This window comes from Zingiber officinale, chromosome 5B, assembly GCF_018446385.1.
Source record: "Zingiber officinale cultivar Zhangliang chromosome 5B, Zo_v1.1, whole genome shotgun sequence".
NCBI lineage: Eukaryota > Viridiplantae > Streptophyta > Magnoliopsida > Zingiberales > Zingiberaceae > Zingiber > Zingiber officinale.
The window spans coordinates 4,188,109-4,249,279 of record NC_055995.1 but is presented as its reverse complement, the minus strand read 5'-3'; the positions used below and the strand labels follow the sequence as shown (position 1 = coordinate 4,249,279).

At 45.0% G+C, this 61,171-nt stretch overlaps 3 protein-coding genes across 8 annotated transcripts; 1 reads left to right on the top strand and 2 right to left on the bottom strand.

Annotated features, from left to right (window-relative positions):
* Positions 1-6,126: 6,126 nt before the first annotated feature.
* LOC121983947 (pentatricopeptide repeat-containing protein At1g11290, chloroplastic-like) lies at positions 6,127-10,486 on the bottom strand. Of its 6 annotated transcripts, none has more exons than XM_042536658.1 (5): positions 8,214-10,486; positions 7,398-8,094; positions 6,887-7,172; positions 6,423-6,772; positions 6,127-6,268 (listed from the first exon to the last, which is right to left on the bottom strand). In XM_042536658.1, the coding sequence occupies exon 1, from the start codon at positions 10,426-10,428 to the stop codon at positions 8,344-8,346; it is 2,085 nt and encodes a 694-aa protein (XP_042392592.1). In that variant the 5' UTR covers positions 10,429-10,486; the 3' UTR covers positions 6,127-6,268; positions 6,423-6,772; positions 6,887-7,172; positions 7,398-8,094; positions 8,214-8,343. The 6 variants fall into 6 exon arrangements, with proteins under 6 accessions (XP_042392592.1, XP_042392591.1, XP_042392589.1 ...); XM_042536657.1 differs by having other exon boundaries at positions 6,887-7,101; XM_042536655.1 differs by having other exon boundaries at positions 6,887-8,094.
* A 5,098-nt stretch (positions 10,487-15,584) lies between these two features.
* On the top strand, positions 15,585-15,949 carry LOC121987983 (auxin-responsive protein SAUR32-like). The gene has a single exon (XM_042541684.1). The coding sequence runs from the start codon at positions 15,585-15,587 to the stop codon at positions 15,861-15,863; it is 279 nt and encodes a 92-aa protein (XP_042397618.1). The 3' UTR covers positions 15,864-15,949.
* Positions 15,950-20,369: 4,420 nt separating this feature from the next.
* LOC121983946 (probable inorganic phosphate transporter 1-8) lies at positions 20,370-22,814 on the bottom strand. Its single transcript, XM_042536654.1, has 3 exons — positions 22,692-22,814; positions 21,622-22,248; positions 20,370-21,554 (listed from the first exon to the last, which is right to left on the bottom strand). Exons 2-3 carry the CDS (start codon positions 22,200-22,202, stop codon positions 20,522-20,524), a joined length of 1,614 nt encoding a protein of 537 aa, XP_042392588.1. The 5' UTR covers positions 22,203-22,248; positions 22,692-22,814; the 3' UTR covers positions 20,370-20,521.
* Between the last annotated feature and the right edge of the window lie 38,357 nt (positions 22,815-61,171).

The following is a 61,171-nucleotide window of genomic DNA, read 5'->3' as shown; positions in this document are numbered from 1 at the left end:
GACAATCATGATAAACAAGGAGCGGTATCCCTCATCTCTATCAGTAGAACCTCATAATACTAGGAGTTCCACAGCTGACAAGAGGAGGCAATCGCCGATGCCACCCCCCCCTCACTGGATCCACCCCTGTCTTTATCTTCATCATATTTTTAACTTTCATCTCATATATCTCATATACTAATAATTTTCTTGGTTCCACTTAACTACCATTATTTTAAAAAACTATATTAAAATTAATATCATATATAAAAGAAAATATAATTGAAAAAAATTAAACATCTATATATAGTATACTCATAATTTAATTATTTTTAATAAAAACATATTAAACACTAATAAAAATGGTGAGTGAGTTTTAATGACAATTTCATTTTAAATGATAAAAGCTAAATAAAAAATAAAACTGTGGTATTTTATTTAAAAAATAAATTTGTATTTTTAAAAATATAGTAACGTTAAAATAACGTAAAATAAAAAAAATAAAAAAAAAAAAAAAATAAAAAAAGTAAACTTACCAAATAAAAAACGTAAACAGCATGAAGTTAAAAAATGTAAACTAAAAACAAATGTAAAGTCTAATAATAATAATAATAATAATAATAATAATAATAATAAATGTAAAGTCTAATAACATGACAGAGTTTTTATAGTCGTCTCTTCGACTCTGGGATTTAACGTCGCCGCTCAATGATCTTTAAGGTGGAGTTTTTATAGTCGCCACTTCGACTCTAGGATTTAACGTCGCCACTCGACGATCTTCAAGACGGAGATTTTATAGTCGCCGCTTCGATTCTGGGGTTTAACGTCGTCGTTCGACGGTCTTCAAGGCAGGGTTTTTATAGTCGCCACTTCGACTCTAGGATTTAACGTCGCCGCTCGACGGTCTTCAAGACGGGAGTCTTCGTAAATACAATCTCGGCCGATCGGCGCGTGAGTCTTCGTAAATACAATTTCGGTTGATCGGCCTGGGAGTCTCCGTAAATACAATCCCGATCGATCGAAGCGGAAGTTTTCATAAATACAATCCCGACCGATCGGCACGGGAGTCTTCGACAGTGAGCTCGTGGCTCAGATAATATACACCCGGTCGATCGGCGCGGGAGTCTTCGTAAATACAATCCCGACTGATCGGCACGGAAGTCTTCGACAGTGAGCTCGTAGCTCAGATAATATATACCCGTCCGATCGGCGCGGGGGTCCTCGATCAAGGAACTATGGCAGATCATATAACTAAAAAAGAGTATTGAATGAAGAAACTGACCTGCCGACCGACAGAAGATCTGACTCAATTCCTGGACTTCCGAATACCCGTGGAGTGAGGAGAGCAGAACATGCTCATCAAAACCCACCAAGGTCATGAGTATAACAGAATTTTTCGGTGTCGTCCATCTTCACGTTCCAGATCAGGTGCGTTCCCACAGACGGCGTCAAATTTGTTCCTGTCAAGAAGCTGAGAAGGTGAACCTACCGGAATGATATGTCAGGAATGTTGACTACATCTACATGATCCGGATGGTGAGTTGTCTTCTGTGTTGACCAAGTCGTCAGAAGTCCTCTGGTCAGCAGCACCTGTAGGGATGGCAATGGGTATGATTTGGGTAGGATTTCATATCCTCCGTACTCATCCCCATTTATTATATCTATACTCATACTCATCCCCATATCCATTGAGTATTTTGTTGGATCGAGATGCGCTAGAGGGGGGGTGAATAGCGCTCGCGGCTATTTCGTTTTTCGAATCGCAAAACTATCGGAGTAATTAAAACACGCAGCGGAATAAGGAACGAACACACACAGAGAGACACGAGAGATTTTACTTCGTTCGGAGCCTAAGGCGACTCCTACTCGAAGGCCCGCGATCCTTGATCGCTTTCCGTGGGCAACAACTATAAGCTCGTAAAATGTACAATAAGATATTACAATTGAAAGAACTAACACAAATTATACCGACAACAATAAAGTAGCAGAATCTGAAGCTCCGGGTTGTCGGGGACTTGTAACAGCACTTCTGGGCGTTTCTAGAGCAGCTTGTAGCGTAAGGATTGCTTGGAGTTCGTTAAAGAGAGCTGCTGGTCGAAACCCCTTATAAAGGGTGTTCAAGGCGCCTTCTACTGTTCACCAAGGCGCCTTGAATTGCCGAGTCAGCCGCGGAGATAAGGGGCGAACTGGTTGAACCTTATCACAGATTCAAGGCGCCTTCCACTGTTCACAGGGCGCCTTCATCTGTTCAAGGCACCTTCTACTGTTCACCAAGGCGCCTTGAACAGCTTCTCGTAGCCAGCTCCTTGCCTTGCACCCGAGGCGCCTCCAAGCTCCATGGAGGCGCCTCGGACACTGTTCATCCGAGGCTTTAGGTTGCTCGTTTGCACCTACAAGATATGTTAGTCCCAAACACTATCCTGCAACACAAAGTTAGCACAATAAACATTATAAAAGAAGTATAGACAGTCTCCGGACTATCCGAGTCTGACTTCGGGTTTCCCACCGGAAACCCTAGGTCGACCCGACGCCTATTGTTCCCTCTACGGGGAACGCGTCCTCACCTACTCCACTCAGGAGATTTACCTGTTGCCAGTCCGGTCCTCCAGACCGACTGGACTTTCCGCCTAGGGTTACCACCCCCTAGGACCTAGGGTTACCGCCCCCTAGGGTTTTTCTCCACCTAGGGTTACCACCCCCTAGGACCTAAGGTTGCCGCCCCTTAGGGTTTTTCTCCACCTAGGGTTACCACCCCCTAGGACCTAAGGTTGCCGCCCCTTAGGGTTTTCCTCCACCTAGGGTTACCGCCCCCTAGGACCTAAGGTTGCCCCCCCTTAGGATTTTCCTTCACCTAGGGTTACCGCCCCCTAGGACCTAAGGTTACCCCCCCTTAGGATTTTCCCCTGCCTAACCGCAGTTAGGACTTTCCTGAAACACTCATTCAACATATTAGATAACAAGGAATCTTAACTTTGAATCCCTTTGCCATTATCAAAACTGAGGTTCGATCGTCGGATGCTTACTGCACCAACATATTTAACTTTCATACTCATTCTCATACCCGTCGAAGTTTCGGATATCCATATCCTACCCATCATCCTATTATTCCCTACCATTCTCATTTAAAAAAAAATTCAATGTACTTGTCAGCTCTTCCTCGTCTCGCGCTCCTTCGATCGGGTGAACATTTTCCATGGAAAAGAAGATGAGATGCGTGTTGATAACAGGATAAAGAGACAAACTAAGTTTTTTTTTCTAAGACGGAAAACGGGCTAACGTTTTTTCTTTCCCAATAAAAAATAAAGCTTATAAATAAATATATCGGGTATCGGGTAGGGTATGGGTAGGATTTTACCACATCCACCTCCATACCTATACCCGAATACTCATTTACTATAATCGGGTATAAAAATTCCCTCCATATCCTCCTCCATTTGGGTCGGATGTCGGATTATCCATCGGATTCGGGTGAAATTGTCATCCCTAAGCACCTGTAGCCAGTGACCGAGTTGCCCCGACCCTGGTACCCCGATGCTCGAGGTGGGTCCCACAAATGTATAAGCAATCAAATAATAGTACAACAATGAAGTAAATGTAGAACGAGTACGATGACGTACCCTGGCCCCGGGGGCCGCCCTCGGATGGGTCTGTGAGCTGATCGCGGTGCTGATCGAGTCGTAGTGGCCCGGACGAGTAAAGGGATGTGAGCCAGCTGAGGAGCCGAATATGGAGGCAACGACATGGAATCTGGTGCAGCATGGATCCAGCAGGCGGCATGTAAGCCAAGACATGACAATGGCACCTAAGCAAGAATATCACAACTGCTCGCAGGCCGGCATATGGCACGCAGGCCGGCTAATACCAATAACTCAATGGCTCGATGTCCGAAACACAACACACAAAGCATAGTACAAATCACGGAGGTTGTGGGTTGATCAATGGTTGTCGCTGGGAGTGGCCGAAGGGCGGCAGTGGCCACTAGAAGCGTCGACAGTGGCCGCCGGACTGGGCAGCGGCGGCTGGAAATGACGCCAAGGATGGCGGCGGCTGGCAAGGGCGACAAAGCTCGCAGAGACATCAACGCCTGCTGGACATGGTTGAGAGCCCTCGTGCACGAGGGCGAGGGGTTGCCGGCAGTGGGCATGGCCGGCGTCGGGGGCAGCACAGGTACCATCTGCGTATGCCTCTACTAGGATGGTCGGGCACGAGGAAGCCCACGCCGTAGGAGGCTTCCGGCAAGAGGAGAAGCAACGCCTCTGTTCCGGCTTGTGGCGGTCGCCAAAGGGGGAGGACGTGGGTGTCTTCCTCGCGGCGGCGACGGATCTCCGCCGACGGCGGCCTGGATCGACGAGGAGAAGGGAGAGAAGCAGGGGCAACCTCGCAGGAGATGGCCGACGCTGGGGACGCTGAAGAGGGGCGACGTCCTAGGCCATGGTCGTGGCTGTCGGCGAGAGGAGAGGGAGAGAAAAGGAGGCTGACGGTGGCGGCAGTAGCGGCGAACCCCGCGAGCCCCCCTGTTTCCTTTGCATGGCGGCGACGCTGGAGTGAAAAGGCCGGAGGAAAGGGGGTGGAGGAGAGGAGGAGGGGAGCACCGGCGGCTTTGTCGGCGCCGGCGAAGAGCGTGAGAAGGAGAGAGTCTTTCCTGGGCGGCGGAAAGAAGCACCCACCGGCCTCCTTTCACACGAACCAGCCTTCTCCCTGTTAATGCCCTAACGATAAAAAGACCAAACTGCCCCTCTCCCTTCTCCTAATTACCCCTATGCCCTCAGCCACATCCGCATCACTCTCTATGCACGACTCCGTCTCCCAAGCGTCCGGATCAGGTATAAATATGATTCTACTATATCCACCTTCATATTTAATTATATAAATACTCATATTTGATTATCTAATTATTTAATCGTGTCTAAAAAAAAATTCCTATATACTCTTCTTCATTTAGATTGGATATTAAATTCTACATTGGATTCATAAATTATCATTCCCAAGTCTACTTAAAATGGGATAGACAAAAGATAAAATTATGCTAATATGTTAGTAAAAAGTAAAATCCGCATTCCAATGGTCTCATACGATCAGCCTCACGACTATATGTGAGGAGATAAATCAAAAATATTTAGTTAACCAATACGAAAGAGAACTTTTTTTTTTATCTTGACGTTACAAGATTTAAATTCTTATCTTACCTTATGATAGTAACCCTGCTTCGTACTAGTGAATTTAATCATATCCTGAGATAAATTTTTGCTAATCCGATCATAACTGAGATAAGTTGATAAAAATTTATCACTTAAGGTCGAAGGTCAAATTTTAGGACGTAAATCCTTGTAGCGTGTAACTCCCACGTCTATTTATCTCCTCAGCCACCGTAGAGCCTGAGACGAACTGTTAAAGTATTGAGGACGACCGCTCCGCCTTTTACATGCGGAATGGACAGACGATGGTCCACGGAAATCGAATACGTAATTAATGCAATTATAGAAACTCTACATCTAAATAGAGAATATGTAATCCAGAATTTAAGATGAGGGCCATTAAAAATGGGATTTTTATTTTTTCAGATTTACTAACAATTTGATGTCTCCTCGTTTGTTCTCATCTCGACAATCATCTCCCTATTAATAATTCCTCCTCTCTGAGACCTCTCCGCACCGCGAGCCATGGAGGCCTCGAAGCACTACTGCTCCGGCGAGGAGACCTTCTCCTACCGTTGGTTCATCACCCTCGACAGCTCCTCCCTCGCCGTCGCAGACGGGGATGACGCCGCCTGCTCCTTCATCGAAATGGACCCCGCCGCCGCCGCTTCCACGCGTTGGACCATCGACGTCAACGGCTTCCACTTCGCCGCCGCCACCGCCGCACCCGGAACAGAGCCTTCCTTCCCCTACCCGTCGCTCCCGCCGCCGCCGCCGAATTCCAAACCGACAAGCCTCGAGCCCGGCGGTACTAAGTCGAAGCTCAAGTCGACGGTGCTCATCGACGGCGCCGCTTCGCTGAAGAGGATCCTGTGGACTTACTACCTCTGCCTCCTCGTGCCCCTCCGCAACAAGGTCAAAGGCTTGAGCTCGGCGATTCCGAAGAAGGCAGCGCGTAAGAGATGCGAGAGAAGCACGAGCAGTGGCGGCTCGAGAACGGGAATCGAGTGGTGCCGGAGCAATGCGGACGTTTCCGTCTACGACGCGATTCTTCACTGCAAGAAATCATACGGCAGCCTCTGAATCACGTCGCTTTGAATCTTAATTTCCAACTGTTGCAAAATCCATTCTGTACCCCTTTTATTTCGATGCATCTGAGCAAGTTTGTTAATGCAATATCAAAGTTAACTTCTCAAAAAAATCAAATCAGTTCGAGATCGAAGTTAATCGAGCGCAGTTGCCATCAAAACCTCCGTTGCTGATTGACGTCGAACGATCATTTACATTCTCTAAGAAATCAAATCATACCTCATAAGCAAAGCAGGTCTCCTTAATCCTTCGCTTAATCATTGAAATCCAATCAGTGGTGGTTATTCGCTCACTGCTCTATCACCGTTCAGCAGGGAAGGCCATCGCCAAGGAACAGAGACAAGCCATTCCAGGCCACGCTCTGTGTCCCCAGAAGAAGATGAGAGGAGAGACTTCAACATGGGGCCGAGCTGGCCGCGTGAGAAGGCCCACAAGGGGAGCAGGGAGAGAGATGGGGTGCGTCCTCCACCTGCCACTTGCTTCGTCATCTTCCCGAGCGAGGCGAGAAGGGCCGGGACCAGGCGTGGGATGGCGTGTCCGTGTCAGTCAGGGAGGAAACAGGATGGCCACTGGGGAAAACGTGAAGACAGATCAGATCAGTTTCACAATTTGGCAGCTTGCTCAGAGAATCTAATCGCAAAAAAGGTCTGTCAGGTTCCTGAAACACGTTCCAGTATATTTACCTTCTAAGTTCCAGCTGATCTCTGCAAGATTATCTTATAGAATAATCATTTTTGAAGGGAAGTAGGTAGTCAGTTGTGGACAAAGATCTTTGAACTGCTAGATGAAAACTTCTTTGCTATCATGAAAGGAGAAAGTACAAGCATGCATTTGACAGGAGAATAAAGAGCAAAGGGAATAGTTGATAGCCATGCAGCTGTTTGGCCCAAACGATATCCTACAGACATGAAAACTTCAGTTGTCCTACCGTGGACCAGGAGCATTGATTCAAAATATGCCCATCTTTATCTAGATTTAAATTCAGGGAACTAGTCAAATAACTGAACACAAAAGAACAAATTGGTATGCTATTGTTTCACTGCAATAAAGACTTGACTGATTTGACGAGTGACAACAAAAAACTTCACGAGCCGACATACAGGAAGTAGAAGAAATTAAGACTTAATAAAGAACTGTAATTGATATGGCGTGTGAATCAGAAGAAATTAGGACATAATTTGTAGGAAAAAGTACCTCTCATCAGTGAAAATAGGATTCTCCCGTAACATTAGAACTGTGAACCTGATGCTTTGGGATTCTCTTTATGTACCCTAAAGAATTGTTTTTTAGGTCACCCAAAAGAGATTCTTGATTCCACAGCACATGTTTCCACACCAATGTGTACATCGATGAACATTTTGTCTGCAAAGAGAAGGCAAATAACAATTCTTCCCTAGTTTTAGAAAGGAGTAGAAAAAGGACGGTAAGCAGAATAAATTCAATTTGTTGTTATACTGCCTTTCCTTATTCAAGCTACAAGATAAAAAGCCTAAAAACTTGCCAGTAATGCTTTATTCTTTTGCAAAATTCCTTCCTAAAGCTCATGGCTTCCTTCCTTTCTTAAAAGGACCAATCCGTCTCTTCAACCAAAAATTAAGCTAACTATAAAATTGCTCCTTGAATCACCAACCCATGTCCTTACGCTTCTTTTACTTGAGTTCACCAAACAAATATGATCATTTTTTTTTTCTATTCCGCATGTAGTAGCAATACGTTCAGTTTGGGGATTTCATCTAGATGGAACTTCTATGAAGCCATTTTCAGTTCCAGTGCAGCTCCAGATGCTGATGTTGCCACAAGCACAACTGTAGCGATCTTATTATTAACATGCTTCTTCCTAATAAAATAGATGTGAATTCCTTTGCTTCCACTTAGCAGATGGAACATGGAACTGCAGTGAACAGGAGCATAAAGAATCAAAGAAGAATAAGTAGGGATAGCTCACTAACAACCTTACAATGAACAATAAGTTTGCATAGAGGTAGAAAAAGGGAAGGGGGCAATGCTCACTAGTATCATCTTTCACAGCTGCTCCGTTTTTATAACTTGTTGAAAGAGCTTTAGTTCACTGATCAATCTATTCTCATTTTCACTTTCTGATTTAACTATATACACACATCAATTGTGACAATGAGCACCATCAGAGTGTCTCAACAAATCCATCTGTGATATGCTCCATGATAGTCCTCCAAACCTGATATATTCTATCAGTCTCTGGATGCCGTGTGTCTCCCACTATGAATTTAAACTTTTCCATGCCCCGCAACACAACATAACTCCAACCAGGCTCCTTTCTTGATCCCTCCCTTTTCATCTCAGCTCTCACCTTTGCAGCTTCATCCCATAGTCCAGCAGAAGCATATACATTTGATAATGCTACCCTCCAGACATTACTATCCGGTTCCATAACAGACAGCTCCGCAGCTGCTCTTTTTGCCATTTCAACATTCCGATGAATAACACAAGCACCTAACAGTGACCCCCAAATGGACGGACCTGGTTTGATAGGCATCTCTTCAATGAATTTCTCTGCCTCAATAATCTTTCCGCATCTCCCGAAGAGATCTACCACTGCAGCATAGTGCTCTATAGTTGGCTCAATTTCATAGTCCCTTTGCATGACTTTAAAGCACTCAAAGCCTTCCAATGGCAAGCCCGAATGACCACAAGCTGAAATAACATTGACAAATGTTACAGCATTTGGTTTATGTGTTTGTGCAAGCCTGAGATTTTTGAATACTTTTAAAGCTGAAGCTCCCTTTCCATGGATCCCATAAATCGAAATAATCGAATTCCAAGAACCAAGGTCTCTTACATCCATCTCCTGGAAAATCTGATTAGCAGAATTAACCCATCCTGACTTCCCATACATATCTATGAGAGCATTACAGACAAAAACATCTGAGTTGAACCCTGATTTGATGACTAAACCATGCAATATCTGCCCGTTCTCCAATGAGGACATCATGGAACAAGCTTGTATCGAACTGATTATGGTTACAAAGTCTGGCATTAACTCGCTTCCACTTGCAGCATGGAGCTGACTGAGGTAATCTAAGGATTCATCAGCATGATCGTTCTTCAGTAAACAGGAGATCATTGTGTTCCAAGATACAATATCTCTCTCCTCCATCCTTTGAAAAATAAAATGTGCTGACTCAATTTGCCCATGCTTTGCATACAAATCAATGACGGAGTTCTCTACAATGGTACAATGAAGGAAGCCCATCTTGAACACACGCCCATGAATGGCCTTGCCATGGTCCAAAGATCCTGTTTGGGTGCAACCATGGATAAGTGCCGCAATAAGATCAGGATCAAAACACTCATTCTCATTTGGCGAAAAGAATTGGTGGAAAACCTTCACACCCTCATAAAAAAATCCATTCTTGGCATACATTATGGCGAGAGACTTTGCAACAGGAATACAATGGTGGAGTTCCCACTTAATGAGGCAAGTATGGACAGCAGTAAACAAGCTTGGTCTTCCCAACAATGAGCAAGCCTGGATGACGCTCAACATCGTTACAATATTCGGCACGATGCCCTCTTCTAACATTTCAACAAACAGAACCAGTGCATTCTCAAACATGCCATGGAGAACGCAGCCCGATATGATGGTACTCCAAGAAACCACATCCCTGGAACTCAAACCACCAACAAGCCTCTCAGCATCCACGATAGACCCAGCCTTTGCGTACATATCGATCAAGGAGTTAGACACGAACACGTCGTATGCAAACCCAGAGGCGACCAGGTGACCGTGAAACATTCTCCCCATCCTCTCGTCCGTCAGCATCCCGCAAGCCCGCAAGACCGCTGCAGCCGTGAACTCATTGGGAGGAGGCGCTGTTTCCTCCGACAACATGTCCACGAAGACACCGATCGCGTCCGCCGCCGATCCGTTGAGGCAGTGCGCCGAGATGATGGTGGTCCAGGAAACGACATCTCTGCGGGGCATTCGGTCGAACAGGTCGAGTGCCCGGCCCAAGTGGCCGCATTTGGAGTAGGCGTCGAGGAGCGAGTTGGCGACGAAGAGGTGGGAGTGGAGTCCGGACTTGAGAAGCGCAGCGTGGGCGGACGCGGCGAGGTTGAGGTTTCTCCGGGCGGCGGAGAAGCCGATGAGGCGGACAGAGGCGGCGGAGTCGAGGAAGATGCTGCGTGGGTCGGAGACATTTGGGAGGAGAGGAAGAGAAGAGAGGAGAGATGGAAGAGAAGAGAGCATTTCGTCTGAATCTGATGCCGCGGCTTTACACGTGTACTTTTTGAGAAAGATGGGAATTGAGTATATTTTCATATTCAAATTTTAATTTCGATTTAAATTTTTTCCCTAAAATTCCTATTAATTTTTTTTTAAAAAAAACATAGTATTTATTTGGAACGGTCATAAAAGACCCCACCATTTTGGCAGTTACTTGAGATGGTCAGAAACTTATAATGCTCTAAACAACCCTCCAAAGTCACTGCAGCAAGTTATAATTTTTTTTTTCAGGCATTTTAAAGATAAAATATAAATTAAAATTTTTTAAAATTTGAAATATGATAATCAATTACCTTTTAAAATATAATCGATCGCAAATAAGAACAAACAAAGATTTCCTTTCAGATTTCTGGGATTATTCACAAGATTGATCCTTATTAATATATATCGCAGCCAACAAACTACAAAATGTGAACAATCTGCAACTGAAATCTCAGAAAACACTAGACGACTGTTTACTTTCCTCAAGCACAAAATACCTCAAAATTGTGAAGCACAAATGACATATTTAAGATGTAAATAAAATAGAAAAGAAATAAGAAGGTTTCTTACAAATGGTGATCATCATTCAGCTTCGATCATTCAGATCTGAGCACAGAGTGAAGCTGGATATTGGGGGGAATGAAGCCTGGTCCGAGATCTCCAAACACTATCAGTCAGAGCTGAGATTAGTTATATATCTGGATACCCCGAGCCAGACAACATTCCCCTCAAAGGAAAGCTTCATAGGATCTGATGATCATGGATGAAATCATTACCACAGAGAGACAGAGAGAGAGAGAGGAAGGAGGAGAAGGTGGTGGTGGTGGTGGAGGAGGAGGAAGAGGACAAACAGAATCAAGAGGGGATGGTTGGGGAAGGAAATGAGTAAAGACAATATAAATAGGACAGTTGGCGAAGAGTCCTTATTCAATGCACACAATTCTAGCTCTGTTATTTTGTGATATCAAAGAATGAATGATTTCAATTACTTCAATATATGTATGTGTGCATCAATCCTATGGCTCATCTCACTGCAGTCATCTGTATGCTCCTAAACAGTGTCATTCCCCTCTTCGCCTCTTCTCGGAATCCGGATCCTCTATCGGATTCCCTCTCAACTGGGTAGCTCAAATACAGAGAAGTTTCTGCTTCGACAGACACACCACCCTGCTCTGAATTCATTAATGGCTCGGCTCCAGAAATGTATTCATTCTGATGCTAACTTTATTAGGCGCAGGAGGTGGTGTCGCATTCCAGGGCCTCCCTCGAGGATTTAATGCTGGTTCAGTTCATATATTTGAGGAGGGTTTCAGGACTTGGAAAACGAGAGGTTGATCTGTAGGAGCAAGTTAAGAATTCAAAGGCGTGCTTGGAGACGGTGTCAGTGCTCCTTTCCTCGCTTGGTTTCCTGGTTACACGGTTTGAGCATGCCCGAAAGAATGCCATTTCGTCAGGTATTAGGCGATGGAGGGGACGTGCAAGAGCATCTGCATTAACTGATCCCATAATATAGAAACAATTATATACGTCATGTGTTTGCAGGATTCGAGAGGAGATGATGTGACGGCCACCCATCGATCCAGCGGGCCAACCTAAATATTTGAGCAAGAAAGCAGGTTGCATGGGGCCTGAAGCAGGGACACTAACTGCACTACTTGCTGTGCAGTACTGCACAGATGGATAGATTTCAAAGTGCTGAGGGGAAAATGCTTTTTTAGAATGATACACGGATGAGTATTGGGGCCTCTATGAAGGTTAAGATGATCAATAATCCTACATAGAAGGTGGAAACAGCCAAAGAGAGTCAACTGAGTCGCTTGAGAAGAATATTTAAGTGGCCTGTCATCCTTGGACCGATTCACTATCCGACTCAGCTCTCCTCTCTCAATTGTGGTTCACTTAGCATTTAGTTCCGATGTTTTGAGTCACTTCCATTTAGCTGGTACTTTAGTCGGTCCATCAGACTCTAGAGACTTAACTCTCTAATCTAATATTAGAAATGTGAATGGAATAAAGAGGTAAAAATAAATAGACTCAATTATGCATGAGTTGTTAGTTCTATATTAGAAATCTTTTAGTTTTATTGTTAGATTAAATTATGGCACATGCATATATGTTGTAAACATATGCATAAGGAGAGACTCTTTCACATGTGGATGTGCAGGGGTGAGTGCAAATTCAACCCGTACTGTACTGAACCAAGATTGATTTGTGTACGAGCACGACCTGCCACCTGAATTTTTTTTTATCTACTCAGGAGTGCAGCGGAACCATTAATGTGAAATTAATGATGATTCTGTAATGTATCGACATTAATAGTGACATTAAACTCATTAATGGTGACTTTGTAACGTTTCGTTATTAATGACAATATTAAATCCATTAATAATGATTCTATAACGTCTCTTAATGAAGATATTAATCTCATTAATTGCGACATTAAATCCAATATTAAATGACCATATAATTTTGAGATCTTGAGCAAAGGATAGAGAGTAGCGGAAGATAAGCAAAAGAAAAAACGAAAAAAAGAGCAAGAAACGAACCTCTGTTCACCCGTATTCTCCCATAAAACTCCCTTATGCTATATTTACTCTAGAGTGTGGATGAGGAAAGGAAAGGAATCAATGATAGAAAGTTATCTTTGGAGGAAGAGAAAAGAAAGGGTGAAGAAATCTTTTCCTTTGCATACTTGTTTACCTTGATAGAGGAAGGTGAATACTTATGATGTAATTTTGTAAATAAAAAAGGGTGCATGCGTCATTTTTTTGGTACATAGTGTAATTTTGTGAGTTAAAAAGGTTACATGCGTTATTTTTTTTTGTATATGGGGTAATTTTGTGAATGCAAAAGAGGTGCATGCGTCATTTTTTTTTCCATCCGCTGCTTTCCGTCCGATTTTGAGGTGATCGATTTTGGCTCCAAAATTATCCGCTGATGGATTGCGTTACTTTTCCTTCGGAAAATTTTAATGAAGTAAACGACGGAAACTTTTTCACCGTGGAAACTTTTCCTTAATTTTACTTTCCACTCTTCCAAGTAAACAGAGCCTTAGTCAACCAACCCGTGCTTGGTTGCATGTGTGATTTTACCGTTATATCATGAAAAACAGACGATCCGAGAAAACCTCAAAGCACAGTTGGAAGTGGGACGAATTTGTTTCAAGAAAATTGCATTAAATGCTCGGTATCATAGTCAACGAATTCACTTCCCGACTTACCGATCAACTTTCGATTTTGTTATGCACCGCATCAACTCCGTAACTCGGACCAACGAAAGCTTGGCAAAACCAACCTCACTGGCAGTCTGAGATTATCTGCTCAGGTCATCTCAGTAAATAAGTTAGAATTGATTTTGTGTAATTTCAATTCAATAATTTTCTAGAATATCTCCTGCAACAAATTATCCAACATTTATTACTCTGCTCACCTCTCGTTTGTCCACCCGACTCCAAGGGCTCAGCTCTTTGATTTAGTGCTCTGCTTACCTCGAGTCGGTCCACCCGACTCTAGAGACTCATCTCCTGATTCAGTGCTACGCACACCTCTAGTTGATCCACTTGACTCAGGGGCTTACCGCTTCGAGCTAGTGCTCTACTCACCTCCAATAGGTCCACTTGACTCCAAGAGCTCAACTCTTCAATCCAATGCTCTATTCACCTCTATTTGGTCCACTCGACTCTAGAGACTCAATTCCTCCGACAACCTGCAACAACTTGCTCAAGTTTCTAATATTACTTAATGGGTCATGCACTTAGGCCTGATGGACCCCCTATCTCGTGGGCATCATAAATGCTACGACATGTGAATTATCAGAGCACGTGGAGCGGTATGTGGCAAAAGGCGAATACGCTCACCCCCAGTGTCCCCGTCAGCCCGCCCAAGACTAATACAGAGGAGGTAAATCACGGTGACTAAGAAGGCAAATGACAGGTGGAGTAAAAACTAAGATAAGGTAAACTTTTTATAGTGATTGACCCCACCACTGAGCGGCCTCATATCCCAGAAACCCCAGAAAGAATTTTTTTAGGGAGGCACAATGCCACTTTGCTGCTAAGAGGACTTGAACACGGTACCTCAGGCAACATTTTGCAAATATTGCATTTTATTTGTTGCTAAGAGGATTCGAACCCGGCACCTCAGGCAATGTGATATCAATGTGGAGTGGTATGATTATATAAGATACGGAGTATGGATGATCACATATAGTGAAGATATAATGATGGGATGTTTTCTTTATCATGACACGATGTCTAATTAACGAAGAGAGAATATCATTTCAACATTGTTATAGAAGGAGTCCATCTTCTTAGGTAAAGATATGCTTTCATATGCAAAAACTACAACGTGCATTCCTTTTCGCCGTTAATTTCCTCCATTTCTCCACGTCGAGATTAACTTTAGTGGAGTGGCTGAGTTAGGGCACAATTGACCTCGATTTTAACTCTCCTCTCAAGCTTTGTAGTCGCTTTGGATGATCCGGCTCCTCTCTCTTCATCCTCTTTGGCGTGCAACGAGTTCGTCAATACAGAAGATAAACACATGGAACAATAAACTTTTAGAATAATGCTTTAACTAGAACATTTGAACTTTGACTAGACGTAGATTGTTGAAACTCTCTGATAATTCTTAATCAATAAATGTGATATCACAGGTAAAGGATGGTCGATTCAATAGGATTGCCTTCGGAAATCGGGAGTGGTAAATTCAGACTTTACCATTCAAGTCACTGAACCCGTGCCGGTTGAACCGGTTCTATCGCATCATCACGACGTCACCGCCGCCGTGTGGGAGAGTCGACCGCCTTGCTTTAGCCGATCGGCGCGGGCTGGAGCGGGCGATTCGGATCCATGAGTTCTTGTCGGATCCAATCTCGCCGGAGGGGTGGAAACAGGAATCGCCGCGTTCGTTGACCAGCCTTGTTTCAATTCAATTCCGTCTCTTCCCTGGACCGAGCTGCAGGTGGAATTGGATGAGTGATTCACGTGAAGACGACAAGGCATCCGAATTCCAAGCAGGATTAAGCAAGCAATCATGGCGAAGTCAACCCCTGCTCAATCTGCAAGTATAAATATCCCCGAGGCCTTCCCATAAGCTGCTCATTCCATACCAACTCAAGTAGCAGAAATGAATAGAATCATGCCGCAGCAGCAGGAGAGTAAGGGAGAGGCGCCGGTGCCGGCGAAGGGGCGGGTGACGGTGAAGGTGGGGGAGGAGCAGCAGCGGTTCGAGGTTCCGGTGGAGCACCTCAGCCACCCGCTGTTCGCGGAGCTCCTGGCGGAGGCCGCGGAAGAGTACGGGTTCAGCCAGCCGGGAGTCATCGCCATCCCCTGCGCCGTCGACCGCTTCCGCCAAGTCGAGGAGATGATCGAACGTGGCCACTGCGGCGGCCACCGCGACCATGCTCCCTTCGATTGACATATGACAGAAAAGGAGCTGTTGTTTAATCATGTTCTTAAATTTGTATATATATTCACTGCTGAATATATTTGGAGGAAAAGATTGTTCCAAAATGAATATAACCAGTTATTTTAAGATGAAATTTACTTCATTCAAACTCTATCAAAGCTAGACTTGTTTGTATTGATACAAAGCATCTAATTATACTGAACCCTTTTTGACTAGGATAGATCATTATTTAAATTATAGTGAACAATCTTGGGTAATTCATGGTATATCTTGGGAGGAAGTTTTGATGAAGCATGTGCAAACTGCAAACACATTCGCATCTAATTTGTCTTCTACATGTTCCAGGAGGCTGTAGTCGAAGACTAGCAATTAATAGATAGTGTGCTACAACTCACTTCGACTTTCTCTAGGAAGATTGAGCAATCTGCACATGCCTACCCGTCTACTTCTCTATTTCTTAAAGCAAAGAAATTTGATATGGTGAATAATGTAGGCCCGGGAGTTAAAGGTCATAGTGAAAAAAAACATGCAGATTGATATGATGATTAAAGTCAGGAAGAGTTTAATAATCAGGGATAATTATACTACCCGGCCGAGTTCCTTACATGAATGTGGGACAAGGTAGATCGACTGACTCTAAGTGAATGAATATTTTATTTAATCGGACATCTCGTCCAATCATATCGCGAGTATTTTTGATTTGATGGGATCCGGAGTCTCCCTGATTTGATCGGACCCTCTATAACTATTTCTTGATCGGACTTCTTGTCCGATCGGAGCCCGAGTCCTCAATAATTGGAGGTAATCATGATACCCGAGTTTCTCCCGACATTTTATCCGATCAGATGTTTCGTCCTTACGGATCCCAAGTATTAGTTTGATGAGAGTCCGAGTCTTCTTGGTCTGATCGGACCTATTACCCGACCGGACTCCTCGTCTGATCAAAGGTCGAGTCCTTGAGTTGTCTGACCTTCCGCAGCCAACCAGACCCGATACAAAAATGACTCCCAATCGGATAACAAAAGGGACTCGACGGGTCCATCGTTGGAGTGTACCAATGGCCCAACAACTCCCTTTTTGTCGTCTTGCATAACCGTTGTCAAAAAATCGTTAGAATATTTCATGTGTGATTTGTACGGCGGAAGTTTCTATCCTGTAGGCGTAGAGGTTGTGGGTATTCATCATGTCCGGAATCTGAGTCAGATGAAGGTCAGGTGAGTTATTGCTGGCGTTAACGGAGGGACGACTGAGACACCTTTCTCGTATGCGCTTCCAAAAAGGGACTCTCATGTGGTGCTGACGAACGACGATAACTAAGCCGACGGTACCTGAGCTCTGCGCACACTCAGACAAGCACACAGACGTTAGAAGCCAGAAACTAGGGAAAAAGTTCCCGAAGCAGGCCCCCCGATGCTCAAGTCATGTACTTTTTCTCTAAAAGAACAGTGTACGAAAGAAAAGTAGAAGACAAGTACGAATGTGCGAGAGAGCGTACCAGCGCAAGGGAGAGAACCTCCCTTTATATGACAGTGTGTACTTCTGGAGGTTGGCCGATATCAGAGAATGTCGAGTGTTAGGCCCTATCAAGTGATGGAGGACACGTGTCATCCTCCTGTAGGCTGAAGGAAGCTTCCATTCGCAGATGACCACCGATCATTAGATATTCTCTGACACGCAACGATTATTCTCTGACAAGCGATTATGATTCTCTGACCCTGTTATCATGTAGCGCCTTCTGTCCCGACCAGATATGAATAAGGTATCTCGGGATGCTCAGTCGGGTATACCACCTGACCTAAACTATGGGGGGCCAGGAGTTGTGGAGAGATCGTCCAAGAACCGATCGGGAGTTGGCTGACCGAGAGTTTAGTTCATTCAGAGCACTATACCTAGGTACAACCAAGTCATGAGAGCCCGGTCAGTTAGATTCAGGTCAGGTATCACCCCGACAACCTATCTGTATTAGACCAAGGTGTCTCAGATTTGGAGTTCCAGTCTATGAGAACCCGATCGAGAATCTTGTTGCTGACATCGTCACCCGGTCCTATCTCCTCTTTTCATACCTATTGATTGTCACGTCCCCTTGACTTTTAACTGTCACACCCCCTTGATTTCTAACTGTCACGTCCCCTTGACTTCTGATTGTTATGCCCCCTTAACTTCTGACTGCATAACCTTATCAGACCCCACCATTATGCACTGTATCAAGTATAATTTAGGAAAAATTGAAGTGTGTTAGATTAGTTGGCCACATTTTAGAAATATATTGATATTCGTGTAGAGAAAAAATAACATTATATAAAGGATCTCTATTTATAGATGTAGGTACGTTTTGCTATCAAAATTTACTGTTCGTAGCCACTATCCTTCCTTCATTTCTTTAGCTCCTTGTTTAATTTAAGCATCGGAGTGTCTACGTTGGGAACCCCTCCTTAGCCCGGTAGCTATCATTTTCTTTCTCCTTTGTAACTTTTTGACACGCAAGCTCACTTGTATTACTAGGTCCCTCTTACCTGAAATCTTTCTATGATTAACCTCGAAGCTACCTGTTTAGCACATCACCTCCCCGATGATTTAATACAGGATCAGAATTATTCTTAATGTTTCTTCTTCATTCTTAAACTTCAAACTTCAGTTATTATTATTGTTAAATGTTGTGTAAAAGCTAATTTCTCCAGCATTGATGCTTCTCTATCTCTAGTGATTCTTTCTGCTTTTGTATGTGAATGCATTTGCTGTGGACAATTTAAATAGAAACTCTTTTCTCCTCCTAGTGAGGAATCCAATCTCTTTCCACCTCTCTCTCTGACGTAGCAAACATAGTTGTCAGAATTTTTGTCTTGACAACTTTCTTTCACAAGTCATCAATGACACTCAATGTTTGAACACTAAAATTATTTGGATGTGTTTATATAATTCACACTAATAGATATAGAAGAATCTTCAAAAATGCCTTTTAATGTTTACTAGTTTTTAAATTTTAAGACTTCCTCTATAATAACCTAGTTTCTTTTGAAACTCTATGACATTCTCATAATGAATAATTATGCACTTGATCATCGATGCAGTCCAAATCCTTTTCCCTCTTTTGTAACTTAAGTTTTTTTACTACTCTTGTCTATCCAAATAGAGCTTTTGATTTTGCAGGAAAGTTCAAATTAAGTAAGCTCTATCTTCCAAAATGCTTCGATTAGGTCTCTCATTTTTTTTAAAGGAAAAAAATACCATTCATTTTGTTTTCTTTTCAAACGAACTAGATATTATACTCCTTTTTAAAGAAGAAGTAACCTAAGCATTTAAAGCGTATAAGATGAGCAATTTTATGACTTGTTAATTCAGCTAACAAAAATTCAAATCTAACATGTTTTCTTAAACCTAGTTTACAATTTTACATTTTAAAATTTAGTATAACCATAACAAAGTAAGCTAATTAATATTCAATCTAAGACTTCTTCCAAACTATGAGGAAATACAGGTCGAGATTTGTCGACGATAATTGGATTAGTCAAATCAATCGAACGGGTCTGACTAGGAGTTCTATATACAAAATCATCATCTTCACTTTTACTTTGGCCCTTTAAATAACATCAGTTGATTATACTCATTTAGTCTCCATTAGTAGATATCAAATTATTTTGTCCCTTTATTTTGTCTACTAATGCTGAAATTTTTGACACACATAACAACTGAAACAGACATGATACCAAACTTTTTATTTTGAGTTTGATTAGTTCACATATATACCTAACTTATAGTAAGTTTCATATGCTAAAGATATAGTACCAAGTCAAAGCTAGCACATATAGTTTTAGGCATCAACACAATAAAGGTGTCTCTTAATTAAGCATGATTTATTAAGGTTTCTATCACGTTTATCATGCAACACTGTTAACTTTGACTGAAATCTTTTCACTTGTATTATCTAAACATGATAAACGCTTGTAACTTGCTTCCATACAGAATTCAAAAAGATATTTATAAAGAAATATTTGGTTAAGAAGCTTTAGAGGTTTGACTAAATTCATTCCCATCAATTTCTTTATACATGCCCTTAAAATTTAAATGTTATCGAGCGTTTAAAATTTATTTGATAAAGTAATTTAGTCAAGCTGAATTTAAAATAAATCAAGCGTTTAAATTGATGATTCAAATTTGACTTGATTTATTTTTTATAACTTGATCTTGTTTGAAACTTGACTTGAGTTTAATTTATTCAAATGTTATCGAATTCTCAATTCAAACTTACCTTAAACTTGATTAAATTTGATTCATTTAGATATTATTAAACTCTCAATTTAAGATTATTTGATTGTTTAAAATATTTATTTAATATATTGATAAGAATTTTTATTAAATTTATTTCATTAGTTTAACGAGATATTAAAATTTATTTATTTAATTAATGTTATGTATATTGAAGCTTACCCATGCCTACAAACACTTATTTACCCCTTCTTAAATTTAAGATATCAACCTCACAAGATTACTCGTTTAACAAAGGTAAACAAAATATCATGCAATGCAAAAAGAGTAGTGTTTATTCATTTTATCACACTGCTGCCTGCGATAGGCTACCAAGTTTTAGTTGCTTTATCGAGGAACACCTTCACGGAGTACCACAGAAGGAAGAGACTAAAACTGTCGTCTTTCACAAAATGACAAAAATCCTAAACGGGGATTGTTTTGCTGGGAGCTGCGGCGGCTTCCGTCTCCTGCTCGCCCTCGTTCTCGCCGGACATTTCCTCCAGAGACTTCCCCTTCGACTCCGGCACCAAGAAAGTGAAGAGGAGGCCCAGTAGGTTGCAGACGGCCAGCACGAAGAGCGCGTTCCGGACGCCGATGCCGGCCGGATAGCCCTTGTCGCGCTTCGCTGGGTCCCTGCTCTGCGCCGCGTACTGGAACCCGAACGCCCCCACGATGGCCCCGGCCTTCCCCGCCGCCGCCGAGATACCGTGGCAGGTCGACCGCAGGCGCGCCGGGAAGATCTCCGCAGGCACGATGAACGTCGTGCTGTTCGGCCCGAAGTTGGCGAAGAAGAAGGTCAAGGCGTACATGAGGACGAAGCCGATGTGGTTGCCCGGCGTGGTCCAGTGGTGGTAGGGCACGGCGAGGCAGAGCATGAAGACGGTCATGAAGAAGAAGCCCATGACCTGGATGGTGAACCGGCCGATGATGTCGATGAAGGCGACGGTGAACCAGTAGCCCGGCACGGTGCCGCAGAGCGCGATGAGGGTCTGGGCGCGGGCGATGCGGTAGACCTCCTCGATGGCGTTCATGGTGGCGGCCTTGGGGATCCAGTTGATGGCGCTGAAGATGTCCTTTTGGAACAGGTTCTGGCTGTAGAAGGCGATGTCGAGGAGGAACCAGGTGGTGGTGGTGCCGAGGAGGTGCAGGCCGTGGCGCCGGGCGAACTCCCTCGAGAAGAGTCCGAAGTTATTCGCCTTCTTCGAGGTCAGCTGCTCCACCTTTTCCTGCTCCTCCACGATTTCCACCTGGAGGACCCTCGACATGTCGGCGGCCGCCTGCTTCGCGTTCTTCGCCACCAAGGCGGTGTACCGCGCCGTCTCCGGCATCTTCATCCGCCAATAGTAGGTCAGCACCGCCGGCGCAGCGCCGAGCATGAGAATGATTCGCCAGACGTAATCGGCTTCGGGCACGGTCGAGCCGGCGCGGTCCACCGCGTAAGGCGGCGCGTCGAACCTGTTCGATGGAATGCGCGTGAGGCGATATCAACTAATAATGGAGAACTATTGATCGAAGACGGAACCTGCTATTGAAGCCGGCGGAGAATATGAGGGCGACGATGCCGCCGGTGATTATGCCGAAGCCCTGCATGGCAAAGACGGCGGCGATGAAGGCGCCGCGCGTCTTCTTGTTGGCGTACTCGGACATGATGGTGGCGGAGAGCGGGTAGTCTCCGCCGATACCGAAACCGAGCCAGAAGCGGAAGAAGCAGAGCGTGGCCATGACGCCCTTAGCGGTGTGGCCGAAGGAGAGGCCGGAAGCCACGGAGCAGATGACCATCAGCATGAGAGTCATGCCATACACCTTCTTGCGGCCCAACTTGTCGCCGAGCCAGCCGAAGAAGAGCTGGCCGGAGAGCGTGCCGCAGAAGGCGACGCCGTTGACGGCGGCGGAGATGTTGGGCGGCAGCGTGCCCGGCTTTTCAGAGGTCGGATCGAAGTAGTAGATGCGGCCGAGGAGCTTGGTGACGAGGGAGATGCAGAAGAGATCGTAGGCGTCGGTGAAGAAGCCCATGCCGGCGACGATGATGGCGGTGAAGTGGTACCACTGCGTCTTCGCCGCGTCCAGCGCGTGCAGCACTTGCAGGTTGTCTCCTCCTGCCATTGCTCTGCTCTTCCTCAGCTGTTAATCCTTCCTTCTCAACGCACAACTGCACATGATTAGCAGCGACAGTCTCAGCACTATAGAACACGACGCAGAACAAATCTCTTTACATCCTTCAGAGCCAATCTAATTTCATAACATACACAATATCTTCACTGGAAATCTCATAAAAACAGAGAACCATGAACTCAAAAGAACAGAAAAGAAAAAAGGAAAAAAAAAGTTGAATCCAAACCAGATGATTCCCAAAAGGAATATACTAACCAATCAAAAAAGCATACATCCGGAAAGAAGTGGGTCATGAGAACATACAAAAAGGACACAACAAAACCAAAGTGAAATATGAGCAACAGGAACAAGGGAGATGAAGTGAAGTCAACCAAAAAACCAGATAACCATGAAATTAAGCTTGAAGAGAAAGCTTAGATCTCTTCAAGAAAGTGCACGAGTTGGAGGAAGCTACTGAAGTGTAATTCGATAGGTGTGTACCTGGTCTTTGCTTGTTGGGATTGGGGAAGATGAAGGCGAAGAAGAAACGCAGAAGATGAGTAGATATGTGGGCTTTGCCATGGGGAAGGGCGAGGCATTAAATAGGCGTTGGAAAATGCGCTGGAGAAGACGATGATCTATTAATTAACAATTAGGCAAGGAATAAGTTCCATTTTAACCCGAAAAATTAGCTCCACTTTACATGATGGCCTTCCACTGTGCGCAAGTGGTCATCAAAGCCACTCTCTACGTCTCGTTCAACTCCATGTCTTCATGGTTTTATTTTTGTTTTTTTTTTTTCCTTATTTTGTTCCCATCATCAAAGCCACCACTGCGCCATTGTGTTAGGAATATGGCAATGGAAATGTCAAGTTAAGCAATGAAATGACAAACAATGAATGAGGCAATAAGTGATGGTCCTTGAAATGAAGTCTTCCATCCCCATTTATTGTCCAACAAGACATGAACTTTGCCTTTTCTGCGCAGTGGATTGGCTGACCTTGAGTTCCTCTGACTCGCGATAATGCAATGTTTTCTTGTACTGTATTTGTGTGCCCGAGTGCCATATTGAAGAGTCACAGGAATTTCATCACTGTGATCTATTTGAAACATGAGTAAGATGAAAATTAGATAAGTTAGTTGTTAGTTTTGAGGGAAGGACGATTGAAATATCTTTCTTATACGTGTCTTCGAAAATGAAGACTCACAAGATGTTGATAGATGATGATAATTAGGTCGATGGTACTTGAGCTCTGCATATACTCAGACAAATACTCGAGTGTTAGAGGTCAGAAATCAGGAAAAAAGTTTCCGGAGTAAATCTTTCGATACTCAAGTCAGATACTTTTTCTCCATAGAACAGTGTATGAACGAGAAAAAAAGTAGAAGATAAATGTGAATGTGCGAGAGAGCGTACATACGTGAGGGAAAGGACCTCCTTTTTTATATGATAGTGCATACCTTCTAGAACCTGACTGATGTCAGAGAATGTCGGATGTCAGGACTTGTCGGGCGATGAGGGACACGTGGCATCTATTGGTACAACCTTAGGTCAAGGTTGACCTGGTTGACCTGACTCGAGTTGACCTGACTCGAGTTGTATTTTGATGTTTGACTTAGGAAGATTGTTGGTGCAACCTTAGGTCAAGGTTGACCTAGTTGAGTTGTATTTTGATGTTTGACACTCGTGGAAGAGTTGTATTCTTGATATGGGACAAGAATAGATGTTTGGGAGATTATTGGTGCAACCGTAGGTCAAGGTTGACATGGTTGACCTGATTCGGGAAAAAGTCCAAGTATGGAAACTTGACAACGGAAAAGTCCAAGCAGGGAGCTTAGCACTGGAAAAGTCCAAGTAGGGAGACTTGGCACTGGAAAAGTCCAAGCAGGGAGCTTGGCACGCGAAAAGTCCAAGTATGGAGACTTGGCACTAAAAAAGTCCAAGCAGGGAGCTTGGCACGCGAAAAGTCCAAGTATGGAGACTTGGCACGGGAAAAGTCCAAGTATGGAGACTTGGCACTGGAAAAGTCCAAGTATGGAGACTTGGCACGGAGAAGTCCAAGCAGGGAGCTTGGCACGAGGGAAAGTCCTAACTGGATGTTAGGCGGTTGGAAAGTCTAAGTGAAGCCAGGCGGTGGGAAAGTCCTAACGGATGTTAGGCGGTTGGAAAGTCCGTGAGTGAATCTAGGTAGTGGAAAGTCCTAATTGCGGTGCTAGGCAGTGTGGAAAGTCCAGTGAGTGAAGCCAGGTGAGAAAGTCCTAACTGGATGGCAGTTGGAAAGTCTCGTGAGTGAAGCCGGGCAGTTGAGGATGTTAGGCAGTTGGAAAGTCCCGTGAGTGAAGCGCAGGAAAAATCCAGATGGATCAAGGGTGATCGGACATCTGGTGTGGAGAAGTCTAAGTGGGTCAAAAGGATTGGCCGGACAATTAGCGGGAAGTGCTAGCAGGTCAAGGGAGTGACCGGATGCTAGGAATGATGTACCAACAGGTCAAGATTGATCGAATGTTGGTGTGGAAGCCTTAGGTCTAGGGCTGAGAAGTTTGGATCGGTCTGGTGACCGATCCAGTGATACTGCGTTTGCCCTGATCGGTCTGGTGATCGAACTGATTGTAATCTGATCGGTCTGGAGACCGATCAGGAGGCAACACAACCTCGCGAGAAGAAAGCCATGGATCGGTCTGCTGACCGATCCACGCATAGCCTGATCGGTCGGCAAGACCGATCAGGCATAAGCCTGATCGGTCTGTGGACCGATCAGGGCTTCGATCGCGACACCTGATTGGTCTGGGGACCGATCAGGTGACAAACAGAATTCATGCGCCTAGGCTGATCGGTCTGCAGACCGATCAGGGTTCTAGCCGTTGCGACGCAATGACTAGTTTCTTCGCTGTCTTCTTCGCAGGTATAAAGGGGTCGAGGGCTGCTGCTGCACCGTATCTTCTTCTTTTCTTCTAGAACTTCTGTTCTTCTGCTGCTGAAGCTTCTGCTTCAACTGAGCTTGAGCTTCTAGTCGTCGACCAGCTGCTGCGTTTGGGTTGTGAAGTTGCTGCTTCACCTCCAGTCGACAAGAAAGCAAGCAATTGGTAGAGTGCTATTGTATTCATATTATATTGTTTTTCTTACTGTTCTTGTACTCTTTGTTTGCTGTTGCAAACGTTTGTGGCGAGGTTTCTCCACCCACAAGGAGTATATTGTATTAGCCGGTTCTCCGGGGACTCATCCACCGACGGATTGACTGGACTCGTCCACCTTACGGACACGCCGAGGAGTAGGAGCCCTAATCTCCGAACCTCGTTACATCCTTGTGTTAAGGTTTGGTTTTCTTCTCTTTCGTTTCTTTGTATTTTCCGCTGCACTAACACGTTTTGTAGAAAGAAACGACGATTTGGGGTCGGCTATTCACACCCCCCCTCTCTAGCCGAGTACGAACGATCCTAACAAGTGGTATCAGAGCGAGGCCGCTCTTCATCGGATTAACACCCGGGGAGCACGAGCTAGAGGATGGATCTACTCGGAGAAGATGTCACCATTCCACCCTTCTACGGTGACTTCGCGTATTGGAAGGTAAGGATGAAGTACTTTCTTATGACCAATATGCGGTGACTTCGCGTATTGGAAGGTAAGGATGAAGTACTTTCTTATGACTAACATAATGAATTGGTTTTGTGTACAAGAAGGTTTTACTCCTCCGGTGGATAAGGAAGGAAAACCACTTGAGAAGAAGGAGTGGACAAGAGAACAAATTCACAAATCCGAAATCAACGAAGAGGTAACGAGAATAATTGAATTTTCATTGCCTACTAACATCTTGTGTAAGATAGGTTACAACAATGCCAAGGAATTATGGGATAACTTGGCCAAGTACCATGAGGAGAGCTCCACTTCAAGCCATGAAGAGGAGCCTAGTGAGCCAAGTAGCTCACATCATGCAGGGAGCGAATTGGGAGTTGAGGGCTACTCAACATCCAAGGAAGAAGAGGAGGAGAGTTCCTCTTGTTCAAGATCGGAGCAAGAAGAAGATTCTACCTCCGGAAGGGATGAAGAAGAAAGCTCATCTCCATCCACAAACCTAGGTAACTCAAACACTTTAATTTCGAGCAAATTACATATATTATGCTTTGAGTGTAGGGAGTATGGGCATTACAAGAGCAAATGTCCAAAGAGAGTTAGGAAGACTCCACCGGCGCCTAAGGTCAAGGAAGCCGGAGGCCCGATACGCAAAGGCAAGGAGCACGTGGTGTGCTTCCAATGCAAGCGAAGGGGACACTATAGGAGCCAATGTCCGAGGGGAGGCAACCTCACAAGGACAAGAAACCAAGCACATCAATGGGGGCTAAGGCAAACCCTAAGGTAATCTCTAAGGTTCATTATTGCAGTTCTAATAAAACTCATGCTAGTAGTTTTGTTGCAATTGTTAATAATGATAAGCATGTTAACTTTAGGAACCAATACATGTGCTTAGGAGCTAAACATGTTAGCCTAGGTAAGGATAACACTAGAAATACCAACCCTAGGATTAACGCTTCTAAAGTTAAGGAAAACTTAGGTAGAAATCCCAAGAAGACTAGACACATGCCTAGGAATATCTCAAGAGAAAATGACAAATTAACACTTGAGGTATTAGAGAGGGAAAATCAAGTCTTGAGGTCAAGACTTGATAATTTAGAAAAGGCTCTTAAAAACATGGAGAAGTCATCTCTAGGGTTTAAGAGTCAAAAACCCAAGTCCAAGGACAAGAAAGGTTTGGGTTACAAACCTAAGTCCCAAGTGGTCAAGCCCACTTATCATAGTGTTCCATTCGATTATGGAACAAAACCTAGGGCTAGGAAGACCACCACCAAGGTCACAAGGAGTCACCCTAGAGTTGATCTTGATGAGTCCCAAATGACCAAGGCTTCAAAGCCTAAGAGGGTCATTAGGAGGGTTGCTAGGGAAGTCATCCCTAGTGAATATTTAGTGAACCCAATGAGCTCACATAGATATTGGGTTCCTAGGAGCATCCTCTCTACCTCATAGATGGGTTAGAGAGTATCAACTCCGCTTAGAAGGGTAGTTAGCCCAACTTTGAGGAAATTGACACTCAAGGAGCATTTTCAAGGTTTTGTTAACCTTTGAAAATGAAATAGAATTACTAGTTACTCCTTGAAGAGCTAAATGTGCCTAATGGTGGAAATATCATTTTTAATCCTAAGTGGCACAATTTGAGGAAAACCTAGAGAAATACCATAATTGGGATTTTGGTTTCTCTTAGGGATATAAAGGCAATCTAGAATTAGATGTTATATTAGCTAAGTGATTAAGGATACTTAGATAGGTAATCTAGGTATTTCATTTGTGCTAACTTACCATGATTGTTTGCCATATGCCATGTCATGACATCATATTTAATTTATGATCATTTGAAATGTCATGATAATGCTTAGGTTATTTATATGTCATGTTTATTTAAGTTTCAAACTTTATGCCATGACATCATGACATTGACACATGTTTTTACTTATGATATCATTATATGCCATGTCATCATCTCTTGCATTATAATCAATGAAATTGATTTAAGGACAAACATATAATTTGATATTGAGATCAAATTGGTGTTTAGAAAATGCATGAGAACTTAGCCTAAGTTGACCTTAACCCATATCTCACATCAAATTGACTTGAATGTGGTTTGATATACCTTAGATGTGTGTGAGATATTAGGATCATGAGTTAGGATCAAGGTGCATAGTCCTTGTACCTAGATGACCCTAATTCAAGAAATTAAGGATCATAGGGAAAGCTTGTGTACAAGTCATGTACATCTAGCCCTAAGATTATGGTCCTAAATTCAAAAGGTTTAAAATCATTTAAAATTGATTTGAAAAACCTTGATGAAGCTTTCCTAGTGATAGCATTCATCATTGAACATTGTGATACAAAATTGACTTAACTTTGAACTATTTCAAAGTTTTCGAATTTTGTATCAAGATTTGAAAATGGAAACTATTTTCATAGAAAACTATTTTTCCATGATAGTATATGTTATGAGGAATGTATCCTCAAAATTTCACAATTTTTCGAATTTTCTGAATTTTCTAGAGTTTCTGAATTTCGGGGAAGAAATTTAGAAATCAGAATCAGGTTGGGGACCGATCAGGAAGTTCTTGATCGGTCCAGGTCTGTGTGAATCGGTCTGCAGACCGATCCAGTAAGATCCAGAGACCATGGTGGGATCTGGTGAAGGACCAGACCGATCAGTGACGATCCAGTGCGATCAGTGAAGCGTGGATCGGTCTGGGGACCGATCCAGGGGGATTCTGATCGGTCTGAGGATCGATCAGTGCGTGCCAGTTTCTGATTTTCAGCAGGTGTCTGAAATTTCAGTTTTTGAGAGTTGAGTTTCGGGTTTCTAAAGGTTTGAAACTATCCAAGACATTGTTGGTGCAATAATCAAGGGGGAGTTGACCTTTAGGGGGAGTTTTTACCTAATTGTCAAGGGGAGTTGACTTTTAGGGGGAGTTTTTACTCCTTAAGACTTTTGAGGATTAGTGACATAGGATTGTCACTAAGTTGATTGTTGAGTTTAGTATCAAGGGGGAAATTAAGAGTTTCAATGAAAGGTATGGGACTTTCATTAGGAAGAAACTCTTGACCTTGATACCCTCCTTTTTCTTTTTGATGTGTGTCAAAAAGGGGGAGAATTATTAGAGAACCCAAGTTAGGTTATCGGGTTAACCTAAGCTAGGGAAAGAATGTCAAGGAATGTTCAAGAAAAGAACATTGGAATTCTTTTTGATGTGTGTCAAAAAGGGAGAGAATTATTGGAGAACCCAAGTTAGGTTATCGGGTTAACCTAAGGGGAGAATGTCCAGAGAATGTTCAAGGAAAGAACATTGGACATTGGAAGATGGTTGGAAAACCTAAGTTAGGTTATCGGGTTAACCTAACTTGATTATGGGTTTTGTCAAACATCAAAAAGGGGGAGATTGTTGGTGCAACCTTAGGTCAAGGTTGACCTGGTTGACCTGACTCGAGTTGACCTGACTCAAGTTGTATTTTGATGTTTGACTTAGGAAGATTGTTGGTGCAACCTTAGGTCAAGGTTGACCTAGTTGAGTTGTATTTTGATGTTTGACACTCGTGGAAGAGTTGTATTCTTGATATGGGACAAGAATAGATGTTTGGGAGATTATTGGTGCAACCGTAGGTCAAGGTTGACCTGGTTGAACTGATTCGGGAAAAAGTCCAAGTATGGAAACTTAGCAACGGAAAAGTCCAAGCAGGGAGCTTGGCACTGGAAAAGTCCAAGTAGGGAGACTTGGCACTGGAAAAGTCCAAGCAGGGAGCTTGGCACGCGAAAAGTTCAAGTATGGAGACTTGGCACTGGAAAAGTCCAAGTATGGAGACTTGGCACTGGAAAAGTCCAAGCAGGGAGCTTGGCACGCGAAAAGTCCAAGTATGGAGACTTGGCACGGGAAAAGTCCAAGTATGGAGACTTGGCACTGGAAAAGTCCAAGTATGGAGACTTGGCACGCAGAAGTCCAAGCAGGGAGCTTGGCACGAGGGAAAGTCCTAACTGGGATGTTAGGCAGTTGGAAAATCCTGGTAAGTGAAGCCAGGCAGTGGGAAAGTCCTAACTGGGATGTTAGGCAGTTGGAAAGTCCTGGTGAGTGAATCCAGGTAGTGGGAAAGTCCTAACTGGGATGTTAGACAGTGTGGAAAGTCCTGGTGAGTGAAGCCAGGCAGTGAGAAAGTCCTAACTGGGATGTTAGACAGTTGGAAAGTCCTGGTGAGTGAAGCCAGGCAGTGAGAAAGTCCTAACTGGGATGTTAGGCAGTGTCGAAAGTCCTGGTGAGTGAAGCCGGGCAAGGGAAAAATCCAGATGGATCAAGGGTGATCGGACATCTGGTGTGGAGAAGTCTAAGTGGGTCAAAAAGATTGACCGGACAATTAGCGGGAAGTGCTAGCAGGTCAAGGGAGTGACCGGATGCTAGGAATAATGTACCAATAGGTCAAGGTTGACCGAATGTTGGTGTGGAAGCCTTAGGTCTAGGGTTGAGAAGTTTGGATCGATCTGGTGACCGATCCAGTGATACTGCGTTTGCCCTGATCGGTCTGGTGACCGATCAGAATCAGATCAATGGCTCACTGATTGTAATCTGATCGGTCTGGAGACCGATCAGGAGGCAACGCAACCTCGCGAGAAGAAAGTCGTGGATCGGTCTGCTGACCGATCCACGCATAGCTTGATCGGTCGGCAAGACCGATCAGGCATAATCCTGATCGGTCTGTGGACCGATCAGGGCTTCGATCGCGACACCTAATCGGTCTGGGGACCGATCAGGTGACAAACAGAATTCATGCGCCTAGGCTGATCGGTCTGTAGACCGATCAGGGTTCTAGCCGTTGCGACGCAACGGCTAGTTTCTTCGCTGTCTTCTTCGCAGGTATAAAGGGGTCGAGGGCTGCTGCTGCACGAAGACTTCTTCTCTTTTCCTTGAACTTCTGTTCTTCTGCTGCTGAAGCTTCTGCTTCAACTGAGCTTTGATTGAGGTCGCCTCCGAAGCTTCGCGTGAGCTTCCAGTCGTCGACCAGCTGCTGCGTTTGGGTTGTGAAGTTGCTGCTTCACCTCCAGTCGACAAGAAAGCAAGCAATTGGTAGAGTGCTATTGTATTCATATTGTATTGCTTTTCTTACTGTTCTTGTACTCTTTGTTTGCTGTTGCAAACGTTTGTGGCGAGGTTTCTCCACCCACAAGGAGTATATTGTATTAGCCGGTTCTCCGGGGACTCATCCACCGACGGATTGACTGGACTCGTCCACCTTACGGACACGCCGAGGAGTAGGAGCCCTAATCTCCGAACCTCGTTACATCCTTGTGTTAAGGTTTGGTTTTCTTCTCTTTCGTTTCTTTGTATTTTCCGCTGCACTAACACGTTTTGTAGAAAGAAACGACGATTTGGGGTCGGCTATTCACACCCCCCCTCTCTAGCCGAGTACGAATGATCCTAACAAGTGGTATCAGAGCGAGGCCGCTCTTCATCGGATTAACACCCGGGGAGCACGAGCTAGAGGATGGATCTACTCGGAGAAGATGTCACCATTCCACCCTTCTACGAATGCGGTGACTTCGCGTATTGGAAGGTAAGGATGAAGTACTTTCTTATGACTAACATAATGAATTGGTTTTGTGTACAAGAAGGTTTTACTCCTCCGGTGGATAAGGAAGGAAAACCACTTGAGAAGAAGGAGTGGACAAGAGAACAAATTCACAAATCCGAAATCAACGAAGAGGTAACGAGAATAATTGAATTTTCATTGCCTACTAACATCTTGTGTAAGATAGGTTACAACAATGCCAAGGAATTATGGGATAACTTGGCCAAGTACCATGAGGAGAGCTCCACTTCAAGCCATGAAGAGGAGCCTAGTGAGCCAAGTAGCTCACATCATGGAGGGAGCGAATTGGGAGTTGAGGGCTACTCAACATCCAAGGAAGAAGAGGAGGAGAGTTCCTCTTGTTCAAGATCGGAGCAAGAAGAAGATTCTACCTCCGGAAGGGATGAAGAAGAAAGCTCATCTCCATCCACAAACCTAGGTAACTCAAACACTTTAATTTCGAGCAAATTACATATATTATGCTTTGAGTGTAGGGAGTATGGACATTACAAGAGCAAATGTCCAAAGAGAGTTAGGAAGACTCCACCGGCGCCTAAGGTCAAGGAAGCCGGAGGCCCGATACACAAAGGCAAGGAGCACGTGGTGTGCTTCCAATGCAAGCGAAGGGGACACTATAGGAGCCAATGTCCGAGGGGGAGGCAACCTCACAAGGACAAGAAACCAAGCACATCAATAGGGGGGGCTAAGGCAAACCCTAAGGTAATCTCTAAGGTTCATTATTGCAATTCTAATAAAACTCATGCTAGTAGTTTTGTTGCAATTGTTAATAATGATAAGCATGTTAACTTTAGGAACCAATACATGTGCTTAGGAGCTAAACATGTTAGCCTAGGTAAGGATAACACTAGAAATACCAACCCTAGGATTAACGCTTCTAAAGTTAAGGAAAACCTAGGTAGAAATCCCAAGAAGACTAGACACATGCCTAGGAATATCTCAAGAGAAAATGACAAATTAACACTTGAGGTATTAGAGAGGGAAAATCAAGTCTTGAGGTCAAGACTTGATAATTTAGAAAAGGCTCTTAAAAACATGGAGAAGTCATCTCTAGGGTTTAAGAGTCAAAAACCCAAGTCCAAGGACAAGAAAGGTTTGGGTTACAAACCTAAGTCCCAAGTGGTCAAGCCCACTTATCATAGTGTTCCATTCGATTATGGAACAAAACCTAGGGCTAGGAAGACCACCACCAAGGTCACAAGGGGAGTCACCCCTAGAGTTGATCTTGATGAGTCCCAAATGACCAAGGCTTCAAAGCCTAAGAGGGTCATTAGGAGGGTTGCTAGGGAAGTCATCCCTAGTGAATATTTAGTGAACCCAATGAGCTCACATAGATATTGGGTTCCTAGGAGCATCCTCTCTACCTCATAGATGGGTTAGAGAGTGTCAACTCCGCTTAGAAGGGTAGTTAGCCCAACTTTGAGGAAATTGACACTCAAGGAGCATTTTCAAGGTTTTGTTAACCTTTGAAAATGAAATAGAATTACTAGTTACTCCTTGAAGAGCTAAATGTGCCTAATGGTGGAAATATCATTTTTAATCTTAAGTGGCACAATTTGAGGAAAACCTAGAGAAATACCATAATTGGGATTTTGGTTTCTCTTAGGGATATAAAGGCAATCTAGGATTAGATGTTAAATTAGCTAAGTGATTAAGGATACTTAGATAGGTAATCTAGGTATTTCATTTGTGCTAACTTACCATGATTGTTTGCCATATGCCATGTCATGACATCATATTTAATTTATGATCATTTGAAATGTCATGATAATGCTTAGGTTATTTATATGTCATGTTTATTTAAGTTTCAAACTTTATGCCATGACATCATGACATTGGCACATGTTTTTACTTATGATATCATTATATGCCATGTCATCATCTCTTGCATTATAATCAATGAAATTGATTTAAGGACAAACATATAATTTGATATTGAGATCAAATTGGTGTTTAGAAAATGCATGAGAACTTAGCCTAAGTTGACCTTAACCCATATCTCACATCAAATTGACTTGAATGTGGTTTGATATACCTTAGATGTGTGTGAGATATTAGGATCATGAGTTAGGATCAAGGTGCATAGTCTTTGTACCTAGATGACCCTAATTCAAGAAATTAAGGATCATAGGGAAAGCTTGTGTACAAGTCATGTACATCTAGCCCTAAGATTATGGTCCTAAATTCAAAAGGTTTAAAATCATTTTAAAATTGATTTGAAAAACCTTGATGAAGCTTTCCTAGTGATAGCATTCATCATTGAACATTGTGATACAAAATTGACTTAACTTTGAACTATTTCAAAGTTTTCGAATTTTTTATCAAGATTTGAAAATGGAAACTATTTTCAAAGAAAACTATTTTTCCATGATAGTATATGTTATGAGGAATGTATCCTCAAAATTTCACAATTTTTCGAATTTTCTGGAATTTTCTAGGAGTTTCTGAATTTCGGGAAGGAAATTTCAGAAATCTCCTGTCAGAGTCTGGATCGGTCTGGGGACCGATCCAAGGAAGTCTTGATCGGTCTGCGGACCGATCCAGTGAAGCATGAATCGGTCTGCAGACCGATCCAGTAAGATCCAGAGACCATGGTGGGATCTGGTGAAGGACCAGACCGATCAGTGACGATCCAGTGCGATCAGTGAAGCGTGGATCGGTCTGGAGACCGATCCAGGGGGATTCTGATCGGTCTGAGGATCGATCAGTGCGTGCCAGTTTCTGATTTTCAGCAGGTGTCTGAAATTTCAGTTTTTGAGAGTTGAGTTTCGGGTTTCTAAAGGTTTGAAACTATCCAAGACATTATTGGTGCAATGATCAAGGGGGAGTTGACCTTTAGGGGGAGTTTTTACCTAATTGTCAAGGGGAGTTGACTTTTAGGGGGAGTTTTTACTCCTTAAGACTTTTGAGGATTAGTGACATAGGATTGTCACTAAGTTGATTGTTGAGTTTAGTATCAAGGGGGAAATTAAGAGTTTCAATGAAAGGTATGAGACTTTCATTAGGAAGAAACTCTTGACCTTGATACCCTCCTTTTTCTTTTTGATGTGTGTCAAAAAGGGAGAGAATTATTAGAGAACCCAAGTTAGGTTATCGGGTTAACCTAAGCTAGGGAAAGAATGTCAAGGAATGTTCAAGAAAAGAACATTGGAATTCTTTTTGATGTGTGTCAAAAAGGGGGAGAATTATTGGAGAACCCAAGTTAGGTTATCGGGTTAACCTAAGGGGAGAATGTCCAGAGAATGTTCAAGGAAAGAACATTGGACATTGGAAGATGGTTGGAAAACCTAAGTTAGGTTATCGGGTTAACCTAACTTGATTATGGGTTTTGTCAAACATCAAAAAGGGGGAGATTGTTGGTGCAACCTTAGGTCAAGGTTGACCTGGTTGACCTGACTCGAGTTGACCTGACTCAAGTTGTATTTTGATGTTTGACTTAGGAAGATTGTTGATGCAACCTTAGGTCAAGGTTGACCTAGTTGAGTTGTATTTTGATGTTTGACACTCGTGGAAGAGTTGTATTCTTGATATGGGACAAGAATAGATGTTTGGGAGATTATTGGTGCAACCGTAGGTCAAGGTTGACCTGGTTGACCTGATTCGGGAAAAAGTCCAAGTATGGAAACTTGGCAACGGAAAAGTCCAAGCAGGGAGCTTGGCACTGGAAAAGTCCAAGTAGGGAGACTTGGCACTGGAAAAGTCCAAGTAGGGAGCTTGGCACGCGAAAAGTTCAAGTATGGAGACTTGGTACTGGAAAAGTCCAAGTATGGAGACTTGGCACTGGAAAAGTCCAAGCAGGGAGCTTGGCACGCGAAAAGTCCAAGTATGGAGACTTGGCACTGGAAAAGTCAAAGTATGGAGACTTGGCACGGAGAAGTCCAAGCAGGGAGCTTGGCACGAGGGAAAGTCCTAACTGGGATGTTAGGCAGTTGGAAAGTCCTGGTAAGTGAAGCCAGGCAGTGGGAAAGTCCTAACTGGGATGTTAGACAGTTGGAAAGTCCTGGTGAGTGAATCCAGGTAGTGGGAAAGTCCTAACTGGGATGTTAGGCAGTGTGGAAAGTCCTGGTGAGTGAAGCCAGGTAGTGAGAAAGTCCTAAATGGGATGTTAGGCAGTTGGAAAGTCCTGGTGTGTGAAGCCAGGCAGTGAGAAAGTCCTAACTGGGATGTTAGGCAGTGTGGAAAGTCCTGGTGAGTGAAGCCGGGCAAGGGAAAAATCCAGATGGATCAAGGGTGATCAGACATCTGGTGTGGAGAAGTCTAAGTGGGTCAAAAGGATTGACCGGACAATTAGCGGGAAGTGCTAGCAGGTCAAGGGAGTGACCGGATGCTAGGAATGATGTACCAACAGGTCAAGGTTGACCGAATGTTAGTGTGGAAGCCTTAGGTCTAGGGCTGAGAAGTTTGGATCGGTCTGGTGACCGATCCAGTGATACTGCGTTTGCCCTGATCGGTCTGGTGACCGATCAGAATCAGATCCGTGGCTCACTGATTATAATCTGATCGGTCTAGAGACCGATCAGGAGGCAACGCAACCTCGCGAGAAGAAAGCCGTGGATCGGTCTGCTGACCGATCCACGCATAGCCTGATCGGTCGGCAAGACCGATCAGGCATAAGCCTGATCGGTCTGTGGACCGATCAGGGCTTCGATCGTGACACCTGATCGGTTTGGGGACCAAACAGAATTCATGCGCCTAGGCTGATCGGTCTGCAGACCGATCAGGGTTCTAGCCGTTGCGACGCAATGGCTAGTTTCTTCGCTGTCTTCTTCGCAGGTATAAAGGGGTCGAGGGCTGCTGCTGCACCGTATCTTCTTCTTTTCTTCTAGAACTTCTGTTCTTCTGCTGCTGAAGCTTCTGCTTCAACTGAGCTTTGATTGAGCTCGCCTCCGAAGCTTCGCGTGAGCTTCTAGTCGTCGACCAGCTGCTGCGTTTGGGTTGTGAAGTTGCTGCTTCACCTCCAGTCGACAAGAAAGCAAGCAATTGGTAGAGTGCTATTGTATTCATATTGTATTGCTTTTCTTACTGTTCTTGTACTCTTTGTTTGCTGTTGCAAACGTTTGTGGCGAGGTTTCTCCACCCACAAGAAGTATATTGTATTAGCCGGTTCTCCGGGGACTCATCCACCGACAGATTGACTGGACTCGTCCACCTTACGGACACGCCGAGGAGTAGGAGCCCTAATCTCCGAACCTCGTTACATCCTTGTGTTAAGGTTTGGTTTTCTTCTCTTTCGTTTCTTTGTATTTTTCGCTGCGCTAACACGTTTTGTAGAAAGAAACGACGATTTGGGGTCGGCTATTCACACCCCCCCTCTCTAGCCGAGTACGAACGATCCTAACAGCATCCTCCTGTAGACTGAAAAAAAGGCTCCATTAGTAGGTAACTATAGACCGTTGAAATATTCCCTGACACTTAGCAGTTATTCTCTGACAGGCGGTTACGATTCCCTGACATTGTTGTCATGTAGCGCCTTCTGTCCCGACCGAGCATGAATATGACAGCTCGGGATGATCGGTCGGATATAACACCTGACCTAAACCTTGGGGGGCCGGGAGGCGTGGAGAGATCATCCAAGAGCTGATTGGGAGTTCGCTGACTGAGAGTTTAGCTTACTAAGAGCACTAGGCCTGAGTACAACCAGGCTGTAAGAGCCTAACCTGTCAAATCCAGGTCAGGTATCATCCCGACTTTCTACCCAGGTGTCTTAGATCTGGAGTTTCGGTCTGTGAGAACCTGATCGGGAATCAGGTTGCTGACGTCTTCACCCGGTCTTACTTTCTCTTTCCATTCCTATTGACTGCCCCGTCCCTTTGACTTTTAACTGTCACACCCCCTTGACTTCTGATTGCCACGTCCCCCTGACTTCTGATTATCACGTCTCCTTGACTTCTGACTGTCATGCCCCCTTGACTTCTACTACCCAACCTTATCGGACCCCACCGTTATGCACCGTATCACAAACCTCCCCCCAAGTCTAGTTGAAGGAGGCTCAAGTCTAACTGACTAGACTCATGCTATAATTTACTTGTTCCACTATGACGTCTTTAAATGTTGCTCCTTTACCTAGATCCTCGGATACATAACCTGTTTAATCACCCAATCCACCTCGAGAGAATGACCTCACCAACCGTTTGAAGCCGACTCTTCGCATCTCTCTCTTTAAAAAGGACTGAGCCCCCCCCCCCCCCAACGCACCATTGTACTTTTCTTGCTGACTTCTTCTAACCATGGCCTCGACCTCTGAGTCTGATGAGGTGTCGCTCCTGCGCCAATAGCTAGCCCATCTGACTCAGCTACTTACCTAAAAGGATACTGCTTTAGCCGAGATGACACGTGCTAGAGATTTTCAATCTTCTCTCTGTCGAGATATTGAGGAACTTTGGTTAGCCGCTAAGTCTCAGAGTCGGGCTGAAGTAGCACTGAAGAAAAAAGCTTATGCAGATCTGGAGAGCCAGGCCCAATTCCTGCTCTATCTAAAAGAGAAACATGATGCTTTCATAACTCTTCTTCAGGAAGAGAACCGGCTTAAAGACGAAAGTATTGCTCAGTAGCGTTGCGTTATTCAATTCACCAAGGCAGAGTTGGTTCAGGCGTGATCTTACTCGGGGTAGGCAAGTCCTGCGGAACACCCTTGCTTGAGGTGTCGATCGGCCATTGGTATCGAAAAGGACCTCTGATTACTTAGATGTCCCCAGTGGGGAAATGAGATATCGAGAAATGTTTCCTGTACTTCATTAAATAAATGTGAATCTAGTTGGACTCCGGTCTTTGTTTCTTTTTCCTTTTTTCCCTGGCACTTCTTTGCTTGCTGATAACCCGTTGGGGGATAAGAGTGTAAAAATTGACCCATGAGTTACTGAGTGTGTTAGTTTGCTTGTTTATAGCGCACGCTAAGATGCGAGGGTGAGAGTTTGAAATCTTGCCCGAAGGATCATTGGTCATGAGAGCAGACTCACTTTTAACTTTTACTGGGACGAGAGTCTGGAGTCGTGAGAGCGAGGTCACTTATAACTCACGCTGAGGCAAGAGTCTGGAGGCGTGAAAGTATGCTCACTTATAATTCGCGCTGGGGCGAGAGTCTAGAAGCGTGAGAGCAAGCTCACTTATAACTCGTGCCGGGGTGAGAGTTTGGAATCCCGACTGCGAGGTCGTTGGTCGTGAGAGTATGCTCACTTATAACTCGCACCGGGGCGAGAGTCTGGAATCCCGACTGCGAGGTCTTTGGTCGTGAGAGCATGCTCACTTATAACTCGTACTGGGACGAGAGTCTGAAGGCGTGAGAGCATGCTCACTTATAATTCACACTGGGACGAAAGTCTGGAGGCGTGAGAACATGCTCACTTATAACTCGTGCTAGGGCGAGAGTCTAGAATCCTGACTGCGAGGTCGTTGGTCGTGAGAGCATGCTCACTTATAACTTACACTGGGGTGAGAGTCTGGAGCCCCAACCGAGAAGCTGACTAGGAAGCCATTAGAGGGCTTGTCCAAAACTTGATCTGGAGACCTGACCAGGAATGGATCTGGAGGTCTGTCCAGGAATGGATCTGGAGGTTCGTCCAGGAATGGCTCTCGAGACCTAACTAGGGCTTTCTCTGGAGACCTGATCAGGGATGGATTTGGAGGTCTGACCAGACATGAATCTGGAGACCTGACCAGGGATGGATCTGGAGGTCTGACCAGACAGTGATTCAGACGAGCAACATCTGTGATTTGAAGGAGTCGTGCTCGAGGACTTAGCTTAATGCTCCTGCGATCACAAAGTGTAATTCATAAAGCATTAGTCAAATTTAAACCTTAATATGATTTCGAGAAGATATAAAGGCGTCGAATTTGGAGCGACACTTCCCGTCGCCTTCTTCTTCGTTTCCCGAGGCAACAACATGGAATTTTCAGTCTCCAAGGCATGGTCTTCACAAGATAAGTCATTCCTGTTCGCATATTCCCCTCCATGATTTTCCTGTCACTTCCATTATAAATGCCCCTTCATCGGGAGATGAACGTACCACACTAACTTAACTCGCCATAATGTATGACGCACATTTTTTGAACGCGACCCCAAATAGTTTCTGCTTCTCGATCTAACACTGACGTGTGCTAGGCCATCTCAGTTGTCTGGCTCACTTTCCGATGCTTCTTAAAGGTTTTGATTTAAAAACCCTAAAGGTTGTCTATCGTCGTTCCTTATCGTTTCAACTTCCTTTGAGTTTCCTTTTCTTTTTGGCTTTCGCTTGCTCCCCTCCTCCTTCGTGCATTTTCTTTGTCCTCCGTAAGTACTTTTCCTTCTTCCTCTCTCACTCCTTTTGATCTTGTAATGGCCAGTGAGATGGAGGTGCCCTGGTATGCATATTTTCGCTTCGACATACATAATAGTGATCTTAGGGCAATTCAGTCGAGTTTGGAACTTTCTGAGGGCTACAAGCTCTGTCCCCCAGGGTCGGATGACCATCCTTTCTCCCCTCCTGCCAGTTTTGTGACCTTTTTTAAGGACAAGCTCCTTGGCAGTCTTCACTTTTCTATCCATCTGTTCTTCTCCTCTTTGAGTAGGTATTTTGGTGTTTCATTGTCCCAATTCGCCCTCAACGCCTTCCGCGCCATGTGCGGAATGGTGATCGAATGCCCCTGACCCCACAACTTTTTCACCATTTTTATACCCTCAAACACTCGGAGCCGGGTGTTTTCATGGTATAGTCCAGGGTCGGGTACAAGTATTTTGACGGGATGCCTTCTTCCAACAAATGTTGGAAATCTAGATTTTTTTATGTCCAATTACCAGAGCCAGCATCCTGGCCAGCTGAGTGGTGCTATACTCTTCTCACTCCCTTTGAGTTACGTGATCATCAACATCAACCACCCTGCCACACAACATCCGAAAAATTGGAGGGTGTGCAACTGCAACTCCCTTTTCTGTTGTGAGAGAGCATGTTATACACTTTTGGGCTCAACCCCATCCGGATGCCTTTGGGCGCTCCTTTTGGTAAGATCCAATACCCCCACTTCTTGATATTCGCTAACTGAGGTATTTTCTTTGTGTTTTGCAAAAGCAATCATGTTTCGTGCCTACGCCATTGACTCTTCCAAGCTACCCAACGATATTCTGAAGAAATTGGGCCCAGAGATCTTGGAGGAACATGAGGCTCCTTATGACCTGCAGGCCAGCTCCTCTGCGAAGACATCTTCTCAACTATCCCGGGACCCCGAGATCCTTAGAATCGAAGCGACCGCGGAGGAGAGGGCCCCCTCCCCTCCTCCAGAGAAGCGTTTGTGACTCCAGCACAAAAGGAAACGAGTCATCCCATTAGTTCAATCTTCTCCATCTAGCCCTCCTCTTTCCTCCAAGGCCAAGGCGAAAATCCCTGCTCGGGTAACTCCTTCTCCAATAACAGAGGTTGTGCCTTCTCTTGTTCCCGTTTTGGTCCCGAATCAAACCATCTCCCAGGCGGGAGACCAGCCCGATGATTCTGCGACCTCGTCTCTTCCACCCCTTGCTCCTACTTCGGCCCTCGCCTCTTCTTCGCGCCCCAAGGAGCGCACCAAGGGCAAGTATGCCTTCACCTCTTCCTTTCAGCTGTCTTCTCTGCAGGTGCAGGGCCCTATCACATCGACCAGCACCTCTCCGCACTGTCTCCAGGTGAAATTTCATGGGGCCCTGGCCGAGTCCTAGAAGACTGTTGATGACCAAATTTTGGAAGGCCCCCCTCTGGAGCTAGCTGACCTGTTTTCCAATCGGCTAGTATTAGTGAGTTGTCTCTGCCTCTTTTTTAGATCTTTGAGATAAGGCTAATCTTTCCATGTTCTTAACAGGCCTCCGCCATGGGTCTAAGTATATCACAGTATGTGGTCGACCTGCAACGAGAGAACGAGTCCCTGAGGGCTCGCCTTCGAGAGTTGGAATCCCCAACTACCACCGGCCCCGTTTTTGATTTGATCACCTCTGATAACCTGATGCAATCTTATCTTCAAATTGTTGGAGAAAAAGCCCAAACTACCGGGGACCTGGCTCAGGCAGAATCGGAGAAGGTGCAGACCTTGCAGACAACCTTGAAGGCAAGCAAGTCCAAGCTCAAGTCTGAAAGGTTGAGGTACATCCAAATTTTGGTTGATTTAGAGGAGAAGGAAACTGAGGTGGCGACCCTCTCTTCGCGGCTAAAGGAATTGCAAGAAGCGCACGCTGCTCTAACGAAAGATCTAGAAGCAAAGAAGGCAGACCTAACTACTAGCACATACCGGGAAGTCGCTCTTCAGAAGCAATGGGAGGTAGCCAAGGCTACCCTCAAGTCTTTGCAGGAGGACCTTTCCAAGGCCAAAGATAAGGCCGCCGCCACACATCAAGAGCTGGTCTTGGTCCGAGCTGATGCAAACAAGGCCAAGGACAAGCTGAAGGATTATCAGGCTAGTGAGGTTGCCCATCTAGAAGTGTACAAGGCCGCTTACCTTGCTTCTAGAATATTCGGAGTGAAGATAAGCAGTCTCATCGATCGGATAGTCTGCTACGGAGGCGTGGGGGCCCTGCTGCAGCTTCGCGAGAAAGGCTACCTCCGGTATGCTCCTCTTGAGGATTTTCTGGATAGGGGTCGCCTTCTACGAGAGCTTCCCGATGATATCTTCCCATCTTTTGATGATTAGCTGGCGCTTTGTATCCTTCTCTTTCACAAATGTGTATTTAGACTTTAAAGATTATTATAGGCATATGTCTAGGAGGATGATCCAACTGTCATGTATTGTTTACTGAGTATGTTCACATATATCCCCTGCTACTCCCTGTTTGCTATGTTCAATTAGTTTGTTCACTATGCATCCTTCCTGCAAAGGGTTCCTCGACTTAGCCTCCATGTAGGCGTTAAGGCATGCGATCAGTCAGGTTTTTGTTAACCGACCGAGCACCTAATCTAACTAGTCTGTTTAATGTACCGACCGGATTTGGTGATTGGGTGATCCGACTAGTCGCTTAATCTGATCAATCTATTTTAGGGTGCTCGACCGAGTTTCGTGCGACTGAGCTACCCACTGGTACTCGCGAGTTCTGAGAGAGAGTTACTGTAGCGTCGCCTTTTCCCAAAGTCCCAGCAAACCTCCATCCCCACATGTCTATCATCCTCGTTTTTTCCAACATTCCCCCTGACATAGTTTTCTAGGATGATCCTACGACTGTCATTGCTCCTACATTTATGGCTGACGCTAGCTACTTTAAATATTAACCGCTTGATGGACGCTGATGACGAGGCCCTTTATGCTCTCCTTGGCAACTATAAATATCCTTCCCCCTCCGGTTTACTGAACTTTTTGTCTCAAGAGTAATCTTTCCTCTTGTCTCCGATGCTGGTTGTGCTCTGTCCCTCGCGTTTTACATTCGCCTTAGCCTATGGATTCCCCTGCACCTACCTACGCTCTCGAAGTTTCGACCTTTATTGGCATGGATCTAGACGATCTTCACTTCACCTATGAAATCCTCAGGGCCATGCACATCATCATACCTTCTGAGGTCTAGCGGGTCTTTTCACCTCCGACTGGGTATGTGACCTTCTTTAAAGAATAGTTTGTTGTTGGCCTCTGCCCCTCCCCTTCATCCTTTCTTTTCCCAAGTGAGTCGCTATTTCTGTATTTCTCTTTGTCAACTTACCTCTAATTCCATAAGGATCTTGTCTGGCTTTGTTCTCCTCCGCGAAGTGTGTGACATACCCACCTTGGATTCCTCGCTTATTCCACTGGTTCTTTACTCCCCGCCGCCACGGTGAAGGCTTTTTCCGTCTCCAGGCTCGCACTCGGACTACCTTTTTTGTCCCTCTCCCATCCTCTGATTCGGAGTGGAAGAAAAAATATTTTTTCCTGAGTTTTCCCCTAGCCATGGAATGACCTACTCAATGGTGCTCAGCTCTTCCTCCGGTTCCACATCTAGGAGATTTTCAGACAGACTCTAATTTCACATAGGCCTCCGCACAACTGGGATGCTGGTGCTTGGACCTACTCAGACCGCTGACCATTGATGTCTTATTTCTGTTCAGGTTGAGCGGCATTTCTTCAGAGCTACCGTATTTCTTATGTACGACTTGCCCTACCTTGCCTGACCTTCGTTTCTCTATTCTGATTTTGATGCTCTTCTTACAGCCGAGACTCTAGCCCGGGCGTCCCCGATCAGGCCTTTTGTCCTGAGCGATATGGAAATACAACGCCGGGGCCGCATAATACTGAATAGGAGGGGTCTATCGTACCTTGCTCTCATTCCCCAAGGGGCAACCACCTCAACTGCTCCTCGGTCGGCCGCCCGAGCAACCCTGCGCGTTCACTTCACTACTGAGTCTTCAAGGCATGCTCCGCTCGTGCCCCCTGTTAGTCGGCACTGAGCTTCATCGGAGGAGTCGGATTCGGATGAGTTGCCACTTGCACAACAGACCAAACGCCAACCCGTGGGAAATAGCCTGGTGTCCAAGGCCTCGACCACCACTCCATCATCCCGACCAGCCTCTACGTCGATTCCAAATCCATAGCCCTCGAGCGATCCTGTCAGAGCGCCTCGACCCATGGCTGGAGCTGAATGAGGGAAGGCTCCGGCTGTTAAAGAAGAAATTGACCCGGGGCGGCAACATAAATTTCGCACCTCGGCCAGACCTTCTCCTCAACCGACCACTTCCTCTCAACCTGATCCTTCCGCTCATCCTGAGCCGACAACCTCTTCATCTGGCCCTTCCGCTCCGCCAGGGTCTATTCATGCCCCGCTTGGTCCATCCACTCAACCAAGGTCTGCTTCCACCCAGCCTGGCCTGAGTGGGACTGCTCTAGACTCTACCCGCACTTTACTTGGCTTGGTGGACTTATCCATTGAAATCACCACTATGGTAAGCTTCTGCTATTTCTTGCGATTATGCTCCTCCTACTCTGTCTTTCTGTTCTCACTCCTCCATGATTATAAACAGATGTTTGCCCAGTCGTTCCACTTGAACTAGACAATCTTGCACATATACCGGCTTAATAAGATCTTAAAGGACCAAGTTGTAGATCAGAAGTCTCAAATCTTCGACCCTAATGCAGTCATGCCCGGACTTAGGATGGAAGTGGCAGTCTTGAAGAAAGCAACCACCTCCTGGGAACAGACTTTGGAAGAGGCCCAAGCAGAGATCAGCCGTCTCCGAGATGATAAGAGCAGGCTTGAAGCTCTCTTGCAAGCGTCTGAGGCTAAATGTCAAGAGACTCAATCAGAACTAACTTAGCGATCTGCATCTCTAAAGGACTTCAAGCGTACACATAAACAGGAGACGGAGCATATGGCCCAGGAGCTGAGTTCCCGGGACTTGCTGATCATGGACCAGAGGCAGGATTTGAAGTCCCAAGCAACAGAGCTATGTTATGTGTAGGCAGAGTTGTCTTAGGCTCAGTCTACTTTATCGAGCTCTGTTAGCGCCTTGGGACCTATAAAGTTGGGGAGAGCGACTGCTTACAAGCGAGTCGGGAAGAGTATTTATGCTCTCCCGAGTTTGGCGCACAGGTGGGGGAACGTTTTGTCATGTATGTGGCCTATGGTGCGGTGGGGGCACTTCAACAACTTAAGGAACAAGGGTATCTGCCCTCTGCCCCTCCTGAAGATTTTTTGGATCATCATCGCATCCTTAGAGAGATGTTCGACGATGTGTTTGCGGAATTCAAATAACTTATGTATGAACTGTATGAACATTTTATTGTACTCTACTTTTTAGATGTTATGTTTTCTCCTTAATCTTGACTCAATGGGTCTTGAGCTATCAGCCCAAGCACGGGGTCTGACCAGGTCTTAAAGAAGATACCGGAGTGTTCTGAATTAAGGTACCCCGACCTGGCTTCTTACACCCGATTGATAATATCTCTCGATCTAAATTATTACAAAGTACTAACTTAAGTACGATAGGGCTGGAGGTAGTTAACGCTCCAAGGATGGTCTAACTGTTAGGATCGATGATCGCGGCTAGAGAGGGGGGGTGTGAATAGCCGCCCCAAATCGTTCGTTTCTTTCTACAAATCAAGGTTAGCGCAGCGGAAATAAACAATAGAAACGACAACGGAGAATAGCAAACCTCAAACTCGTCGATGTAACGAGGTTCGGAGATGAAACTCCTACTCCTCGGCGTGTCCATAAGGTGGACGAAGCCTATCAATCCGTCGGTGGATGAGTCCCCGGAAAACCGGCTAATATAAACTCCTTATGGGTGGAGAAACCTCGCCACAATATTTTGCAAAAGCAATACAGAAGTAGAAAGCAGCAAGAAGCAAAATACAATACAACTGTAAAACCTTCGCTTACTTGCCTTCTCTTCGACTGGATGAAGCAGCAGCTTCAAGCGTCGCCTACAACAGCAGGAACCCAGCCGATGAAGCTCACACGAAGCTTCAAGCAGAAGCGAGCTCAGCAAAGCTCAAATTATAGCAGTGAAGAAGAAGATCCGTGAGAGAGAGCAAGCACTGTAGAAGCCCTTGAACTCCTTTTATAATCTGCACTCAACCTGCACTGCACCTGCGAGGAAGACACAGAAGAAACTAGCCGTTGCTACGCAACGGCTAGGACGTGGACCGATCAGGCTTCATCCTGATCGGTCCACAAGGGTCCTGATCAGTCACAAGACCGATCAGGCCCTTCCCTGATCGGTCATGGACCGATCAGGTCCTTCCCTGATCGGTCCCATGACCGATCAGGACCTTTCCCTCCTTCTGATCGTCTCCTTCTGATCGTCTCCTGATCGGTCTGCAGACCAATCAGGAACTTCACTGTATGCTACTGATCGATCACTGATCGGTCTGCTGACCGATCAGATAAGCAACAGAATGCTTCTGTTTGGTTACTGATCGGTCTCCAGACCGATCAGATAACCCAGCGTATCACTGGATCGGTCACCAGACCGATCCAGGTTTAGAGCTCTCAGCCCTAAACCCTACTTGGTCCTGAGAACGAGCTACCGAGCCCTCTCCGACTTTGTCCGGTCCAGAGAACGAGCTACCTAGCCCTCTCTGACCTAGTCCGGAGAACGAGCTGCCAAGCCCTCTCCGACTTCGTCCGGTCCAGAGAACGAGCTACCGAGCCCTCTCTAACCTAGTCTGGAGAACGAGCTACCGAGCCCTCTCTGACTCCATCCGGTCCAGAGAACGAGCTACCGAGCCCTCTCTGACCTAGTCCGGAGAACGTGCTACCGAGCCCTCTCCGACTTCGCATGCCAAGCTTCCATACTTGGACTTTTCCCGTGCCAAGCTCCCTACTTGGACTTTTTCGTGCCAAGTCTCCATACTTGAACTTTTCCCGTGCCAAGTCTCCATACTTGGGCTTTTCCCGTGCCAAGCTCCCTGCTTGGACTTTTCCGTGCCAAGTCTCCATACTTGGACTTTACCCGTGCCAAGTCTCCATACTTGGACTTTTCACCAGATGTTTGGTCAACCTTGACCCATCTGGATTCCCCTTGCCTGGCTTCATTCACCAGGACTTCCAAACTGCCTAGCTTCACTCACTAGGTCTTTCCCCTGCCTGGCTTCACTCACCAGGTCTTTCCCAATTGTCTAGCTTCACTCACCAGGACTTTCTCCAACTGCCTGACTTCACTCACCAGGACTTTCACTTTCACCTAGCTTCACTCACTAGGATTTTCACCTGACTTCACTCACCAGGATTTCCCGACTGCCTGGCTTCACTCACCAGGACTTTCCGAACTGCCTGGCTTCACTCACCAGGACTTTCCGAACTGCCTAACATCCCAGTTAGGACTTCCCAGTCAAGTATCCGGTCAACCTTGACCTACTTGACTCTTCTTCATCCAACCTGATCAGACCCTGATCAGTATCTCTCCGCATGGACAACTGCACATGCATTGTCCATGTCTACATATCTTTCTGTATTGTCAAACATCGAAACCATGACCAAGGTTTACGCTTGGTCAACTAGGTCAACCTTGACCTACTGGAAATTGCACCAACACTAACTTCCTACCCTGAGTGTCCTATAGATAATAAGCACCCGAAGCTAACGTTTTGATGACTTTGTACGGGCCATCCCACTGAGGTGCTAACTTGGTCACCTCCCCTACGGGCTTTGTCCTCGTCCTGACTAAGTCTCCTTCTCCGAAGAACTGGAGCACAACTCTTCTATCATAGTTTTGGCTCATCTTTTGTCGATATGCGGTTAAGCGGTCAACTGTGAGTTCATGAATTTCACTGATCAAATCCAACTCCGAAAGTCGTCGCTCGGTGTTTCCTTCGTTATATAGCAGGCTTCTCACTGAGGGCACCCCAACCTCTATGGGCACCACAACCTCACTGTCGTAGACCAAGTGAAATGGGATGAGACCCGTGCTTTCTCAGGGAGTCGTGCGATAGGCCCAGAGGATGTTGGGCAGCTCCTCTACCCAATTACCTCCAACATGATCCAACTTTACTTTCAACTCCCGAACTATCTCCCTATTGGTAACCTCGGTTTGCCCATTGCTTTGAGGATAAGCCACGGATGTGAAGGCCTGAGTTATACCGAATCCTTGACACAAAGCTTGGATCTTGCGACCCTGGAATTATATTCCATTATCTGAAACCAACTTGTGCGGTATTCCAAATTGACAGAGGATGTTCCTCCATAAGAATTGAATAGCATGTCCTTCAGTAATTCTGGCCAGGGCTTATGCCTTCACCCATTTAGAAAAGTAGTCTACTAAACGAGCAAGAATCTCTTTTGACCTGGGGCTATCGGGAACGGTTCTATAATATCCATGCCCCATTGGTCAAAGGGGCATGAGAGTATTGAGATTTTCAACGTGTCGATCGGTCGATGGGTTAAGTTTTGATGCTTTTGGCAGGATAAGCAAGTGTTCACTAGTCTTTGAGCATCTTTCTACGGAGTGAGCCAGAAATACCCGGCCAATAATACATTTCGGGCCAACGTCCTTCCTCTCGCATGGTTTCCATAACATCCCTAATGTACTTCCTGCAAAGCATACTCCGCCTCTTCCATTCCTAAGCATTTGAGTAGCGGTCTGGAGAATGCTCGCTTGTACAGCTGGTCTCCGATCAGGGTATACATATGAGCTCTTTTCCTGATCAACCTGGCCTCTTCTTGATCAGCAGGTAAGACGCCCTGCTGAAGATAAATGATCATCGAGGCCCTCCAATAGATCGGCTCCTTAATATTGTTCTGTAGGTCTATCTGAGCTATTAGAAAGTTTTGGGCTATCAACCTGTCCAACTCCCAAGTGGTTAAAGAGCTAATTCATCAGCTCTTTGATTATCGGCTCGGGGAATCTTAGTCACTGTGACTTCTTTGAAATCCTCCTTCATCCTCTCATATGCTTCCCGATATACCTGTAGCTTGTCACTGTTAACTTTAAAATTGCTTGCTACTTGCTGAGCTACAAGCTGAGAGTCTGAATAAACAACTACCTGGGCGGCTCCGACATGCCGAGCTGCTTGCAGCCCTGCTAATAGTGCTTCATATTTCGCCTCATTATTCATGACTTTGAAATTTAATCTGACAGCCAGCTGCAAGATGTCTTCCTGAGGGGAGATCAAGAGGATCCTAACTTCGCTTCCTTGCTGGGTAGATGACCCATCTACATAGATCTTTTAAGTTTCTTCAGAGTCAGGTTGATGAACTTTCGTTAGGAAATCTGCCAGAGCCTGTGATTTAATCGCGATTCGGGGCTGGTACTGTATGTCATATTCTCCCAACTCAGTAACTCATTCGATGAGGTGGTCTGCTATTTCAACATTAGTGAGAGCCTTACCCATGGTGATGTTGGTAAAGACTATGATGGGGTGTGCTAGGAAATAAGGTCTTAAGCGACGAGTCATGAGTACCAATCCGTAGACCAATTTTTTCAGGGCCGTGTATCGAAACTCAACCCCTTTTAATAAATGGCTGAAGAAGTACACTGACCATTATATATCGTCTTGCTCTTTTACCAACACCGCCCCCACAGCCTTAGGGGTGGTTGACAGATAAACCTAGAGTGACTCTCCAGTAATAGGCTTGAACAGCGAGGGTAAGGTCTCCAGGTGCTTTTTTAATTCCTCAAAGGCCTGGCTACATTCCTCGTCCCATTGAAACTTGGCTGCTCTCCTGAGTACTTTGAAGAAGGGCAGAGCTTTATCTGTAGATTGGGATATAAATCAGGACAGTGCAGTTATTCAACCCACCAACTTCTAAGTCTCCTTCAGGTTCTGAGGCGTCTTCATATCTCGAAGTGCACAAACCTTCTCCGGATTAGCTTCAATCCTTAGCTCAGTAACGAGGTATCCCAAGAACTCCCCCCCAAACAAACATTTCAAAGGATTCAACTTCAGCTCATATTGTCGCAGTGTGTCGCAGGTTTCTTCTATGTCGACAATCAAATTTATGGCCAAAGTGGATTTAATGAGGATGACATCCACATAGAACTCCACATTCTGCCCTATTTGCTCCCGAAAGATCTTATCCATCATTCTTTGATAGGTAGCTCCGACATTCCTCGATTCAAAAGACATGACGGTATAACAGAAGGTACCATCTGTTGTGATGAAGCTAACCTTCTCCTAATCTTCTTGCGCCAAAGGGATCTGGTGGTACCCTTGATAAGCATCAAGCATGCAAATCCTTTCGTAGCCTAAGGTCAAGTCCACAATCTGATCAATCCTGGGTAGGTAGCAGTCCTTGGGGCTGGCGCGATTAAGATCTCGGAAGTCAATGCAAACTCGTCACTTATATTGTTGGGTTTAGCTACTAGAACCACATTAGAGAGCCAGGACAGGAATTGTACCTCTCTAATGTGTCCCGTCTTCCTAAGCTAATCTACCTCAGCTCGGATGATCTTATTTTGCTTGGCCAAGAAGTTCCTCTTCTTCTGCTTGATCGGTCAGGAATCAGGCAGAAGGTGTAATCTGTGCTCAGTTACCTCAGGCTTGACCCCAGGCAGCTCCTCAGGGGACCAAGCAAAGACATCCCTATTCCGACTTAAGCATTGGACCAGGTCCATCTTGACTTCGATAGGCAGGTTGCTTGATATGCGGGTGAGACTTTCCGGGCGATCATGATAGAGTTGTACCTCCTCCCAAGGGATGAGCTCCTCTTTAATGATGTGGATTCTGCCATCCTAGATTCGCTGAGCCTCCACCTTCACCATGCCCATGTAACACCTGCGAGGGACCAATTGCTCAACTCTAACTTCCCCGACCTGATCTCGCACAAGGAATTTGATCTTCTGAAGAAAAGTGGAGACTGTCGTTCGAAACTCGTGCAATGTCGGTCTTCATAAGATGACATTGTATGAGGACGGTAAATCCACCACTATGAAGGTGCTCCTCCGCGTCTTTACCAGGGGTTCGCTACCCAAAGATATAGCTAGTTTGATCTGGCTCATGGGTCGTACATCATTACCGGTAAAACCATACAATGCAGTAACTACGGGCTAGAATACATTGACGTCGATTTGCATGCTTTCGAACGCGCTCTTGAACAGCACGTTGACAAAACTTTCGGTATCCATGAAAACTCTAGCCACACAATTGTTGGCGATGAAGGCCTTGATTATTAGGGCATCGTTGTGAGGGAGCTCCAACCCCTCCAGGTCTGGTGACCCAAAGCTGATGACGAGCCCTGCAGCTTGCTCCTTACTACACCCTACAGCGTGTATCTCCAAGCGTCGTTCATGAGACTTCCGAGCCCTAGTGGAGTCTCCATCTATGGGCCCTCCTGAGATCATACCGATCTCGCGGATGGCCGCGTTTCCCCTGTTCTCCTCTTCCCAGGCTTCCCCTGGCTCCTGGTTGCGGCCAGGCTGCTAATTTCCTTATCTCGCATTGTCAGGCAGGGGTCTACCAGACTGACCTGCCTCGAGTTGTTGGCCGGTCAGCATCCTCTGCTGAGTCCTGGGTGTGATCTCAGGTGGAGGCAGGCCTAGCTCCGCTGTGCGCCGGGAGTCTCGGGCGAACTGGAAGCAATCACTTGTACCATGGGTGTGGGACCGATGGTAAGTGCAATAACGTTGTCCCCATTGCCCGAGCCTTGGGGCTTGAACAGCTGCTACACATTGTGCCGGCCTGGGATCCTGACCAAGGGGGAAGGGCGGTCGGGCATCCCGAGCGCGTGGAAGAGACTGAGCTGGTGGTTGGGGCAACCTCTTCTCTAGCTTGTTAGCGGGAGTAGGTGCCTTGTCTGCTTTGCGTCAAGCAACCTGAGCCTCCTCCACATTGATAGCTAGCTGCCTTCTCGAGCATCTCGTCAAAGTTCTTCACGGGATCTCGGATGAAATCTCGAAAGAACTCCCCCTCTACTAGTCCATGAGAGAAAGCACTCATCAGTATTTCCGAGGTAGCGGATGAGACGTCCTGAGCTACCTGGTTGAAGCGCTTGATATAACTTCGCAAGGGCTCGACCGACCCTTGCTTAAGAGCAAAGAGACAGTGGTCTGTCTTCTGGTACTTCCTGCTGCTGGCGAAGTGGCGCAAGAAGATAGTCTTGAAATCATGAAAATAGGTGATGGACCCGTTCAGCAATCCATCAAACCATTTTTGTGCCTAGCCAGATAGAGTATTCAAGAATACTCGGCACTTAATAGTGTCACTGTATTGATGCAACAGTGCAGCGTTCCTAAACTTGCGGAGATGATCCTCCGAATCTTTACTGCCATCGTATTCTCCAATGGTTGGTGGCTTGTACCCCTTTGGTAGCTTCTCCTCTAGTACCCTTAGAGAGAATGCCACTTGCTCATCGGATTCCCCTCGGGGCTCCTCCCTGAGAACTATAACTTTCCCCTTCTTGGAGTCCCTGGGCAGGGAGCTTTTCGCCATAGAGGCATGTGGTTGTTATTTCTTATTATAATAGTCTGAGCCCTTATGGTAGTAGTCCGAGACTGGTTCACGGTAGAAGGCCAGGGGAAACTCCTCGGGTTGCTTCCTCTTAGACCCTCTGTCCTTAACATGAGTCGGGTCCTTGGAAACGACAAGAATTTTGTATGGTCGCGAAGCAGTGGTCTATTTTTCGGAAGTCGCTCGTCTCTTATTTCCTTGAATAGCTCGTACTCCCTTATCGTCATGGTCACGTTGATTCGTCCAGTCTCTTCCATCTTTACGCTCCAGAATAGGTAAAAAAAGTTCCCACAGACGGCGCCAAATTGATCTTATCTGAAATCTGAGTCAGATGAAGGCTGGGTGAGCTGTTGCTGGCTTTGATGGAGGGACGACTGAGACACCTTTCTTATATGCGCTTCCGAAAATGGACTCTCACGTGGCGCTGACTGAGCTGACGGTACCTGAGCTCTGCGCATACTCAGACAAGCACCCAAGCATTAGAGGTCAGAAACCAGGGAAAAAGTCCCCGGAGCAGGTCCTCCGACGCTTAAGTCTGTTACTTTTCCCCCAGAAGAACAGTGTACGAAGGAGAAAAAAAGTAAAATACAAGTGTGAATGTACGTGAAAGCGTACATGCGTGAGGGAGAGGACATCCCTTTTTGTATGGCAGTGTGTACCTTCTAGAGCCTGACTGATGTCAGAGAATGTCAGATGTCAGGACTTGTCGGATGATGGGGGATACGTGGCATCCTCCTGTAGACTGAAGGAAGGTTCCATTCGCAGGTGACTGCAGATCGTTGGAATATTCCCTGACACTTAGTAGTTATTTTCTGATAGGCGATTACGATTCCCTGACCTTGTTGTCATGTAGCACCTTCTATCTCGACCGGACATGAATATGACAGCTCGGGATGATCAATCGGGTATAACATCTGGCCTAAACCTTGGGGGGTCGGGAGCCGTGGAGAGATCGTCCAAGAGCTAATCGGGAGTTAGCTGATCTAGAGTTTAGCTTACTGAGAGCACTAGGCCTAAGTACAACCAGGCCGTGAGAGCCCAACCCGTCAAATCCAGGTCAGGTATCACCCCGACTGTGTACCCAGGTGTTTCAGATCTGAAGTTCCGGTCTGTGAGAACCCGACCGGAAATCAAGTTGCTGACGTTGTCACCCGATTTTACTTCTTATTTTTATTCCTGTTGACTATCACGTCCCCTTTATTTCTAATTATTACGTCTTCTAATTTCTGATTGTCATATTTTCTTAACTTCTATTACGTTCTCTTAATTTCTGCTGTGCAATTTTATCATACTTTATCATTATGCATCGTATCACACTGTATATACTTATGAGTTCGCACAGGATGAGTTGACATTGGATCTAATCATAAATCGTTGTTCTCAAATTCAAATAATGTGTTTTGAGGCACTGTATACAAAAGCAATCTTCCCCTTGCGCGTAATGGACGACAGACAAGTGATCAGATAAGCTTCGTTCTTTTCGTTATTGGAGAAATGTGCAATGCATCTTTGCCCTGTTCAAGATTTGCAAAATAAACGTGCACGGGCAATCTTCACACAAGAACAGGAACACGATGTCAAACTGGACAATTTTAATTTGGAGCTCCAAATAAATAAAGGTGTTCAATATAATATTGCATGTTACAATCCTTTGTCGTCATCATATGCATCAAAAGTCAAGCCCTCTTATCTTGACTAATCACCAAAGGTTCGAACTGTATAAGATTTTGCCAAACCCTTTTGAAGTCTAAAGCTGGCGTTGCTTTCTTCTTTTTAGTTTTTTACTTTTGTGATCTACAACTGCATGCTAGTTCATGAATGGAGATAAGCCTATAGGCGCACGCAGCTTGATCTCCACAAGATAAACACTCAAAGTCAAAGGTTTCACCATGCCTCGTTGTCTCATTCCATGCAAGCAGGGAACTCTTTGCTAACTTAAGTCAGATGGAGTTGTTCGAACTTACAGTCACCTCAAAAGTTAGATTTTGTAGCTCCAAGCCAGTTGCTTGAATTGATTCAGAAAAAGAGATTCAGAAAAAGAGATCCCAGAGAAGGATTTGTGTTAGGATTGGAAAATGGTCATGTGATAAAGAAAACAGAATGTATATAAGCCTCTTAATATTCAAAGTTTGAAGGTATGATTGTAACTCTGTTTGACTTTATAAAGTACGGATATAGACGTAAAATTGATTTACATCTATTGATAAAAAATTTGGATGGCACATTGTTCAGAATCTGTCAAGTAGGAGCTGTCAAATCACACCACGCCAGTGAATTGTGTGTCTGATATCTCAGCAACTCTCACTTTTCTCCCCACAAAGACTCAAAGAGGTCTCTCTGTAATGGATTGTTTGGCCAAATTCGTAATAGTTAGGTTCAAGGCATAAATCACGATTGGGTCGAAAGTTAAGCAGAGTTGTACATTAAAGAGAACTGAAAGTCAATTTTAATCAAGATGACACGTCTGACTCCCTCAGCTCTATCATCCGACTCCATCATTTCTGCCATCCAACTCTCTCACTTTTGTAATCCGACTCCTATAGCTTGAGCACCCGAGCTCTTCAGTTCAATACATCTGACTCCCGTAGCTTTGTCATCCGACTCTCATAGTTTGAATACTTGTTTCCCTCAACTTTGTTACCCATTTCACATAGCTCGGGCGTCTAACTCCCTCAACTCGGTTGCTTGACTCCCATAGCTCGGGCCCTTGATGCCCACAGCTCAATCCCTCGAGCACTTCAGTTCAGTACATCTGACTGTTGCTATAAGAAACAACGTACGAAACAAAATTCTTACCATGCTCTTGGAGAAGAAATTGGAGAAGAGCTTGTCACTGTATCTAAGAAGATCACAAGAGGAACCTTCTCACTATATCCATGAACCAAATTCCTGAACGTACCAAACTGTTGATTTATTCCACCTCTTCTCTCTGATTTCCTTGGACGCATATATAAAAGAAGAGGAGTGATAACGTGTGCTCTAAATGCACATAATAGAAGAAGATGAATGGGCAAGTAATGCCCATTCTCTCATTAACATGTGTAATCATTACATATGTTCAACATCTCCAACTTGTTCAAGTCAATACATAAATATCTAGTCACAAAGATCATATAAAAACATTCAATTCACACTTCAGAGAAAATGATACATGCGACAGTAAATAAGTTGAGCAATTACTGTTAAGAAAATTATTATATTCAACTTAGTTGTTCTATTAAACGAATCAGAGACGTCAATATCTTACTTGTACTTTAGATTAAATCATTTACATCAATATTGATACAGTGCATGTTTGTGGGGTCGGTAGGATGATGTGGTTATGGGTCAAGACCACAAGAGGATTAGAAGTCAAGCTGACCTGGAGGTCAGGAAGGTCAGAAGTCAAGCTTCCATGGCCGGTCAAGAGTCAAGCTGACCTGGAGGTCAGAAAGGTCAGAAGTCAAGCCTCCGTGGCCGGTCAAGAGTCAAGCTGACCTTGAGGTCAGGAAGGTTGAAGTCAAGCCTCTGTGGCCGGTCAAGAGTCAAGCTGACCTGGAAGTCAGGAAGGTCAGAAGTCAAGCTTACGTGGCCAGAGTCAAAGTCTCAGTTGATAGGACAGTCAAAGGATAGGATTACAAATCGGACAAGGGCCGACCTTGATAGCGATCAGGAACTGAGCCCATGGGCCAGACACAGTTGAAGACTGAGCCTACAGGCCGGGTAAAGGTGAAGAAAGGAGGGCCTGTCATAAAACAGACCCAGCGTACAGGTCGTGACGTACCAGCCCTGGATGATACTGGACGGAAGCAGGTCGGGACACAGACCTGGCTTACAGGTCGACAGGTCAGGATACAAGCTTAACGTACAGGTCGGGACACACCAGCCGAGGATAACAAGTATATAGAAGCAGGTCAGGGTACAGACTTCGGAATACTAACTCGTCGTCCAAACGCTACAGGACAAACAAGCCAAGGAATCGTAACCACTTGTCAGAGAATGTCAGAGAATAATCAAGATGTCAGAGAACATGCTAACAGTCGGGGCTCAACACATCTTTGGTTTTGCCGCCAGCCTATTAGGAAGAGCCACATGTCAATCACCGCCAGACAAAGCCTGACAGCCGACATTCCCTGACACCCGTCAGATCCAGAAACTTCCGTTGCAGTATAAAAAGAGATGTCTTGTCCCTTATGCAGGTATGCTCACTCGTCATTTCTCACTAGTCTTTGTTTTTCGTCCTTTCTCTGTGATTTTTGGGAAAAAAGTACCTGACTTGAGCGTCGGAGGGCCTGACCCGGGGACTTTTCCCCTAGTTTCTGGTCTTTAACGACTGGTGGACTCGTCTGAGTGTGCGCAGAGCGACAGCGTCATCGTCCTGGTCATCTTTTACCGTCGGCCGCCCGTTCGAACCTTTCCAGAGGGGGGTACCCGGTAGATCCAACACATCAACAACTCTCCGTCAACTTTCCGCACAACAAGGCCCACCTTCATCCGACTCAGCTTCCGGACGGGATCAAATTTGGCACCGTCTGTGGGAACACAACAACCTATTCCGGAACGTGACGATGGAGGAGTCTGGCCGCATCAATGCCACTATGACCGCCGGAGAGTACGAGCTCTTCAAGGAGGCTAAGAGGCGAGCAACCTCCGAGAAGCAGGCGACTGTTTCCCGACCACGACAAGCTCCTGCTGAAGCTTCCAAGGAGCCCCTCCCTGTTTCAGATCGAGGATCCAAAAGAAAGCAGCCAGAGGTATTTCCTCAAATTCCTTATTGTGAGCCTGGCGTGGGGTATTACCAGCCAGAGCCCCAAGGTCAAAGCCTCAAGAAGGAGCAGCCTCAAGCCTCCATGGCTGAGAGTTCCTTGCCACGAGACTCGAAGAAGGGGAAGGCCCCTATCGTACCTGAGGTATTCCCGGAAGATCCGGACAAGAAAGTACCTTTCTCGGCCAGGATTTTAAATGAAAGACTGCCCAAGGGTTATAGAGCCCCGTCGATTGGAGAGTATGACGGGAGCAAAGATCCTGAAGAGCACTTAAGAAAGTTTAAAAATGCAGCCCTGCTACACCAATACAGTGATGCTGTCAAATGTAAAGTTTTCTTGAACACTTTAGCTGACTCGGCTTTAAAGTGGTTTGATGGGCTACCTCAAGGGTCCATCACCTATTTTTTGGACTTCAAGACGGCTTTTCTGCGTTAATTCGCTAGCAGTAAGAAGTATCAGAAGACAGACCATTGTCTCTTCGCTCTGAAGCAAGGGCCGACTGAGCCCTTAAGAAGTTATATTAACCGCTTTAATCAAGTGGCTCAGGATGTCCCCACTGTCACTTCAGAAATTCTGATGAGCGCCTTCTCTCATGGATTGGGAGAGGGAGAATTCTTCAGAGATCTCATCAAAAATCCAGCTCGAAATTTTGATGAGATGGTGGAAAAGGCTGCCTCCTACATCAAAGTGGAAGAAGCGCAAGTAGCCAGGAGGAAAGCTGAAAGACCACCTCCCTCCGCCAACAAGCAAGAAAGAAGGGTACCTCAACCACCTCCTCAACCTCTGTCGTGCGCCCGGGAAGCCAGACCTACTTTCCATCCCAGGCCAGAAGTTAGGCCCGCACCTCGAGTTGCCGCTGTGCATGTTCCCCGACCCGGATCATAGAATAATCGGTATTGTACTTATCATCGGTCTCACACTCATGACACTAACCACTGTTTCCAATTCGCTCGAGATTCCAAGCGGGCTGCCGAGATGGGTTTATCTCCGCCTGAGCTAGCCCCTCAATTAATCAAGATGATGGAGGAACAAAGGGGCGCGACTGGACAGGCCGGGCAATCTCGTCCTAACCCAGCAGGACCTAGTGCTCATCAACCTGGTCGGGGGAAAGAACCAGAGGGATCGCGTGAAGCAGAGAATAGGGGCAATGCGGCCATCAAAGAGATTGACATGATCTCTGGGGGGCCAACTGACAGAGATTCAGGGAGAGCACGCAAATCTCATGTCCGTCGCTTAGAGGTTCATGCCGTTGGATGCAGTCAAGAGCAAGCTGTCGGCCCTGTTATTAGCTTCGGGCCAGCATACCTGGAGGGCTTGGAGTTGCCTCATGATGATGCCCTCATCATCAAAGCCATCATTGCCAACAGCCGAGTGGCTCGAGTTTTCGTTGACACTGGGAGCTCAGTTAATATTCTATTTAGAACTGCATTTGAGGAGATGCAGATTGATGCTGCTGAACTCCAACCGGTGGCCACATCTCTATACGGATTTACAGGTAATGAAGTGAAGCCGATGGGTCAGATTAAGCTGGCTATATCTCTGGGCGCCGAGCCTTTGGTGGACACACGGAGGAGCACTTTCATAGTAGTGGACTCCCCTTTATCTTATAATGTCATTTTAGGAAGGCCCGCCCTGCATGAATTTAGGGCTACTGTTTTGACCTTCCATCAAAAAATCAAATTCCCCGCGGGCGAGCATGTCGGGGAAGTTAAAGGGGAACAAAGGGTCTCTCGCCGGTGCTATATCGATATGGTCCGGGTGGAAGTTCGGAAAAACAAAGGATGCAAGACGGAGGTGTCCATGCTGTTCAAGAGGAGCCTCTGCCTATAGCTGAAGAACCCATTCCTTGGGAAGAAGTACAACTACACGCTGAACGACCTGAAAGTCTGACCCGGGTGACAAGTGACCTTCCCTCTCCCCTCAAAGAAGAGTTAATTTAGTGTCTGATCCGTATTTTTGCCTGGTCTACTGAGGAGCTGCTTGGGGTCAAGCCGAAAGTGGCTGAACACAAGCTACATTTATTACCAGATTCCCGACCTGTCAAGCAAAAGAAAAGGAATTTTTCAGCCGACCAGAATAAAATAATAAGAGCCGAGGTGGATCAACTCAGGAAGGCGGGACATGTTCGGGAGGTGCAGTTCCCATTGTGGTGTTGGTTGCTACTCGGAAAGCCTAGAGGTTCCACTGTACAAAAATTTTGTACAAAGGTCTGAACCTTTTCCTAGCTACCATGTGTTCTTTTAAATTAAATTTTGGATCGCCTGCGGAACTTAACACGTTTGATCCAAAACTTAATCTATTTGTTCTTTTAGGTTTTGACTTGGATCTCCTGCGAAACTTAACACGTTCGACCCAAATCACCTTAAGTTATTAATTTCATTAAATATTAATTTCCATAATTGGTTCCCAGTACTGACGTGGCGAGGCACATGGCCTTCTTGGATATGGGAGCAACCACCACCGACTAGACAAAACCTTTTATAGAAATCTAATATTTAATTTCCTAAAATAACTTTAGGTTAACCGAAAAGAACAATCAAATCACAAGGAAAAATAAAACAAAAGAACACAACTTCGAAAAACATATTCGAAATACTAGAATCGTAAGCCTCTTGTATTTGGTATTATTTCCATAAATAACTAGTATGATGGAAAGAAAAAATACTAGTTATACCTTTTAGAAAGACCTCTTGATCTTCTACCGTATTCCTCTTCTAACCTCGGACGTTGTGTGGGCAACGATCTTCCGAGATGAGAATCCACCAAAGCACCTTCTTCTCCTTTCTTCAAGTTTCGGCCAAGCACAAAGCTTCCAAAAGATGAAGATCTTTTTCCACCAACCAAGCTCCAAGGGATACAAGCTTTCTCTCCTTCTTCTTCTTCTTCTCCAAGTAGTATCCGGCCACCACAAGAGCTCCAAGCAAATAGAGAAGGTTCGGCCACCACCAAGAGGAAGAGAGGAAGAGAGGTTGGCCGGCCACAACACCAAGGAAAAGAGGGAGAGAAATAATAGAGGTTGTTCACCATGAAGCCTTCTCTACCCCTTCTTTTATAATCCTTGGTCTTGGCGAATAAGGAAAATTTAATAAAAATTTCCTTAATTCTTTTTCCATTGAAAAGGAAAAATTATTTAATTAAAAACAATTTTCTTTCTCAATTCTATTTGGCCGGCCACACTAAAGCTACAAACAAGGAGAGTTTTAATTAATTAAAACTTCCTAATTTGTCTCCAGAAATTTATAAAATTTCTCCAATAATTTAATCCTTCATGATTGGTTTATAAAAAAGGAAATTTAATAAATTAAAATCTTTCTTTTAAACATGTGGATAAAAAGAAAGTTATCTCTAAAAATTAAAATCTCTTTTAATCTACAAATAAGGAAAGATATCAAATCTTTTCTCAATCTTTTGTAGAAACTAATAAAAGAGAATTATTAATTTTTAAACTTTCTTTTAAATCATGAACATGGTTAAAAAGGAAAGTTTTCTTAAAATTTAAAATCCTCCTTTAATCAACAAATAAGGAAAGATTTCAAATTTTAAACTCTCTTTTAAACATGTAGATGATTTACAAATAAGGAAAGTTTTTACCAAAAATTAAAACCATCCTTTTAAACTACAAATAAGGAAAGAGATTAATCTCTTCTCTTAATCTTTTGTAGAAAGCTATAAAAGGAAATTTTTAATTTTTAAACTCTCTTTTAAAATCATGATATCCACATAAGAAATAATTTTAATAAAATTCCTTTTAAATATTCTAGTGGTCGGCCACCTACATGACTCATCCACTTGATCTTGGCCGGCCCTAGCTTGGGTTCCAAGCTAGCTTGGCCGGCCCCATTGGATGGGTAAGAAGGTGGGTATGCGGTGGGTATAAATCTCTATATACTAGAGGCTACGATAGGGACCGAGAGGAGGAATTGGTTTTGGTCTCCCGATGAAATTAAGCATCCCGTGTTCGCCCCGAACACACAACTTAATTTCATCAATAATAATTCATTCCACTAAAGAACTATTATTGAACTACCGCACCAATCCCAAATTACATTTTGGGCTCCTTCTTATTATGAGCGTGTTAGTCTCCCTGTGTTTAAGATATCGAATGTCCACTAATTAAGTGAGTTACTGACAACTCATTTAATTAATATCCAAGTCCAAGAGTAGTACCACTCAACCTTATTATCATGTCGGACTAAGTCCACCTGCAGGGTTTAACATGACAATTCTTATGAGCTCCTCTTGAGGACATTATCAACCTAGTATCTCTAGGACACAGTTTCCTTCTATAATCAACAACACACACT

Excerpts from the sequence above, each read along its gene's own strand:
- LOC121983947 (XM_042536655.1), bottom strand. The coding sequence starts at position 10,428 with ATGCTCTCTTCTCTTCCATCTCTCCTCTCTTCTCTTCCTCTCCTCCCA.
- LOC121987983 (XM_042541684.1), top strand. The coding sequence starts at position 15,585 with ATGCCGCAGCAGCAGGAGAGTAAGGGAGAGGCGCCGGTGCCGGCGAAG.
- LOC121983946 (XM_042536654.1), bottom strand. The coding sequence starts at position 22,202 with ATGGCAGGAGGAGACAACCTGCAAGTGCTGCACGCGCTGGACGCGGCG. Across the intron at positions 21,555-21,621 it reads TCCGCCGGCTTCAATAGCAG|GTTCGACGCGCCGCCTTACG; the intron begins GTTCCGTCTTCG and ends TCCATCGAACAG.